This window comes from Chiloscyllium punctatum, chromosome 23, assembly GCF_047496795.1.
Source record: "Chiloscyllium punctatum isolate Juve2018m chromosome 23, sChiPun1.3, whole genome shotgun sequence".
NCBI lineage: Eukaryota > Metazoa > Chordata > Chondrichthyes > Orectolobiformes > Hemiscylliidae > Chiloscyllium > Chiloscyllium punctatum.
In genome coordinates, this window is record NC_092761.1 from 8,782,796 (window position 1) to 8,854,884 (window position 72,089).

Genomic DNA, 72,089 nt, shown 5'->3' on the forward strand with positions numbered 1-72,089 from the left:
TCAGTTTAGGACACTTCCTTTGTGCTCACTGTTTGAATATGTATAACCAGGAGATTCACACTCTCCTCAAATTAGGGCATTTAGGCTGTGCTGGCTGTTTAAATATATATAACAAGAAGATTTCCCCTCTCCTCAGTTTAGGACACTTCCTTTGTGCTCACTGTTTGAATATGTATAACCAGGAGATTTATGCTCTCCCCTCAGTTTCGGGCACTGAATCTGTTCTGGCTGGTTAACTATATATAACCAGGTGAATTACACTCACCTCAGTGTTTGGCAGCGACTCTGTGCTGGCTGGTTGAATGTATATAACCAGAAGATTTACAGTCTCCTCAGATTAGGGCACTGAATCTGTGATGGCCGGTTAAATATATATAAACAGGATATTTACACTCTCCTCACTTTAGGGCACTGACTATGCGCCTGCTGGTTAAAAATGTATAACCGGGAGATTTGCACTCTCCTCAGTTTAGAGCACTGACTCTGTGCTGGCTGGGTAAAAATATATAACCAGGAGATTTACACTCTCCTCAGTTTATGGCACTTACGATGTGCTGGCTGGTTAAATATATATAACCAGAAGATTTACAGTCTCCTCAGTTTAAGGCACTAACTCTCTGCTGGTTGGTTAAATACATATATCCAGGCGATTTATACTCACCTCAGTTTCGGGCACTGACTCTGTGCTGGCTGGTTAAATAAATATAACCAAGGAATTTACCTTCTCCTCAGTTTAGGCCACTGACTCTGTGCTGGCTGTTTAAATATATATAACCAGGAGATTTAAACTCCCCTCAGTTTAGGGCATTGAGTCGATGTTGGCTGTTTAAATATATATAACCAGGGGATTTACACTCTACTCAGTTTAGGGCACTGACTCTGTGTTGTCTGTTTAAATATGTATAGCCAGGAGATTAACACCCTCCTCAGTTTAAGGCAATGACTCTGTGCTGGCTGGTTAAATATATATAACCAGGAGATTTACCCTCTCCTCAGTTTAGGGCACTGAGTCTGTGCTCGCTGCTTACATATATATAACCAGGACATTTGTACACTCCACTGTTTAGGGCAATGACTCTGTGCTGGCTGGTTTAATATATATAACCAGGAGATTTTAACTCTCCTCAGTTTAGGGCGCTGAGTCTGTGCTGGCTCGTTATATATATATAACCACGAGTTTTACACTCTCCTCAGTTTAGGGCAATGACTCTGTGCTGGCTGTTTAAATATATATAACCAGGGGATTTACACTCTACTCAGTTCAGAGCAATGACTCTGTGCTGGCTGGAATAATAAGTACATAACAATGAGATTTACAGTCTCTTCAGTTTAGGGCACTGACTCTGTGCTGGCTGTTTATATAAATGTTACCAGGAGATTTACACTCTCCTCAGTTTAGTGCTATGTCTCTGTGCTGGCCGGTAAAATATATATAACCAGGATACCTACCATCTCCTCAGTTGAGAGCGCTGACTCTGTGCTGGCTGTTTGAATATACATAACCAGAAGATTTACACTCTCCTCAGTTTAGGTCACTCAATCTGTGCTGGCTGGTTACATATATATAACCAGGAGATTTATACTCTCCACAGTTTAGGGTAATGACTCTGTGCAGGCTGGTTTAATATATATAACCAGGAGATTTTAACTCTGCTCAGTTTAGGGCACTGACTCTGCACTGTCAGGTTAAATATATGTAACCAGGAGATTAACCCTCTCCTCAGTTTATGGCACTGACTTATGTTGGCTGGTTTAATATATATAACCAGGAGATTTTAACTCTCCTCAGTTTAGGGCAATGTCTCTATACTGGCTGTTTAAATATATATAACCAGGAGAGTACGCCTCTCCTCACTTTAGGGTTGGGCTGGCTGTTTAAATATATATAACCAGGAGATTTACACGCTCCTCAGTTTAAGGCAATGACTCTGTGCTGGCTGGTTATATATATATATATATATATATATATATATATGCAGGAGATTTAAACTCTCCTCAGGTTCGGGCACTGAATCTGTGCTGGGCGTTTAAATATATATAACCAGGAGACTTACCCTCTCCTCAGTTGAGGGCCCTGAATCTGTGCTGGCTGGTTAAATGTACATAACAAGAAGATTTACACTCTCCTAAGTTTCAGGCCTGACTCTGCACTGGCTGTTTAAATATATATAACCAGGATATTTATACTCTCGTCAGTTTAGGGCACTGACTATGTGCCTGCTGGTAAATATATATAACCGGGAAATTTGCACTCTCCTCAGTTTAGGGCAATGACTCTGTGCTGGTTGGTTAAAAATATATAAGCAGGAGATTTACACTCTCCTCAGTTTTGGGCACTGACTCTGTACTGGTTGGTTAAATATATATAACCAGGAGATTTACACTCTCCTCGGTTTAGGGCATTGAGTCTGTGCTGGCTGTTTACACTCTCCTCACTTTAAGGCAATGATTCTGTGCTGGTTGTTTAAATATATATTACCATGAGATTTCCCCTCTCCGCACTTTAGGACACTGAGTCTGTGCTGGCTGTTTAAATATTTCTAATCAGGAGATTTACTTTCTCCTCAGTTTAGCGCTATGTGTCTGTGCTGGCCCATTAAATATATCTAACCAGGATACTTACCCTCTCCTCAGTTGAGGGCACTGACTCTGTGCTGGCTGTTTAAAAAATATATGACAAGGAGATTTACACTCTCCGCAGTTTGGCGCAATGACTCTATGCGGGCTGGTTAAATACATATAACCAGGATATTTACACTCTCCTCAGTTTATGGCACTGACTCTGCGCTGGATGGTTGAATAAATATAACCAGGAGATTACCACTCTGCTCAGTTTAGGGCACTGACTCTGTGCTGGCTCTTTGAATATATATAACAAGGACATTTGCAGTCTTCTCAGTTTAGGGCACTGACTCTGCGCTGGCTGGTTAAATATATATATAAAACCAGGATTTTTACACTCTCCTCAGTTTTGCGCCATGACATTGTTCTGGCTAGTAATACATATGTAACCAGGAGATTTTCCCTCTCCTCAGTTTAGGGCACTGACTCTGTGCTGGTTGTTTAAATATATATAACCAGGTGATTTACACTCTCCTCAGTTTAGGGCACTGACATTGTGCTGGCTGGTGAAATATATATTACCAGGAGATTTACACTCTCCTCAGTTAAGGGCACTGTCTCCGTTTTGGCTGGTGAAATATATATAACCAGGAGATTTACACTCTCCTCAGTTCAGGGCACTGACTCTGTGCGGGCTGGTTGAATAGATATAACCAGGAGATTTACCCTCTCCTCAGTTTAGGGCACAGACTCAGCGCTAGCTGTTTAAACATATATAACCAGGAGATTTTCCCTTTTCCCAGTTTAGGACACTGACTCTGTGCTTTCTTGTTGAATATATATAACCAGGAGATTTACACTCTCCTCACTTCTGGCAATGAGTCTGTGCTGGCTGGTTAAATATATCTAACCAGGAGATTTACCCTCTCCTCCGTTTAGTGCACTGACTCTGTGCTGGCTATTTAAAAATATATAACAAGGAGATTTACACTCTCCACAGTTTAGGGCAATGACTCTATGCTGGCTGCTTAAATATATACATAACCAGAAGATCTACACTCTCCTCAGTTTAGGGCACTGACTCTGTGCGGGCTGGTTCATTATATATAACCAGGAGATTTACACTCTCCTCAATTTAGGCACTGACTCTGTGCTGGATGGTTGAATAAATATAACCAGGAGATTAATACTCTCCTCAGTTTAGGGCAATGACTCTGTGCTGACTGGTTAAATATATATAACCAGGAGATTTTAACCCTCCTCAGTTTAGGGCACTGAATCTGCGATGGTTGGTTAAATATATATATAAAACCAGGAGATTTACACTCTCCTCAATTTATGGCACTGACTCTGTTCTGGATGGTTGAATAAATATAACCAGGAGATTTAAACTCTCCTCAGGTTAGGGCATTGAATCTGTGCTGGCCGATTAAATATATATAACCAGGAGACTTACCCTCTCCTCAGTTGAGGGCACTGAATCTGTGCTGGGTGGTTGAATATACACAACCAGAAGATTTACACTCTCATCAGTTTCGGGCACTGACTCTAAGCTGGCTGTTTAAATATATCTAACCAGGAGATTTATACTCCCCTAAGTTTAGGGCACTGACTCTGTGCTGGCTCGTTGAATATATATAACACGAGTTTTACACTTTCCTCAGTTTAGGGCACTGAATCTGTGCTGGCTGGTTGAATATACACAACCAGAAGATTTACACTCTCCTCACTTTAAGGCAATGACTCTGTGCTGGCTGGTTAAATATATATAACCAGGAGATTTACACTCTCCTCAGTTTAAGGCAATGACTCTGTGCTGGCTAGTTAAATAAAAATAACAAGGAGATTTACAATCTACTCCGTTTAGGGCACTGACTCGGTGTTGTCTGGTTAAATATATATAACCATAATATTTACGCTCTCCTCAGTTTAGGGCACTGACTTTGTGCTGGCTCTTAAATAAATATAACCAGAGAATTTACCTTCTCCTCAGTTTAGGGCACTGACTCTGTGCTGGCTGTTTAAATATATATAACCAGCAGATTTAGACTCTCCACAGTTTAGTGCTATGTCTCTGTGCTTGCTGGTTGAATATACACAACCAGAAGATTTATACTCTCATCAGGGCACTGACATTGTCCTGGCTGGTGAAATATATATTACCAGGAGATTTACACTCTCCTCAGTTAAGGGCAATGTCTCCGTTCTGGCTGGTTAAATATATATAACCAGGAGATTTACACTCTCCTCAGTTTAGGGCACTGATTCTGTGCTGGCTCGTTAAATATATATAACCAGGAGATTTACACTCTCCTCAGTTGAGCTATATCTTTGTGCTGGCTGGTTAAATATATATAACCAGGAGATTTAAACTCTCCTCAGGTTAGGGCATTGAATCTGTGCTGGCCGTTTAAATATATATAACCAGGAGACTTACCCTCTCCTCAGTTGAGGGCACTGAATCTGTGCTGGGTGGTTGAATATACACAACCAGAAGATTTACACTCTCATCAGTTTCGGGCACTGACTCTAAGCTGGCTGTTTAAATATATCTAACCAGGAGATTTATACTCCCCTACGTTCAGGGCACTGACTCTGTGCTGGCTCGTTGAATATATATAACCACGAGTTTTACACTTTCCTCAGTTTAGGGCACTGACTCTGTGCTGGCTGTTTAAATATATATAACCAGGAGATTTACACTCTCCTCTGTTTAGGGCACTGATTCTCTGCTGGCGAGTTGAATATATATAACCACGAGTTTTACACTTTCCTCAGTTTAGGGCACTGACTCTGCGCTGACTGTTTAAATATATATAACCAAGAGATTTACACTCTCTTCAGTTCAGGGCAATGACTCTGTGCTGGCTGTTTAAATATATATAACCAGGAGATTTACACTCTCCTCAGTTCAGGGCAATGACTCTGTGCTGGCTGTTTAAATATATATAACCAGGAGATTTACACTCTCCTCAGTTTCGGGCACTGACTCTGTGCGGGCTGGTTCATTGTATATAACCAGGAGATTTACCCTCTCCTCAGTTTAGGGCACTGAGTCTATGCTGGCTAGTTAAATATATATAACCAGGAAATTTACACCTTCCTCAGTTGAGCGCTATATCTTTGTGCTGGCTGGTTCAATATATATAACCAAGAGATTTGCACTCTCCTCAGTTTAGGGCAATGACTCTGTGCTGTCTGGTTAAATATATATAACCAGGAGATTTACACACTCCTCAATTTCGGGCACTGAGTCTGTGCTGGCTGGTTAAATATATATAACCAGAAGATTTACACCCTCCTCTGTTTAGGGCAATGACTCTGTGCTGGCAGATTTAATATAGATTTAACCAGTAGATTTCCCCTCTCATCAGTTGAGGGCACTGACTCTGTGCTGGCTGTTTAAATATATATAACCAGGAGATTTACACTCTCCTCAGTTTGGGGCTCTGACTCTCTGCTGGCTGGTTGAATATATATATAACCAGGAGATTTATCCTCTCCTCATTTTAGGGCACTGACTCTGTGCTGGCAGTTGAAATATAGATATAACCAGGAGATATCCCCTCTCCCCAGTCTAGGGCACTGAGTCTGTGCTGGCTGGTAAAATATATAAAACAAGGAGATTTACACTCTCCTCTGTTTAGTGCAATGACTCTGTGCTGGCGGGTTAAATATATATAACCAGGTGAATTCCACTCTCCTCAGTTTAGGGGACTGACTGTGCACTGTCTGGTTAAATATGTATAACCAGATGATTTCCACTCTCCTCCATTTCGGGCACTGACTCTGTGCTGGCTGGTTAAATATTTGTAACCAGCAGATTTACCCTCTCCTCAGTTTAGGGCAATGACTCTGTACTGGCTGGTTATATAAATATATAACGAGGAGTTATACACTCTCCTCTGTTTAGGGCACAGACTCCGTGCAGGCTGGTTTTATATATATATAACCAGGAGATTTACACACGCCTCAGGTAAGTGCAAGGACTCTGTGCTGGCTGGTTAAATATATGTATCCAGGGAATTACCCTCTCCTCAGTTTAGTGCACTGAATCTGCGCTTCCTATTTAAATATATATAAAACCAGGAGATTTACGCTCTCCTCACTTTCGGTCACTGACTCTGTGCTGGCTGGTTAAATATATATAACACAAAGATTTCCTATTTCCTCAGTTTAGAGCACTTCCTCTGTGCTGACTGTTTCACTATATATAACCAGGAGATTTGCGCTCTCCTCAGTTTAGGGCACTGAGTCTGTGCTGGCTGGTTAAATATATATAACCAGGAGATTTACACTCTCCTCAGTTTAGGGCACTTCCTCTGTGTTGGCTGGGTAAAGATATATAACCAGGAGATTTACACTCTCCTCCGTATAGGCCACTGACTCTGTGCTGTCTGCTTAAACGTATATAACAAGGAGATTTACACTCTCCGCAGTTTAGGGCACTGACTCTGTGCTGGCTGTTTAAATATATATAACCTGGAGATTTCCACTCTCCTAAGTTTAGGGCACTGACTCTGTGCTGGCTGTTTAAATATATACAACCAGGAGATTTAAATTCTCCTCAGTTTAGAGCAATGATTCTGTGCTGGCTGGTTAAATATATATAACCAGGAGATTTACATTCTCCTCAGTTTAGGACACTGACTCTGTGCTGGCTGGCTAAATGTATATTACCAGGAGATTTACACTCTCTTCAGTTTAGGGCACTAAGTCAGTGCTATGTAGTTAAATGTTTCTAATCACGAGATTTACACTCTCCTAAGTTTCGGGTACTCGCTCTGCGCCTGCTGGTAAAATATATATAACCGGGAGATTTACTGTCTCCTCAGTTCAGGGCACTTACGCTGTGCTGGCTGTTTACAAATATACAAACCGGAGATTTACGCCATCCTCAGTTTAGGGCACTGAGTCTGTGTTAGCTGGTTAAATATATATAACCAGGAGATTTACACTCTCCTCAGTTTAGGGCACTGAGTCTGATTTACACTCTCCTCAGTTTAGGGCACTGATTCTGTGCTGGCTGGCTAAATATATATAACCAAGAGAATAACACTGTCCCTAGTTTAGGGCACTGACTCTGACCCTGCGGGTTAAATATATATAACCAGGAGATTTACACTCTCCTCAGTTTCGGGCGCTGACTCTGTGCTGGCTGTTTACAGATATATAACCAGGAGATTTGCACTCTACTCAGTTTGGGGCACTGACTCTGTGCTGGCTGGTTAAATATATATAACCAGGAGATTTATTCTCTCCTCAGTTCATGGCACTGAAACTGTGCTGGCTATTTAAATATATATAACCAGGAGATTTACCCTCTCCTCAGTTTAGGGCAATGACTCTGTGCTGGCTGGTTAATTATATATATAACCATGAGATTTATAAATCTCCACAGTTTAGGGCACTGAGGCCGTGCTGGCTGGTTGCATGCATATAGCCAGGAGATTTACACTGTCCTTAGTTTCGGGCACTGACTCTGTGCTGGCTGGTTAAATATATATAACCAGAAGATTTGCACCCTCCACAGTTTAGGGCACTGACTCTGTGCTGGCTGTTCAAATATATATAACCAGGAGATTTACACTCTCCTCAGTTTAGTGCACTGACTCCGTGCTGGCTCGTCAAATATATATAACCAGAAGATGTCCATTCTCCTCAGTTTAGGGCACTGACTCTGTGCTGGCTGTTTAAATATTTTTAACCAGGAGATTTACGCTCTCCTCAGTTTAGGGCACTGACTCTGTGCTGGCTGTTTAAATATATATAACCAGGAGATTTACACTCTCCTCAGTTTAGGGCACTTACTCTACGCTTGCTGGTTAAATATATCTAACCAGGAGATTTACACTCTCCTCAGTTTCGGGCACTGACTCTGCGCCTGATCGTAAAATATATATAACCGGGAGATTTGCACTCTACACAGTTTGGGGCAATGACTCTATACTGGCTTGTTCAATATGTATAACCAGGAGATTTACTCTCTCCTCAGTTCAGGGCACTTACGCTGTGCTGGCTGGTTAAATATATATTACAAGGAGATTTACAGTCTGCTCAGTTTAGGGCACTGAGTCTGTGCTGGCTGGCTAAATATATATAACCAGGTGAATAACGCTCTCCTCAGTTTAGGGCATTTACGCTGTGCTGGCTGTTTAAATATATATAACCAGGAGATTTACACTCTCCTCAGTTTAGGGCACTGACTCTGTGTTGTCTGGTTAAGTATATATAACCAGGAGATTTACACTCTCCTCAGTTTTGGGTAGTGTAACTGTGTTAGCTCTTTACCTATATATAACCAGGAGATTTTCACTCTCCTCAGTTTTGGACACTGACTTTGTGCTGGCTGGTTAAATATATATAACTAGGAGATTTACCCTCTTCTCAGTTTAGGGCACTGAGTCTGTGCTGTCTGGCTAAATATATATAAACAGGACAATTACACTCTCCTCAGTCTAGGGCACTGACTCTGACCCTGCTGGTTAAATATATATAACCAGGAGATTTACACTCTCCTCAGTTTAGGGCATTTACGCTGTGCTGGCTGGTTAAACATATATAACCAGTGGATTAACTCTCTCCTCAGTTTAGGGCACTGACTCTGTGCTGGCTGGTGTAATATATATAACCAGGGGATTTACAATCTCCTCAGTTTCGGGCATTTACGCTGTGCTGGCTGTTTAAATATACATAACCAGGAGATGAACAGTCTCTTCAGTTGAGGGCACTGACTCTGTTCTGGCTGGTTAAATGTATATAACCAGGAGATTTACACTTTCCTAACTTTCGGGCTCTGACTCTGCGCTGGCTGTTAAAATATATATAACCAGGAGGTTTGCATTCTCCTCAGTTTAGAGCAATGATTCTGTGCTGGCTGGTTAAATATATATAACCAGGAGATTTACACTCTCTTCATTTTATGGCACTGAGTCAGTGCTATGTGGTTAAATATTTCTAAACACGAGATATACACTCTCCTAAGTTTCAGGCACTGACTCTGCGCCTGCTGGTAAAATATATACAACTGGAAGAATTGCACTCGACACAGTTTGGGGCAATGACTCTGTGCTGGCTGGTTAAATATATATAACCAGGAGATTTACACTCTTCTCAGTTTAGGGCACTGAGTCTGTGCTGTCTGGCTAAATATATATAACCAGGACAATTACACTCTCCTCAGTCTAGGGCACTGACTCTGACCCTGCTGGTTAAATATATATAACCATGATATTTACACTCTCCTCAGTTTAGGGCACTGAGTCTGTGCTGGCTGGTTAAACAGATATAACCAGGAGATTTACACTCTCCTCAGTTTAGGGCACTGAGTCTGTGCTGGCTGTTGAAATATATACAACCAGGAGATTTAAACTATCCTCAGTTTAGGGCACTGAAACTGTGCTGGCTGTTTAAATATATATAACCAGGAGATTTACGCTCTTTTCAGTTTAGGGCAATGACTCTGTGCTGGCTGGTTAATTATACATATAACCATGAGATTTATAAATCTCCACAGTTTAGGGCACTGAGTCCGTGCTGGCTGGTTGCATGCATATAGCCAGGAGATTTGCACTGTCCTTAGTTTCGGGCACTGACTCATATATATATATACATAACCAGGAGATTTATAAATCTCCTCAGTTTAGGGCACTGAGTCCGTGCTGGCTGGTTGATTATAGATCGCAAGGAGATTTACGCTCTCCTCAGTTTAGGGAACTGACTCTGTGCTGGCTGGTTGAATATATATAACCAGGAGATTTACGCTCTCCTCAGTTTAGGGCACTGACTCTGTGCTGGCTGGTTGAATATATATAACCAGGAGATTTACACTCTCCTCAATTCAGGGCACTTACGCTGTGCTGGCTGTTTACAAATATATAACCATGAGATTTACGCCATCCTCAGTTTTCGGCACTGACTCTGTGCTGGCTGGTTAAATGGATATAACCAGGAGATTTACACTCTCTTCTGTTTAGGGCACTCAGTCTGATCTACACTCTCCTTAGTTTACGGCACTGAGTCTGTGCTGGCTGGCTAAATATATATAACCAGGAGAATTACACTCTCCTCAAACTAGGGCACTGACTCTGACCCTGCTGTTTAAATATATATAACCAGGACATTTACACTCTCCTCAGTTTCGGGCACTGAGTCTGTGCTGGCTATTTAAATATATATAACCAGGAGATTTACACTCTCCTCAGTTTTGGACACTGACTCTATGCTGGCTGGTTAAATATATATAACCAGGAGACTTACACTCTCCTCAGTTTAAGGAACTGACTCTGTGCTGGCTGTTTATATAGATAGAACCAGGAGATTTATACTCTCCTCTGTTTAAGGCACTGAGTCTGTGCTGGCTGTTTAAATATATACAACCAGGAGATTTAAACTCTCCACAGTTTAGGGCACTGAAAGTGTTCTGGCTATTTAAATATATATAACCAGGAGATTTACACTCTCCTCAGTTTTGGACACTGACTCTATGCTGGCTGGTTAAATATATATAACCAGTGGATTAACTCTCTCCTCAGTTTAGGGCACTGACTCTGTGCTGGCTGGTGTCATATATATAACCAGGAGAATTACACTCTCCTCAGTTTAGGGCACTAACTCTGTGTTGTCTTGTTAAATAAATATAACCAGAAGATTTACACCCTCCACAGTTTAGGGCAATGACTCTGTGCTGGCTGCTAAAATATATATCACCAGGAGATTTACCCTCTCCTCAGTTAAGGGCACTGAAACTGTGCTGGCTGTTTAAATATATATAACCAGGAGATTTACGCTCTTTTCAGTTTAGGGCAATGACTCTGTGCTGGCTGGTTAATTATATATATAACCATGAGATTTATAAATCTCCACGGTTTAGGGCACTGTGTCCGGGCTGGCTGGTTGCCTGCATATAGCCAGGATATTTGCACTGTCCTTAGTTTCGGGCACTGACTCTGTGCTGGCTGGTTAAATATATATAACCAGGAGATTTTCACTCTCTTCATTTTAGGGCAATGACTCCGTGCTGGCTTTTTCATATATATATATACATAACCAGGAGATTTATAAATCTCCTCAGTTTAGGGCAATGAGTCCATGCTGGCTGGTTGATTATCGATAGCAAGAAGATTTACGCTCTCCTCAGTTTAGGGCACTGACTCTGTGCTGGCTGGTTGAATATATATAACCAGGAGATTTCCCCTCTCCACAGTTAAGGACACTGACTCTGTGCTTTCTGGTTGAATATATATAACTAGGAGATTTCCCCTCTCCTCAGTTTAGGGCACTGACTCTGTGCTTTCTGGTTGAATATATATAACCAGGAGATTTACACTCTCCTCAGTTTCGGGCACTGATTCTGTGCTGGCTGTTTAAATATTTACAACCAGGAGATTTAAACTCTCCTCAGTTTAGGGCACTGAAAGTGTTCTGGCTATTTAAATATATATAACCAGGAGATTTTCACTCTCTTCAGTTTAGAGCAATGATTCTGTGCTGGCTGGTTATATATATTTTCATAACCAGGAGATTTACCCTCTCCTCAGTTAAGGGCACTAAAACTGTGCTGGCTATTTAAATATATATAACCAGGAGATTTACGCTCTTTTCAGTTTAGGGCAATGACTCTGTGCTGGCTGGTTAATTATATATATAACCATGAGATTTATAAATCTTCACAGTTTAGGGCACTGAGGCCGTGCTGGCTGGTTGCATGCATATAGCCAGGAGATTTGCACTGTCCTTAGTTTCGGGCACTGACTCTGTGCTGGCTGGTTAAATATATATAACCAGGAGATTTACGCTCTCCTCAGTTTAGGGCACTGACTCTGTGCTGGCTGTTTAAATATATTTTACCAGGAGATTTACACTCTCCTCAGTTTAGGGCACTGACTCCGTGCTGGCTGGTTAAATATATATAACCAGGAGATTTTCCCTTTTCCCAGTTTAGGACATGACTCTGTGCTTTCTTGTTGAATATATATAACCTGGAGATTTACACTCTCCTCAGTTTAGGGCACTTACTCTACGGTTGCTGGTTAAATATATCTAACCAGGAGATTTACACTCTCCTCAGTTTCGGGCACTGACTCTGCGCCTGATTGTAAAATATATATAACCGGGAGATTTGCACTCTACACAGTTTGGGGCAATGACTCTATACTGGCTTGTTCAATATGTATAACCAGGAGATTTACTCTCTCCTCAGTTCAGGGCACTTACGCTGTGCTGGCTGGTTAAAAATATATAACAAGGAGATTTACAGTCTGCTCAGTTTAGGGCACTGAGTCTGTGCTGGCTGGTTAAATATATATAACTAGGAGATTTACCTTCTCCTCAGTTTAGTGCACTGACTCTGTCCCTTCCGGTTAAATATATATAACCAGGAGATTTACACTCTCCTCAGTTTAGGGCATTTACGCTGTGCTGGCTGGTTAAACATATATAACCAGTGGATTAACTCTCTCCTCAGTTTAGGGCACTGACTCTGTGCTGGCTGGTGTAATATATATAACCAGGGGATTTACAATCTCCTCTGTTTCGGGCATTTACGCTGTGCTGGCTGTTTAAATATACATAACCAGGAGATTAACAGTCTCTTCAGTTGAGGGCACTGACTCTGTTCTGGCTGGTTAAATGTATATAACCAGGAGATTTACACTTTCCTAACTTTCGGGCTCTGACTCTGCGCTGGCTGTTAAAATATATATAACCACGAGTTTTACACCCTCCTCAGTTTTGGGCTGTGACTCTGTGCTGGCTGTTTAAATATATATAACCAGGAGGTTTGCATTCTCCTCAGTTTAGAGCAATGATTCTGTGCTGGCTGGTTAAATATATATAACCAGGAGATTTACACTCTCTTCATTTTATGGCACTGAGTCAGTGCTATGTGGTTAAATGTTTCTAAACACGAGATATACACTCTCCTAAGTTTCAGGCACTGACTCTGCGCCTGCTGGTAAAATATATACAACTGGAAGAATTGCACTCGACACAGTTTGGGGCAATGACTCTGTGCTGGCTGGTTAAATATATATAACCAGGAGATTTACACTCTCCTCAGTTTAGGGCACTGAGTCTGATTGACACTCTCCTTAGTTTAGGGCACTGATTCTGTGCTGGCTGGTGTAATATATATAACGTGGAGATTTACACTCTCCTCAGTTTAGGGCACTGACTCTGTGCTGGCTGGTTGAATATATATAACCAGGAGATTTACACTCGCCTCATTTTCAGGCAATGACTCTGTGCTGGCTGGTTAATTGTATATGCCCAGGAGATTTCCACTATCCTCATAATAGGGCACTGACTTAGTGATGGTTGTATAAATATATATTACCAGGATATTTCCCCTCTCCTCAGTTTAGGGCACTGACTGGGTGCTGGCTGTTTCAATATTTTTAACCACGTGATTTACGCTCTCCTCAGTTTAGGGCACTGTCTCTGTCCTGGCCGGTTAAATATATATAACCAGGAGACTTACACTCTCCTCAGTTTTGGGCACTGAATCTATGCTGGCTGGTTAACAATATATAATCAGGAGATTTACGCTCTCCTTAGTTTAGGCCATTGAGTCTGTGCTAGCTGTTTAAATATATTTAACCAGGAGATTCACACTCTCCTCAGTTTAGGGCAATCACTCTGTGCTGGCTGGTTAAATATATATCACCAGGAGATTTACACTCTCCTCAGTTTAGGGCACTGACTCTGCGCCTGCTGGTTAAATATACATAACCAGGAGATTTGCACTCTCCTCAGTTTAGGGCAATGACTCTGTGCTGGCTGGTTAAATTTATATAACCAGATGATTTACTCTCTCCTCAGTTTAGTGCACTGAATCTGTGCTGGCTGGTTAAATAGATATAACCAGAAGATTACCCCTCTCCTCAGTTTAGGGCACTGACTCTGTGCTGACTGGTTAAATATTTTTAACCAGCAGATTTACGCTCTCCTCAGTTTAGGGCACTGGCTCTGTGCTGGATGTTTAAATATATATAACGAGAAGATTTCCCCTCTACCACTTTAGGGCACTGAATCTGCGCTGGCTGGATAAATATATATAACCAGGAGATTTACACGGTCCTTAGTTTAGTGCAATGTCTCTGTCCTGGCTGGTTAAATACATATAACCAGGAGATTTACACTGTCCTTAGTTTAGGGCACTGACACCGTGCTGGCTGGTTTAATATATATAACCAGGAGATTTAACCTCTCCTCAGTTTAGGGAACTGAGTATATGTTGGCTCGTTAAATAAAAATAACCAGGAGATTACACTATCCTCAGTTTATGGCACTGAATCTGTACTGGCCTGTTAAAGACATATAACCAGGAGATTTACACTCCCTTCAGTTTAGGGCACTGACTCTGTGCTGAATGGTTGAATATATATAACCAAAAGATTTACAATCTACTCAATTTAGGGCACTGATTCAGCGCTGTCTGGTTAAAAAGATGTAACCAGGAAATTCACACTCTCCTTAGTTTAGGTCACTGAATCTGTGCTGGCTGGTTAAATATATATAACCAGAAGATTACCCCTCTCCTCAGTTTAGGGCACTGACACCGTGCTGACTCTTTAAATACTTTTAACCTGGAGTTTTAATGTATGCACAGTTTCGGGCAATGACTCTGTGCTGACTGGTTAAATATATATTACCAGAAGATTTTCCCTGTCCACAGTTAAGGGCACTGACTCTGTGCTGGCTGGTTAAATATATATATGACCAGCAGATTTACCCGCTCCTCAGTTTAGGGCACTGACTCTGCGCTGGCTGGTTAAATATATACAACCAGGACATTTACCCACTCCTCAGTTTAAGGCACTGACTCAGTGCTGGCTGGTTAAATATACATAACCAGAAGATTTAACCTCTCTTCAGTTTAGGGCACTGAGTCTATGCTGGCTGGTTAAATATATATAACCAGGAAATTTACACTCTCCTCATTTTAGGGCACTGACTCTGTGCTGGCTGGTTGAATATATATAGCCAGGAGATTTACAATCTCCTCAGTTAAGGCACTCACTCTGTCTTGGCTGGATAAAAATATATAACCAGGAGATTTACACTGTCCGTAGATTAGGGCACTGACTCCGTGCTGGCTGGTTAATTATATATAACCTGGAGATTTACACTCTCCTTTGTTTAGAGCACTGACTCTGTGCTTGCTGGTTGAATATATATAACCAGGGGATTTACACTCTCCTCAGTTTCGGGCACTGACTCTGTGCTGGCTGTTTAAAAATATATAACGAGACGATTACCCCACTACCACATTAGGGCACTGACTCTGCTGGCTGTTTAAATATTTTTAACAAGGAGATTTACGCTCTCCTCAGTTTAGGGCACTGAGTCCGTGCTGGCTGGTTGAATATATATATACCAGGAGATTTACACTCTCCTCTGTTTTGGGCACTGACACTGCGCTGGCTGTTTAAATATATATAACCAGGAAATTTACACTCTCCTCAGTTTAGGGCAATGCCTCTGAGCTGGCTGTTTATAATATACGTAACCAGGAGATTTACCCTCTCCTCAGTTTAGGGCACTGAATCTGTACTGGCTGTTTAAAGATACATAACCAGGAGATTTACACTCTCCGCCGTTTAGGGCACTGACTCTGTGCTGGCTGGTTGAATATATATATCCAGGAGATTTCCCCTCTCCACAGTTTAGGACACTGACTCTGTGCTTTCTGGTTGAATATATATAACCAGGAGATTTACACACTCCTCAATTTGGGGCAATGACTCTGTACTGGCTGGTTAAATATATATAACCAGGAGATTTACTCTCTCCTCAGTTCAGGGCACTTACGCTGTGCTGGCTGCTTAAAAATATATAACCAGGAGATTTACGCCATCCACAGTTTAGGGCACTAAGTCTGTGCTGGCTGTTTAAATATATACAACTAGGAGATTTACAATCTCCTCAGTTTAGGGCACTCACTCTGTCTTGGCTGGTTAAAAATATATAACAAGGAGATTTACACTGTCCTTAGTTTAGGGCACTGACTCCGTGCTGGCTGGTTAATTCTATATAACCTGGAGATTTACACTCTCCTTCGTTTCGAGCACTGAATCTGTGCTTGCTGGTTGAATATCTATAACCAGGGGATTTACACTCTCCTCAGTTTTGGCCACTGTCTCTGTGATGGCTGGTTAATTATATATAACCAGGAGATTTACACTATCCTCAGTTTAGGGCACTGACTCTGTGCTGGCCGGTTAAATATATAGATAATCAGCAGATTTACCCTCTCCCCAGTTTAGGGCACAGACTCTGCGCTGGCTGGTTAAATATATACAACCATGACATTTACCCGCTCCTCAGTTTAAGGCACTGACTCTGTGCTGGCTGGTTAAATATATATAACCAGGAGATTTAACCTCTCCTCAGTTTAGGGCACTGAGTCTATGCTGTCTAGTTAAAAATATATAACCAGGAGATTTACACTGTCCTTAGTTTAGGGCACTGTCTCTGTCCTGGCTGGTTAAATATATATAACCAGGACATTTACCAGCTCCTCAGTTTAAGGCACTGACTCTGTGATGGCAGTTTAAATATATATAACGAGAAGATTTCCCCTCTCCAACTTTACGGCACTGATTCTGTGCTGGCTGTTTAAATATTTTTAACCAGGAGATTTACACTCTGCACATTTTCGGGCACTGACTCTGTTCAATATATATATAACCAGCAGATTTACCCTCCACTCAGTTTAGGCCACAGAATCTGTGCTGGCTGATTAAAAATTTTTTACCAGCAGATTTACACACTCCTCAGTTTAGGGCACTGACTCTGCACTGGTTGGTTAAATGTATATAACCAGGAGATTACCACTCTCCTCAGTTTCGGGCAATTTCTATGTGCTGGCTGTTTTAAAATATATAACGAGAAGATTTACCCTCTACCACTTTAGGGCACTGACTCCGTGCTGGCTGTTTAAAGATATATAACCAGGAGATTTAACCTCTCCTTTGTTAAGGGCACTGAGTCTATGCTGGCTGGATAAATATACATAACCAGGAGATTTACACTCTCAACAGTTTAGGACAATGACTCTGTCTTGGCTGGTTAAATATAAATATCAAGGAAATTTAACCTCTCCTCAGTTTCGGGCACTGAGTCTGTACTGGCTGGTTAAATATATATAACCAGGAGATTTCCACTCTCCTCAGTTTAGGGCACTGACTCTGTGTTGGCTGGTTAAATATATATAACCAGGAGATTTACCCTTTCCTCAGTTTAGGGCACTGAATCTGTTCTGGCTGGTTGAATATATCGAGCCAGTAGATTTACACTCTCCTCAGCTTAGGGCACTGACTCTGTGCTGGCTGGTTAAATATATATAACCAGGAGATTTACACTGTCCTTAGCTTAGGGCACTGACTCTGTCTTGGCTGGTTAAAAATATATAACCAGGAGATTTACACTCTCCTCAGTTCAGGGCACTGACTCTGTGCTGGCTGGTTAAATATATATAACCAGGAGATTTACACTCTCCTCAGCTTAGGGCACTGACTCTGTGCTGGCTGGTTAAATATATATAACCAGGAGATTTACACTGTCCTTAGCTTAGGGCACTGACTCTGTGCTGGCTGGTTAAATATATATAACCAGGAGATTTACACTGTCCTTAGCTTAGGGCACTGTCTCTGTCCTGGCTGGTTAATTCTATACTGCCAGGAGATTTACACTCTCCTCAGTTTAGGGCATTGAATCTGTGCTGGCTGGTTAAATATATATAACCAGGAGATTTACACTCTCCTCAGTTTAGGGCACTGAATCTCTGCTCGCTGGTTGAATATATATAACCAGGAGATTTACACTCTCCTCAGTTGGGGGCAATGACTCTGTGCTGGCTGGTTAAATATATATAACCAGGGGATTTACCCTCTCCTCAGGTTAGGGCACTGACTATGTGCTGGCTAGTTAAATATATAAAACCAGAAGATGCACCCTCTCCTCATTTTAGGGTACAGACTCTGTGCTGGCTGTTTAAATATTTTTAACCAGGGGATTTACGCTCTCCTCAGTTTCGGCACTGACTCTGTGCTGGCTGGTTAAATATATATAACCACGAGATTTACCCTCTCTTCAGTTTAGGGCACTGACTCTGTGCTGGCTGGTTGAATATATATAACCAGGAGATTTACTCTCTCCTCAGTTTCGGGCACTGACTCTGTGCTGGCTGGTTGAATATATATAACCAGGAGATTTACTCTCTCCTCAGTTTCGGGCACTGACTCTGTGCTGGCTGGTTGAATATATATAACCAGGAGATTTACTCTCTCCTCAGTTTAGGGCACTGACTCTGTGCTGGCTGGTAGAATATATATAACCAGGAGATTTACTCTCTCCTCAGTTTCGGGCACTGATTCTGCGCTGGCTGGTTGAATATATATAACCAGGAGATTTACTCTCTCCTCAGTTTAGGGCACTGACTCTGTGCTGGCTGGTTGAATATATATAACCAGGAGATTTACTCTCTCCTCAGTTTAGGGCACTGACTCTGTGCTGGCTGGTTGAATATATATAACCAGGAGATTTACTCTCTCCTCAGTTTCGGGCACTGACTCTGTGCTGGCTGGTTGAATATATATAACCAGGAGATTTACTCTCTCCTCAGTTTCGGGCACTGACTCTGTGCTGGCTGGTTGAATATATATAACCAGGAGATTTACACTCTCCTCAGTTTCGGGCACTGACTCTGTGCTGGCTGGTTGAATATATATAACCAGGAGATTTACTCTCTCCTCAGTTTCGGGCACTGATTCTGCGCTGGCTGGTTGAATATATATAACCAGGAGATTTACTCTCTCCTCAGTTTAGGGCACTGACTCTGTGCAGGCTGGTTACATATATTTAACCACGTGATTTAACCCTCTCTTCTGTTTAGGGCACTGAATCTGTTCTGGCTGGTTGAGTATATATAACCAGGAAATTTACACTCTCCCCAGTTTTGGGCACTGACTATGTGCAGGCTGGGTAAATATTTATTACCAGGAGACTGACACTCTCCTCAGTTTTGGACACTGTTTCCGTGCTGGCTGGTTAAATATATATAATCAGGGGATTTACACTGTCTCTAAGTTAGGGCACTGACTTTGTCCAGGCTGGTTAAATATATATAATCAGGAGACTTACCCTCTCCTCAGTTTCGGGCACTGACTCTGTGCTGGCTGGTTAAAGATATACAACCAGGAGATTGACACTTTCCTCAGTTTAGGGGACTGACTCTGTGCTGGCTGGTTGAATATGTCTAACCAAAAGATATACACTCGATTCAGTTTAGGGCACTGATTCTGCGCTGGCTGGTTAAATATTTATAACCAGGAGATTTGCACTCTCCTCAGTTTACGGCACTGAATCAATACTGGCTGGTTGAATATATATTGCCTGTAGATTTACCCTCTCCTCTGTTTTGGGTACTGACTCTGCGCTGACTGTATAAATATATATAAACAGAATATTTACACTGTCCTCAGTTTAGGGCACTGACTCTGCTGGCAGGTTAAAGATATATAACCAGGAGATTTACACTTTCCTCAGTTTAGGGCACTGACTGTGTGATGTCTGGTTAAATATATATAACCAGGAGATTTGCACTCTTCTCAGTTTCGAGCACTTACTCTGTGCTGTCTGGGTAAATATATATAACCAGGAGATTTGCACTCTTCTCTGTTTCGGGCATTGACTCTGCGCTTGCTGGTTAAATACATATATAACCAGGAGGTTTACACTCTCCTCAGTTTTGGGCACAGACTCTGCGCTGGCTGGTTAAATATATACAACCATGACATTTACCCGCTCCTCAGTTTAAGGCAATGACTCTGTGCTGGCTGGTTAAATATATATAACCAGGAGATTTATACTCTCTTCAGTTTAGGGCTCTGACACTGTGCTGGCTGGTTAAATATATATAAACAGGAGATGTGCACTCTCCTCAATTTAGGGCACTGACTCTGTGCTGGCTGGTTAATTATATATAACCAGGAGATTTACACTCTCCTCAGTTTAGGGCAATGACTCTGTGCTGGCTGGTCAAATATATCTAACCAGAAGATTTTCCCTCTTCTCAGTTTAGGGCACTGAGTCTGTGCTGACTGGTTGAATATATCAAGCCAGGAAATTTACACTCTCCTCAGTTTAGGGCGCCGACTCTTTACTGGCTGGTTAAATATATATAACCAGGAGATTTACACTCTCCTTATTTGAGGGCATTGTCTCTGTCCTCGCTGGTTAATTATATATAACCTGGGGATTTTCCCTCTCCTCAGTTTAGGGCATTGGATCTGTGGGGGCTAGTTGAATATATATAACCAGGAGATTATCACTCTCCTCCGTTTAGGGCACTGACTCTGTGCTGGCTGGTTAATTATATATTAGCAGGAGATTAACTCACTCCTCAGTTTAGGGCACTGAGTCTGTACTGGCTTGTTAAATATTTATAACCAGGATATTTACACTCTCCTCAGTTTAGGGCAATGACTCTGTGCTGGCTGGTCAAATATATATAAATAGCAGATGTACACTGTCCTTAGTTTATGGCACTGACTCTGTGCTGGCTGCTTTAATATAAATAACGAGGAGATTTACACTGTCCTCATTTTAGGGCACTGACACTGTGCTGGCTGGTTAAATATACATAACCAGGAGATTTACACTCTCCTCAGTTTAGAGAGCTGACTATGTCACGATGGTTAAATATATATACCCAGGAGACTTACACTCTCCTCAGTTTAGGGCACTGACTCTGTGCTGGATGTTTAAATATTTTTAACCAGGAGATTTACGCTCTCCTCAGTTTTGGGCACTGACTCTGTGCTGGTTGGTTTAATATATATAACAAGGAGGTGTACACTCTCCTCAGTTGAGGGCACTGCTTGCTGCTTAAATATATAAATCCAGGAGATTTCACCTCTCCTCAGTTTAGGACACTGAATCTGTGCTTTCTGGTTGAATATATAGAACCAGTAGATTTACTCTCTCCTCCGTTGAGGGCACTGGCACTGTGCTGGCTGATTGAATATATATAACCAGGAGATTTACACTCTCCTCAGTTTAGCGCACTGACTCTGTGCTGGCTGGTTAAGTATATATAACCAGGAGATTTACACTGTCCTTAGTTGAGGGCACTGTCTCTGTCCTCACTGGTTAAATATATATAACCTGGGGATTTTCCCTCTCCTCAGTTTAGGGCATTGGATCTGGGGGGGCTAGTTAAATATATATAACCAGGAGATTAACACTCTCCTCCGTTTAGGGCACCGAGTCTGTGCTGGCTGTTTCAATAAATATAGCCAGGAGATTTACACTCTCCTCAGTTTTGGACACTGACTCCGTGCTGGCTGGTTAAATATCTATAACCAGAAGATTTACACTCTCCTCAGTTTAGGGCACTGACTCTGTGCTGGCTGGTTGAACATATATAACCAAAAGATGTGCACTCTACTCAGTTTAGGGCACTACGTCTGCGCTGGCTGGTTAAATATATATAACCAGGAGATTTACACTCTCCTCAGTTGAGGGCACTGACCCTATGCTTGCTGCTTAAATATATAAATCCAGGAGATTTCACCTCTCCTCAGTTTAGGACACTGAATCTGTGCTTTCTGGTTGAATATATAGAACCAGTAGATTTACTCTCTCCTCAGTTGAGGGCACTGACACTGTGCTGGCTAGTTGAATATATATAACCAGGAGATTTACACTCTCCTCAGTTTAGCGCACTGACATTGCGCTCCCTGTTTCAATATATATAACCAGGAGATCTTCACTTTTCTCAGTTTAGGGCACTGACTATGTCAGGCTGGTGAAATATATTTAATCAGGAGATTTACACTCTCCTCAGTTTAGAACACTGACTGTGCTTGCTGGTTGAAAATACATAACCAGGAGATTGACACTCTCCTCAGTTCGAGCACTGACTCTATGCTGGCTGGTTAAGTATATATAACCTGGGGATTTTCCCTCTCCTCAGTTTCGGGCAGTGAATCTGTGCTGGCTGGTTAAATATATATAACCAGGAGATTAACACTCTCCTCAGTTTAGGGCACTGAGTCTGTGCTGGTTGGTTGAATATACCTAGCCAGGATATTTACACTCTCCTCAGTTTAGGGCACTGTCTCTTTACTGGCTTGTTAAATATTTATAACAAGGATATTTGCACTCTTCTCTGTTTAGGGCACTGACTCTGTGCTGGCTGTTTAATTATATATAACCAGGAGATTTACACTCTCCTCAGTTTAGGGCAATGACTATGTGCAGTCTGGTTAAATATTTATAGCCAGGAGATTTAAACTCTGATCAGTTTTGGACACTTACTCCGTGCTGGCTGGTTAAATATGTATATAACCGGGAGATTTAACCTTGCATCAGTTTAGGGCACTGACTCAGTGCTGGCTGGTTGAATTTATAAAACCAGGCGATTTATACTCTCCTCAATTTAGGGCACTGAGTCCGTGCTGGCTGGTTAAATCTATATAACCTAGCGATTTTCACTCTGCTCAGTTTCGGGCACTAACTCTGCACTGGCAGGTTAAATATATATAACCAGGAGATTTACATTCTCCTCAGTTTAGGGCACTGACTCTGTGCTGGCTGGTTAAATATATATAACCAGGAGGTTTACACTCTCCTCAGTTTAGGGCACTGAGTCTGTGCTGTCTGGTTAACTATATATAACGAGGATATTTATCCTCTCCTCAGTTTAGGGCACTGGCTCTGTGCTGGCTGGTTTAATATAGATAACCAGGAGATTTACGCTCTACTCAGTTTAGGGCACTGACTCTATACTGGCTCGTTAAATATATATAAATAGGAAATTTACACTTTCCTTAGTTTTGGGCACTGTCTCTGTCCCTGCTGGTTAAATATATATAACCAGTAGATTTACACTCTCGTCAGTTTAGGGACATGATCTGTGCTGGCTGTTTAAATTTATATAACCAGGAGATTTACACTCTCCTGCGTTTAGGGCACTGAGTCCGTGCTGGCTGGTTAAATATATATAACCAGGTGATTTGCAATCTCCTCAGTTTAGGGCACTGACTCTGCGCTGGCTGGTTAAATATATTTCACCAGGAGATTTACACTCTCCTCAGTTTAAGGCAATGACTCTGTGCTGGCTGGTTAAATTTATATGACGAGGATATTTTATTCTCTCCGCCGTTTACGGCACTGGCTGTGAGCTGGCTGTTTAAATATACATAAACAGGAGATTTACACTCTCCTCACGTTAGGACAATGTCTCTGTGCTGGCTGGTTAAATATATATATATATAAAACTTGGAGATTTACCCCCTCTTCAGTTTAGGGCAATGACTCTGTGCTGGCAGGTTATATATATACCCTGGAGATTTACACTCTCCTCAGTTTAGGGCACTGACTCTGCGCTGGCTGGTTGAATATATATAACCAGGAGATTTACACTCTCCTCAGTTTACGGCACAGATTCTGCGCTGGCTGGTTAAATATATACAGCATGGGGATATACACTCTCCTCAGTTTAGGGCACTGAGTCCGTGCTGGCTGGTTGAATATATATAACCAGGGGATTTAACCTTTCCTCAGTTTAGGGCACTGAATCTGTGCTGGCTGGTTTAATATAGATAACCAGGAGATTTACACTCTCCTCAGTTTAGGGCACCGACCCTATACTGGCTCGTTAAATATATATAACTAAGAGATTTACACTGTCCTTAGTTTTGGGCACTGTCTCTGTCCTGGCTGGTTAAATATATATAACCAGGAGATTTACCCTCTCCTCAGTTTAGGAACATGATCTGTGCTGGCTGTTTAAATTTATATAACCAGGAGATTTACACTCTCCTCAGTTTAGGGCACTGACTCTGCGCTGGCTGGTTAAATATATATATTCAGGTGATTTACGCTCTCCTCAGTTTTGGGCATTGACTCTTTGTTCGCTGGTTAAATATATATAACCAGGAGATTATACTCTCCTCAGTTTAAGGCAATGACTCTGTGCTGGCTGGCTAAATTTATATAACCAGGAGATTACACTCTCCTCAGTTTAAGGCAATGACTCTGTGCTGGCTGGCTAAATTTATATAACCAGGAGATTTACACTCTTCTCAGTTTAGGGCACTGACTCTGTGCTGGCTGGATAAATATATATAACCAGGAGATTTACACTCCCGTCAGTTTAGGACTCTGACACTGTGCTGGCTGGATAAATATATATAAACAGGAGATTTACACTGTCCTCAGTTTCGGGAACTGACTCTGTGCTGGCTGGTTAAATATATATAACCAAGAGATTTACACTGTCCCAGAATATAAACGGATCTGTCAGATTGTTCCTTGCTTTTCCTGGCGATGGTTCCTGTGAATTACAGTGTGGAACCGGGCAGCATTGCTCGGCATCTCGGAAGCTTTCCCCTCTGCTGCTTCCCATTTCTTATTGAAATATTGGGTACAGCACAAGGATGGGTTTGTTTTGTTCGAAACGTGAGAGACTTCTCCCGTCAGGAACCTGAAATAATTACAGAAGCCCCTGGAAACACTGAACAGTTCCAACAGCTTCTGTAGTGGTGGGGAGGGAGGATTAATGTGTCAAATCTATGCAAGGATAAAATAAACTCCAGCCACAAAACAGTCAGTGTTCCTAAGTTTTACAAACATCCGCATAACATTTTTCTGAGCCATCAATTCCCCTTAAACCCTTCCAATGCTGAATACCATCTTTCTGATTCTCACTTTGAGAGATGTCCCTCAGTGAGCTCCTCCATCATTCTTTCCATTTCACTGGGGACCCACTATCCACAGTCTCCAATCAAATGACCTGAACTCAGACACACAGAGATCTTAAAGAGTGACACAATGCAGATAGGAAGTTGATTTCATTTCTGTTTCTGAGTCCAATCTTCACTCAGTGAAACAGAGTCCGGTGTTCAAGGCTCAAACAAGAGCTGGATTCTGCTTCTGGTGATTGTCTTCATTCAGTGAGAAGGAGGGCCGTGGGCCAGAAGGAGCTCATCATTGTGCTTCGGGTTGTCTGCTCAGTCTGCAGCATTGCAGGCCGTGGGAGCAGGGCAGTGGGAAAGGTACCTCGTGTGGACTGCAATAGGACTTTCAACACATTGTTCCAGACCAGTTACAGTGCTCCAGGAATTCTGAATGAGGATCGGAAAAATGCATTGATTGAAGGAGGAGGATCAGGGAAACAGGATAAAGCTGATGAGATCAGCAGGATTTCTCGGTCTAACTCTGTGACATTCTTTATTTTCTGCTTCATAAATCTAAAATCCGGAGCTCAATCCACTCAGAGCAATATAAGCTCAGAAACAAATCATTCAGTCCAACACATCCATCCTGAACTGATATCCGATGTAAATCACATCCTATTTGTCAGAATTTGGCCCATGTTCCTCTGAACCCTTTTAAATTCCTACACCCACCCAGATACCTTTTAAATGTTGTAATTGTACCAGCCTCCACTACTTCCTCTGGCAGCTCATGCACACAGTGCCCTCTGTGTGAAAAATGTTCCCCTTAGGTCCCTTTTATGTTTCCCCTCTCAACTTTAACATATGCCATCTGCTTCTGGACTCCCCCACCGCAGGGAAATTACCTTGCCTTTTTACCCCATTGAGGGTCCTTCATGACTTTGTGAACCTCTATAAGGTTACCTCTGAGCTACTGACCCTCCAGGGATAATAGTCTTACCCTCCAGCACAAACCCTCCACCCTTGGCAACATCCATGTAAATCTTTTCTGAACCCTTTAAAGTTTCACAACACAGAGGAGGGATAGGAGGGAGTCCAGAATTGCACATTATATACCAAAAGTGGCCGAACCAATACTGCAACATGACCTCCCCATCCCTTTACACACTTAACTGAGCAATAAAGACAAAAGTGCCAAACGCTTTCTTCACTATCCTATTGAAATGTTCATCTACCTTCAACGAACTATGAAGCTCTTCTCCAGGTCTATTTGTTCAGCAACATCCCTCGTACCTTGCCATTAAGTGTATATATCCTGCTCTCTTTTGGATCTCTAAAATGCAGCACCTCAGACTTATCTTAATTAATCTTCATCTGCCACTCCTCAGCCCAGTGGCCAATCGATCAAGATCCAGTTGAAATCTGAGATAATCATCTTCACTGTCCTCGACACCTCCAATTTTACTATCATCTGCAAACTTTCGGGTTGTCTGCTCAGTCTGCAGTATTGCAGGCCGTGGGAGCGGGGCAGTGGGACCATTCGTCCTATGGTCACATTGAAATCATTTATATAAATGACAAAATAACAGTGGACCCAGCACCGATCCTTTGGCACACCGCTGGTCACAGGCCTTCAGTCTCAAAAGCAACCCTCCCCATCACCCTCTGTCTTCGACCTTCAGTAAAAAGAAGTGTTGAAAGTATCAGTTAACTGGAGATTCAGATCAGTGCGTCACTAAATTAAAAGAAAAATGCAGGGCATCATTAATTGGAGAATTCATGCAGGTGCCATTTAAATTCGAAGCCGGGAACTGGGGCAGGATAACACTCAGTGGGAGAATTAGTGCAGTTCCAGGATGTGTGCAGGATTGGGAAATGGGGAAAACAGCCATAAATAGAGTCATACAATCACAGAGATTTACAACACACCAACAGATACTTTGGTCCAACTTGTCCACGGCACAATTTAAGAATTCTGGCAGTGCTCCGCTAAATTGCAAGGAGAATCATCGCAAGGAACTACTTCCTGGAGAATTGGGGAAGGGCTGATCGAAATGTGAGAAATGTAACAGGGCATCAGTTAATGGGAGAATTGGTGCAGTGTAACACTAAATGGGAGAATTCGGGCAGGACAATACTTGATGGGAGATTTAGAGTTGGACACCCTATATTGTTCGAGGACATCAGTCAGTATGAGGTTTGGTGTAAGGCAACACTGAGTGGAGAACTTGATCCGGACGTCAGTAATTGGGGGAAATGGTGCTGAGCAACACAGAATTGGAGAATTGGTGTGGGGTATCAGTAAATGAGAGACCTGGTGGAGGGTGCTGATAACTTCGAGAATTGGAGCATATGGGAGAACACAGGCAGTGAATCAGTAAATAGGACAAATGTTTCAAAGGATTCGTGGTAGAGATTCAATACAGTGCACCACGACATGGGAGCATTGATGTAGATCACCACTAAAGGGAAGAAATATATAGGATCGATAATTTGTAGATATGGTGCAGGGATTGCAAAGATTAGAGAATTCTGGCAGCAGACTAGTAAATTGGAGAAGTGTTGGAGAGGAATAAAAAATGGAAGACCTGGCGCACAGTGGAGCCAAAATACAAAATGGGTGCATGGCACCAGTAAATGGGAGAATTAGAGGAGCGCACCTTTAAATGGTAAACCGGGCTCGGGCATCTCTAAATGGAAGAGTTAGTACAGGGGGGTGAGCAAATGGGTGATTTGGCGAGAATCAATAAATGGGAGATTTGGTGTACAGTGCCATTACTTTGGAAAACTGATGGGAGTGTTAATATATTAGAAAATTGGAGCACAGCTTGTCTAAGTTGGGGAATAGGGGCCAGGGAAACAATAAAAAATGTTGCAAGTATCGGTAAATTGGAGATTCAGTTCAGTGCATCACTAAATCAAAACAATTCAGCAGGGCACCTGTATGTGGAAGAAGTGCATCAGGGAACAGTTAAATGGAAGGAATTGATGTAGGGCAACAGTAATTGGAGAATTTATGCCGGTGCCTTTAAATAGGGCAGGATAATACTCAATGGGAGAGTTGGTGCAGTTTCAGGATTAGTGCAGGATTGGTAAATGGGAGAAATGGTGCAGAGCAGCGGAGTCATAAACAGAGTCATACAATCATAGAGATGTACAACATGGAAACAGACACTTCAGTCCAACTTGTCTATGACTTAATTTTAGAATTCTGGCAGTGCTCCACAAAATTGGAGAATCATTCCAAGGAACTACTAAATGGAAGGATTGGGCAAGGGCTTATCGAAATAAGAGAATTTGGAACGGGGCATCTGAGATTGTCAAATTAGTGCAGTTAGAACCGAATGGGATAGTTTCAGTTTCCCAGTGAATGGGAGAACTGGTGCAGTGTAGCACTAAATGGGAGAATTGGGACATGACAATACTTGATGTGGGAATGAGAGTAGGGCACCCCTAAATTGGGCGAGGGCATCAGTCAGTATGAGGATTGGTGTAAGGCAAAGCGGAATGGAGAACTTCTTCAGGGCGTCAGTAATTGGGGGAAATGTTGCTAAGCAACACTGAATTGGAGAATTGGTGTGGGGTATCAGTAAATGAGATCCGGTGAACAGTGGAGCTAAATTAGAGAATTGGTGCATGGCAACAGTAAATGGGAGAATTAGAGTAGCGCACCCTTAAATGGTAGAATCGGGCTCCGGGCATCAGTAAATGGAAGAATTGGTACAGGGATATGAGTAAATGGGAGATTTGGTGGGAATCAATAAATGGGAGATCTGGTGCACAGTGCCTTTACATTAGAAAATTGGTGGGAGTGTCAATATATTGGGAAATTGGAGCATAGCATGTCTAAATTGGGGAATAGGGGCCAGGGATTCAATAAAAAGAAGAAATGTTGCAAGCATCGGAAAAATTGGAGATTCAGTTCAGGGCATCATTAAATGAAAAAAATACAGCAAGACATCCGTACGTGGAAGGTATGTATCAGGGAACAACTAAATGGAAGGAATTGATACAGGGCATCAATAATTGGAGAATTCATGCAGGTGCCATTAAATTCTCAGTGGGAGAACTGGGGCAGGATAACCTCAATGGGTGAGATGGTGAAATTCCCGAATTAGTGCAGAATTGGGAAATGGGAGAAATGGTGCAGGGAAGCGGAGCACTAATTACAGCCTTAGAGATGTACAGCACGGAAACAGATCCCTCAGTCCAACATGTCCACGCCCAAGTTTAAGAATTCCGACAGTTCTCCACTAAATTGGAGAATCATTGCAAGAAAATACGAAATGAACAAATTTCGAAAGAGCTTATCGAAGTGTGAGAATTTGCAACAGGGCATCAGATAATGGGTGAATTAGTGTAGTTCAGCACTAAATGGGTAGGGTATGCTGTGTTGCACTAAATGGGAGAATTGGGGCAGGACAATACCTTTTGGCAGATTTAGAGTAGCGCACCCCTAAATTGTTCGAAGACATCAGTCAGTATGGGGATTGGTTTAAGGAAACACTGAGTGAAGAGCTTGATCAGGACATCAGTAATTGGGTGAAATGGTGCTCAGTAACACTGAATTGGAGATTTGGTGTGGGGTATCAGCAAATGAGAGACCTGGTGCAGGGTGCTGATAACTTCGAGAATTGGAGTAAATGGGAGAACACAGGCAGTGAATCAGTAAATAGGACAAATGTTGCAAAGGATTAGTGGTCCAGATTCAATACAGTGCACCACAAAATGGGGGAGTTAGTGCAGTTCATCAATAAAGGGAGGATATGTGTAGGATCAGTAATTTGCAGATATGATGTAGGGGTCCCAAGATAGAGAATTCTGGCACTGGACTACTAAATGGGAGAATTGTAGCAGGGAAATACTGAATGGAAGAGCTGGTGCACAGTGGAGCTCAATTACAGAATGGGTGTATGGCACCAGGAATTGGGAGAATGAGGGTATGATTAGATTACCTACAGTGTAGAAACAGGCCATTTGGCCCTCCAAGTCCACGCCAACCCTCCAAAGAGTAACCCACCCAGACCCATTCCCCTACACCTAACACTATCGGCAATTTAGCATGGCCAATTCACTTAACCTGCATACCTTTAGTCTGTGGGAGAAACCAGAGGAAACCCATGCAGACCCGGGGAGAATGTGCAAACTCTACATTGACAGTTGCCCGATGCGGGAATTGAAGCCGGGTCTCTGGTCCTGTGAGGCAGCAGTGCAAACCACTGTGCCCCCGTGTCGCCAAAAATGGCACCTTTAAATGGTAGAATCAGACTCGGGCATCAGTAAATGGAAGAATTAGTACAGGGGTATGAGTAAATGGGAGATTAGGTGGGAATCATTAAATGGCAGATTCGGTGCATAGAGCCATTAGATTGGAAAACTGATGTGAATGCCAATATATTGGAAAATCGGAGCAGAGCATGTCTAAATTGGGGAATAGGGCCCAGGGAATCAATAAAAAGAAGAAATGTTGCAAGGTTTGGTAAATTGGAGATTCAGTTCAGTGCATCACTAAATGAAAACAATTCACCAGGGCATCCGTACGTGGAAGAAGTGTATCAGGGAACAACTAAATGGAAGGAATTGATGCAGGGCAACAATAATTGGAGAATTCATGTCAGTGTCATTGCATTCTAAGTGGGAGGACTGGGGCAGGATAACCTCAATGGGTGAGTTGGTGAAATTCCCTGATTTGTGCAGGATTGGGAAATGGGAGAATTGGTGCCGGGAAGCGGAGCACTAATTACAGTCTTAGAGATGTACAGCACGGAAACAGACCCTTCGATCCAACTTGCCCAAGCCTAAATTTAAGAATTCTGGCAGCTCTCCACTAAATTGGAGAATCATTGCAAGGAACTAGTAAATGGAAAAATTGGGAAAGAGCTGATCAAAATGTGACAATTTGCAACAGGACATCAGATAATGGGTGAATTAGTGTCGTTCAGCACTAAATGGGTGCGTTATGCTGTGTTGCAATAAATTGGAGAATTGGGGCAGGGAGATTTAGAGTAGGGCACCCCTAAATTGGGCGAGAGCATCAGTCAGTATGAGGATTGGTGTCAGGCAAAACTGAATGAAGAACCTGTTCAGGATATCAGTAATTGGGCGAAATGGTGCTAAGCAACACTGAATTGGAGAATTGGCGTGGGGTATCAGCAAATGAAAGACCTGGTGAAGGGTGCTGATAACTTCGAGAATTGGAGCAACTGGGAGAACACGGGCAGTGAATCAGTAAATAGGACAAATGTTGCAAAGGATTCGTGATCGAGATTCAATACAGTGCACCACGAAATGAAAAGTTGGTGCAGTTCACCACGAAAGGGGGGATATTTGCTGTTTGGGGAATTTGGAGATATGATGCAGGGATTGCCAAGATTAGAGAATTCTGTCAGCGGTCTACTAAATGGGAGAATTGTTGCAGAGAAAGACTGAATGGAAGACCTGGTGCACAGTGGAGCTCAATTAGAGAATGGGTGCATGGCACCAGTAAATGGGAGAATTAGGGTAGCGCACCCTTAAATGGTAAAATCGGGGTCGGGCATCAGTAAGGAGAAGAGGGAGTACAGGGGTATAAGTTAATTCGAGATTTGGAGGGTTTCAATAAATGGGAGATTCTGTGCACAGTGCCATTACATTGGAAAATTGGTGGAAGTGTCTGTATATTAGAAAATTGGAGCAGAGCATGTCTCAATTGGGGAAGAGGGGCCAGGGAATCAATAAAAAGAAATGTTGCAAGCATCGGTAAATTGGAGAGTCAGGTCAGTGCATCACTAAATGAACAAATACAATCAGCAGAGCACCGTACGTTGGAAATGTGTATCAGGGAACAACTAAATGGAAGGAATTGATGCAGAGCAACAATAATTGGAGAATTCATGCAGGTGCCGTTAAATTCTAAGTGGGAGGACTGGGGCAGGATAACCTCAATGGGAGAGTTGGTGAAATTCCCGAATTAGTGCAGGATTGCGAAATGGGAGAATTGGTGCAGGGAAGTGGAGCACTAAATACAGACTTAGCGATGTACCGGAAACAGATCCCTCAGTCCAACCCAGCCACGCTCAAATTTAAGAATTCTGTAAGCTCTACACTAAATTGGAGAAACATTGCAATAAAATGCTAAATGGGTAAATTTCGCAATGGCTGATAGAAATGTGAGAATTTTCAACCGGACATTAAGTAATGGGTGAATTAGTGCAGTTCAGTGCTCAGTGGGTGAGTTATGCTGTGTTGCAACTACATGGGAGAATTGGGGCAGGACAATACCTTTTGGGAGATTTAGAGTAGGGCACCCCTAAATTGGGCGAGAGCATCAGTCAGTATAAGGATTGATTTAAGGCAGCACTGAGTGGCACTGAGTGGGAACACTGAGGCAACTTGTTCAGGACATCAGTAATTGGGGGAAATGGTGCTGAGCAACACTGAATTGGAGAATTGGTGTGGGGTATCAGTAAATGAGAGACCTGGTGGAGGGTGCTGATAACTTCGAGAATTGGAGCAACTGGGAGACCCCGGGCAGTGAATCAGTAAATAGGACAAATGTTGCAAAGTATTAATGGTCGAGATTCAATACAGTGCACCACAAAATGGGGGAGTTGATGCAGTTCACCACTAAAGGGAAGATATGTGTGGGATCGGTATTTTGGAGATTTGATGCAGGGATCTCCAAGATTAGAGAATTCTGTCAGCAGACGACGAAATGGGAGAATTGTTGCAGGGAAATATTGAATGGAAGACCTGGTGCACAGTGGAGCTCAATTAGAGAACGGGTGTATGGCACCAGGAAATGGGAGAATTAGAGTAGCGCACCCTTAAATGGTAGAATCGGGGTCGGGAATCAGTAAATGGAGGAATTAATACAGGGATATGAGTAAAAGGGAGATTTGGTGGAAACACTAAATGGGAGAATCAGTGCAGATTGCCATTCCATCAGAACATTGGTGAGATTGCCAACATATTTTCTATCATACAGGAGGAAGTAGAGGCGCTGCTCCAGCTCCTTTATTTTCTATAATACAGGAGGAAGCAGTGACGCTGCTCCACCTCCTTTATTTTTTATGATACAGGAGGAGAAGAGAATCTGCTCCAGATCCTTTATTTTCTATAATACAGGAGGAAGCAGTGACGCTGCTCCAGCTCCTTTATTTTCTATAATACAGGAGGAAGCAGTGACGCTGCTCCACCTCCTTTATTTTTTATGATACAGGAGGAGAAGAGAATCTGCTCCAGCTCCTTTATTTTCTATAATACAGGGGGAAGCAGTGACGCTGCTCCAGCTCCTTTATTTTCTATAATACAGGAGGAAGCAGTGACACTGCTCCAGCTCCTTTATTTTCTATAATACAGGAGGAAGCAGTGACACTGCTCCAGCTCCTTTATTTTCTATAATACAGGAGGAAGCAGTGACGATGCTCCATCTCCTTTATTTTCTATAATACAGGAGGAAGCAGTGACACTGCTCCAGCTCCTTTATTTTCTATAATACAGGAGGAAGCAGTGACACTGCTCCAGCTCCTTTATTTTCTATAATACAGGAGGAAGCAGTGACGATGCTCCATCTCCTTTATTTTCTATAATACAGGAGGAAGCAGTGACACTGCTCCAGCTCCTTTATTTTCTATAATACAGGAGGAAGCAGTGACGATGCTCCATCTCCTTTATTTTCTATAATACAGGAGGAAGCAGAGACGCTGCTCCAGCTCCTTTATTTTCTATAATACTGGAGGAAGCAGTGACACTGCTCCAGCTCCTTTATTTTCTATAATACAGGAGGAAGCAGTGACGCTGCTCCAGCTCCTTTATTTTCTATAATCAGGAGGAAGCAGTGACGCTGCTCCAGCTCCTTTATTTTCTATAATACAGGAGGAAGCAGAGACGCTGCTCCAGCTCCTTTATTTTCTATAATCAGGAGGAAGCAGTGACGCTGCTCCAGCTCCTTTATTTTCTATAATCAGGAGGAAGCAGTGACGCTTCTCCAGCTCCTTTATTTTCTATAATAGAGGAGGAAGCAGTGACGCTGCTCCAGCTCCTTTATTTTCTATAATACAGGAGGAAGCAGAGACGCTGCTCCAGCTCCTTTATTTTCTATTATATCGGAGGAAACAGAGACGCAGCTCCTGTTCCTTTATTTTCCGTAATACAGGAGTGAAGCAGGGGCGATGCTCCAGCTCCTTTGTTTAAACAGAAAAACCTGCAATCTATCTATTCTTTCTCCCTACTTACAATGTTATGCAATCATAACAATTTTTAAATCTTTTACATATTCCAGCATCTGCCTCTTGGGACAATCCATCTGAATTCCCATTAAGTTACCCAGTAATGTGTAGGACGTTTCTATAAAATGGTGACAACAACATATTCGATCGGAACAGTCCTGCATTGTTTATTTGATCCTTTGTAAGGAAGGCCAGTGGATTACAATCAGTGTCATTTAGTATGTCATTGTTCTTTGTTCGATAGACTTCAAAGTGCTGAAGAGCCAACAGTAATCCCAAAGCCCCCTTTCCTATGGGAGAGGATTTTTCCCAATGACTGGTATTGTTTCTAATAGCACCATCCTCAAGTTTTCACAATTCCTAACTCGTCATCCTGGAACAAGACAGAACTTCGCCCCAGTTCACCAGCATCAGCGGCCATTTTGATAAGACTGGAACACTCAGAGATGGCCAAAAGTGGTTCATTGATTCAAACTGCTTTCACCTTTCAAAGGTAACCTCGCTCTCTGATAACTAGGTCACTTTTTCTTATTTCCATCACAAATCTGTTAAAGGCACAGCCATCCAGCTAAAATCATGGGAAACTTTCGAGTAAAGTCAAATATTCCCAAAAAAAATCTATTAGTTTCTCATTTAGTTTTAAGAACAAGGAATTCTGTCAGTGTCTTCACTTTTGCTGTCTCCATCAATATCTCTGTGTTTGTGTGTGTGTATGCCTGTGTGATTGTATCTGAATGTGTGTCTCTCTGTGTGCTGCTGTACGTTTCTCTGCACGTCTCTGTGTGTCTGTCTCTGAGTATCTGTATGTATTGACATCTGTCACACACACACACAGACACGAAACATACAAACACATTCACACAAACACGCATCATCATGAACAAAAGCATTGTGTCACTTTAAACATAAGAGAAATAGACAGAGACAAAGATAGAGGCGAGTTTAAGCCCCACTTTAATACATACAGTTCCCATAACAGGGAGTCCGCTGCACAGAGATACAGACACAGAGATAGAGAAAAATGGAGACACTCACTAATACACACAATGAGACACACACATACTCACACAGACACTGGTCGCCATACAGAGATAGATGGGGTGACACAGACGGAAACACAGAGACAGAAACACACACGATAATGTGCACACACATTCAGAGAGACACGTACACAAAGACAGACAGAATCGGTGTGCAGTGAGTGAGAGTCCCCCCTGAGTGTAACCATCTGTAACACAGTCTGGGTCCCATCAGCTCATTCCCAGCTTTTACAGATGGAATGTCCAGGAGAAAGTGTCACAGTCACGGGATGTCCCTCAGACCATTGTCAGGGAAGAGGGGAATCTGGTTACAATCTCATGGTCATTTGGACAATTAACAGATCCGTGTAATCACTGGGTGTCCGTCTGGGAAATGGATTGATGGTGATGGAGGGGAGTTGTGTTCTCCAGAATTAGGTGGAATCAACTTGCAGTGCAGCTTGTTCAGCCCCACAGCTCCAAACATCCGAGGTCTCCACCACCGACACTCAGTAACAGCAGTGTGTACCATAGACAAGATGGACTGGAGAAATTCCCCAAGGTTCCTTCCAGAGCAGCTTCCAGACCCACGGCACTATCATGTGGAATGCTGAACACAGCAGATACACGGGAACACCACCAGGTGACAATTCCACATCAAGACACTCCCCACCCTGGCTTGGAAAAACATCTCAGTCCCACAAGTGCCATTGGTTGGAAATCCTGGAACTCCCTCCCTTACATCATTGTGGGTTTATCTGAACCAAATAAATGGCAGCAGTTCAAGGCAATAACTCACCATCACCTTCACCAGAGCAATTATATCTGAGCAATCCATGGGGACCCAGCGGCAATGACCCAAAGACATGAATGAATCACAAAATAAAGCTCAGTATTTGGGACCCGTGTGCTCCAGTGCTGAATATCTGAATAAATTGGGTCGATATTCTAGAAAATTAAAAGGGGGTTTCATTGGAATGTCTCAGATTGTGAAGAGGCTTGAGAGGGGAGATGCTGAGAAATTAATCCTGTGGGTCTGGGAATCTGAAACACGATAACACAGTCTCAGGAGTTGCTGGAAAAGCTCAGCAGGTCAGGCAGCATCTGTGCAGAGAAATCAGCGTTAATGTTACAGCATCCGCAGTTCATTCGGGTTTGATTGTCAGCCTCTCAGGGCAAGGGGCAGGTTATTTGGGACTGAGATGAGGAGACAGCGCTTCACTCTAAGGCCTCTGAGTCTTTAACATTCTCTCTCCCTGAGGATTGTGGATGCTCCCTCACCGAGTACATTTCAGATTGGAATAGACAGATTGCCGGGGTCTCAGGGAGTCACGGGATATGGGGAGTGGATAGGAAACTGGATTTGAAATCTCAAACCAGCTCTGATTGGATTGACTGCCAGAACAGACTGAACAGTTTAAACAGGCTGTATAGTCTCCTCCTGCTCACATTTCCTGAGCTCGTGGATGTTTAATGAACTTATTCCCAATCCCTTTGGATTTGTTTCCATGAAACCGTTTATCATTAAATCTCTGCAGCCCCCACCCTATTACAAACCATCTCATTCTTTCTTCAGTGTTACCCCCATTCCAATTCCTCATGAATCATTACTTTTCTAACTTCCTTCCGCTCGGCTGAATCCCCCCACCCTCATAACACACGGGTTAACCTTTCCCTTCTCCCTATAGATGCTGCCTGACCTTATCAGATTTCTCAGCATGGCCTGTGTTTATTTCAGAGGGAATGACATCTCCCTGTTCCTGTTTCTGTGAGAGGATACATTCCCCAATCCGACTCCTTGATAATCCGTGTGTTCACAGAGAAAAGAGGGATCGCTCGGTCCAAATTTATAACATGCACAAAAGGGCATCTATATATTGTGATGATATTAAAAATAAAACATCTTAAGTCAAATGAAATCCTTGAGGAAATGACATGTTGCAATGGGATCTGTAAGGGGCAGGAATTCAATCCGCCCTCCCCCTGTTGTTATTGAGTATGATGCTCCTGACCCACCAATACACAGATCTGACTGAATGCACAAACAACCCCTCTCCATCCATTTCATTCAGAATAAGGTCAATATCAGGACGGATTAAAACACAATACAAACTGTGATGAATGCTGCATGTAGGGAGGCATGTTACTGTAGAGTTTATACAGCACTGAGATCAGGCTGTTCGGCCCATCATTCACATTCCAGTCTAACCGTCTGGACTCCCTCTCTAAACCTCTCCAATTCCCCAGATCCCTGTCTGAATGAAGACTGTCTGTGTGGGGTTTGCACATTTTCCCGGGGTCTGCGTGGGATCCTTCTGGGTGCGTGGGTTTCCTCCCACAGTCCAATGATGTGCAGGTTATAGTGGGTTGGCCATGCTAAATTGTCCAGAGTATCCAGGGATGTGTAGTTACGTGGATTACCCATGGAAAATGCAGGCTTACAGGGATAGGGTAGCGGGGGTGAGTCTTGGTGGGTTACATGATGGGCCGAATGGCCGGTTTCCACACTGTAGGGATTCTATGATTCCATGCTCCTTCCCATCTGCCTCTATGGATGAGGGAGACTATCACCTGACCCAATATCCCCTTCGGTGGCCAAACGTTTGCTTTGTTTCCAACAATGAACTGCAGATGCTGCAGATCTGAGACAAAGCACGGAAATTGCTGGAGAAACTCAGCAGGTCTGGCAGCATCTGTGGGGAGGGAACCTTTCAGATCCAGGGATTGGTCTTCAGAACTGAAGGCTTCTGGTTCTGGTGCTGTCAGACCTGCTGAGCTTCCCCAGCAAATTCTTGTTTGGATTTCAGCCCCAATCCAGTTGGTGATGATCACGGCCTTGTTAAGTGTGTTTGGGAATGGGGAGGGAGCTGGGAGCAGGGTGATGGTAGTGTAGTGGGGAGCATAGCTGCCTTCCAAGCAGTTGACCTGGGTTCGATTCCCGGCCATCGCAGTGTCGTGGTTTGTTAATAGCTTTTATAAGGAAACGCACTGGAATGAACCGAGGAAACAAATCTTTCATTCTGTGTTAAAATGGGTCTGTCAGATTGCTCCTTGCTTGTCCTGGCGATGGCTCCTGTGAATTGCAGTGTGGAACCGGGCAGCATTGCTCGGCATCTCGGAAGCTTTCCCCTCTGCTGCTTCCCATTTCTTATTGAAATATTGGTTGCAGCACAAGGATTAGATTAGATTACTTACAGTGTGGAAACAGGCCCTTCGGCCCAACAAGTCCACACCGCCCCACCGAAGCGTAACCCACCCATACCCCTACATCTACATCTACCCATTACCTAACACTAGGGGCAATTTAGCATGGCCAATTCACCTGGCCTGCACATCTTTGGAGTGTGGGAGGAAACCGGAGCACCCGGAGGAAAACCACGCAGACACGGGGAGAACGTGCAAACTCCACACAGTCAGTCGCCTGAGGTGGGAATTGAACCCGGGTCTCTGGCGCTGTGAGGCAGCAGTGCTAACCACTGTGCCACCGTGCCGGGTTTGTTTTGTTCGAAAAGTGAGAGACCGCTCCTGTTCGGAACGTGAAATAATTACAGAAGCCGCTGGAAACACTGAACAGTTCCAACAGCTTCTGTAGTGGTGAGGAGGGAGGGTTAATATGTCAAATCTACACAAGGATAAAATAAACTCCAGCCTCAAAACAGTCAGAGTTCCTAAGTTTTACAAACATCTGTATAACATTAATCTGAGCCATCAATTCCACTTAAACCCTTCCAATGTGAAATAGCATCTTTCTGACTCTCCCCCACCACCCTCTGTCTTCTACCTTCGAGCCAGTTCTCTACCCAAAGGCTAATTCTACTGCCCCAACATACAAGTTTGAAATAATGACACCAGTCTCAAAACTCCAACAAGAATCTATTCCTGATGCCAACAGGCGGGTCAGTTTGCCACCGGTGCTGTTTACACTTGAAATATACCTGGAGCAGAACAACACAAACCCAACTGGAGAGGGTGGCTCTGTATAAGGAGAGTCAGGGTGGAGTTAAAATTCAACAAATGTGATGGAATAAAATCAAAGATCAATGAAGGTAAGGCCGTCCAAACTGGTTCACAACTTATTACATAAGGGGCTGGATAAAAACTGAAGCTATTGTAATAAATGGTTCAAGCTCACCATGGAGAATTAATGTGCTCGGACAGAAAAATGCTGAGTCATCATAAATTGCTGCAAGTTGCAAACAGCAGAATTAAAATCCAACTTGTTTTTTTACTGTAAGGATGAATATTTTAATCATGTTGTTCTCTATATATGAATGATACAGACGGTCATTTATTATCGAGACAGAAAAGACAATCAATATTTTCTTTGACATCTAACTTGGATTTGGAGAAGATACTGTGGATGATACCAGCCAACAGGATTCTTTGTACAGACAGGCGAATAATAATGTCTCCAGGAAATAGCAGAAGGTTGTGGAGGGAAGTGAACAGACTGAAGCCCGCTGTGATGGAGTTTGGTATAAAAGGCTAAAGAGAGACCATCTCGACCAAACTACAGAGTGTGAAATGTGAACATGGATAGAGTTACCTTGGTGTTCATGTGCACAGGTCTTTTACTGTGACAAGATCTGCTGAAGGGGGAAATAGAAAACATGTGGGATCTTAAGCATCACAAATGACCCATTGAGTAAGGAGAAAGAAAATACATAAAGGGAAACACCGTGCTGTTCCTGGGGATCTGAAATCTAACCTCAGCAGGTCAGGCAGCATCTGTGAGAAGGGAACCAGAACCCATTTCTCCCACAGCAGTCTGCAAGGCACCAAGGGAGCTCCCTGATCTGATTGGCTCTGTGCTAATTAACACTGCACACAGATATTAATCCAGTGGGTCAGCTTCTTAGTTAAACAGTGAGTTCCTGAGAGTGACGAGGCAGACCCTTGTATGTTGTTCACACCGACATGTTCAGTAAAATGGTATCATGCCTGTCCCATTGTAAACCCAGCTTCAGCTCTGACCATATTTCCTGAAACCCAGCATGGGGAGGAAACACTGCCTCCTGGTCTTAGGTTCTTCGCTGTAGGAAAAGGGTTCACTTCCTGTGATCTCCCTCTGACTACTCCATTGCTTTTAGTTTCTCTCACTTGATTAGCTTTCTATCCCTTCTGGTTTCGTGGTCTAGTCACACTTCCCAAAGCTGAGGCTCCTGCTTAATGATAGAATCTGGCTAGGGCATCAGTAAATGGGAGAATTAGTACAGGGGTATGAGTAAATGGGAGAATTAGTACAGTGTTATGAGTAAATGGGAGAATTAGTACAGGGGTATGATTAAATGGGAGATTTGGTGGGAAACAATAAATGGGAGATTCAGTGCACAGCGCCATTACATTAGAAAATTGTTGGGAATGCCAATATCTGAGAGAATTGGAGCAGAGCATGTCTAAATTGGGGAATAGGGGCAGGAAATCAATAAGAAGAATTGTTGTTGCAAGCATCAGTTAATTGGAGATTCAGTTCAGTGCACCGTCAAATGAAAAAAAAATGCAGGTCGCCAATAATTGGAGAATTCATTCAGGTGCCATTAAATTCGAAGTGGGAGAACGGGGGTTGGGGCGGGGTGGAAAACACTCAATGGGAGAGTTGGTGCAGTTCCAGGATTTGTGCATGTTTGGAAAATGGGAGAAATAGCCATAAATGGAGTCATACAATCATAGAGATTTACAACACACAAACAGATCCTTCGGTCCAACTTGTCCATGCCTCAATTTTAGAATTCTGGCAGCGCTCCAGTATATTGCAGAATCATGGAACTACTTCATGGGAGAAATGGGCAAGGGCTTATCGAAATGTGAGAAATGTAACAGGGCATCAGATAATGGGAGAATTGGGGCAGTGTAACACAAGATGGGAGAATTCGGGCAGGACAATACTTGATGGGAGATTTAGAGTAGGGCACCCAAAAAACATTCAAGGGCCTCAGTCAATATGAAGATTGGTGTAAGGCAGCACTGTGACGAGAACTGGTTCAGGACTTCACTAATTGGGGAAAGTGGTGCTTAGCAACACTGAATTGAAGAATTGGTGTGGGGTATCAGTAAATGAAAGACCTGGTGCAGGGTGCTGATAACTTCGAGAATTGGAGCAACTGGGAGAACACGGGCAGTGAATCAGTAAATAGGAAAAACGCTGCAAAGGATTAATGGTCGAGTTTCAATAAATGTATCACGACATGGGGGAGTTGGTGCTGTTCACCACTAAAGGGAAGATATGTGTAGGATCGGTAATTTGGAGATTTGATGCAGGGATCTCCAAGATTAGAGAATTCTGGCAGCTGGTTTCTAAATGAGAGAATTGTTGCAGAGAAATACTAAATGGAAGACCTGGTGCACAGTGGAGCTAAATTAGAGAGTGGATGCATGGCAACAGTAAATGGGAGAATTAGAGTAGCGCGCCCTTAAATGGTAGAATCGGGGTCGGGCATCAGTAAATGGAAGAATTAGTACAGGGATATGTGTAACTGAGAGATTTGGTGGGAATCAATAAATGGGACATTCGAAATGCTTTGCTTGAATTTTCTAATATCTTGACACTCACACCAGTTTTCCAATGTAATGGCACTGTGCACCGAAATTGGGGAATGGGGCCAGGGAATCAATAAAAAGAAAAATATTGCAAGTATTTGTAAGTTGGAGATTCAGTTCAGTGCATCACTCAATGAAAAGAATTCAGCAGGGCACCCGTACGTGGAAGAAGTGTTTCAGGGAACAATTAAATGGAAGGAATTGATGCAGGACAACAATAATTGGAGAATTCATGCAGGTGCCTTTACATTGTGCAGGATAATACTCAAAGGGAGAGTTGGTGCAGTTTCAGGATTTGTGCAGGATTGGTAAATGGGAGAAATGGTGCAGAGCAGTGGAGCCATAAATAGAGTCATACAATCATTAAGATGTACAACATGGAAACAGACACTTCATTCCAACTTGTCTATAACTCAATTTTAGAATTCTGGCAGCGCTCCACGAGATTGGAGAATCATTCCAAGGAACTACTAAATGGAAGAATTGGGCAAGGGCTTATCGAATTTCGAGAATTTGGAAAAGGGCATGTGATAACTGGAGAATTGATGCAGTTAGCACCAAATGGGAAACTTGGGACAGGACAAGACTTGATACGGGAATGAGAGTAGGGCACCCCTAAATTGGGCGAGGGCAAGAGTCAACATAACGATTGGTGTAAGGCACAACTGAATGGAGGACTTGTTCAGGACGTCAATAATTGGGGAAAAGGTGCTAAGCAACACTGAATTGGAGAATTGATGTGGGCCATCAGTAAATGAGAGACCTGGTGCACAGTGGAGCTAAATTAGAGTTTTAGTGCATGGCAACAGTAAATGGGAGAATTAGAGTAGCGCACCCTTAAATGGTAGAATGAGCTAGGGCATTAGTAAATGGAAGGATTGGTACAGGGATGTGAGTAAATGGGAGATTTGGTATGAAACAATAAATGGGAGATCTGGTGAACATTGGCATTTCTTTAGAAAATTGATGGGAGTGCCAATGTATTGGAAAATTGGAGCAGACCATGTCTAAATTGGGGAATAGGGGCCAGGGAATCAATAAAAAGAAGAAATGTTGCAAGCATCGGGAAATTGGAGATTCAGTTGAATGCATCATTAAATGAAAACACTTCAGCAGGGCATTCGTACGTGGCAAAAGTGTTTCAGGGAACATTTAAATGTAAGGAATAATTTGAGAATTCATGTAGGTGCCATTAAATTCTAAGTGGGAGGACTGGGGCAGGATAACCTCAATGGGTGAGTTGGTGAAATTCCCGAATTAGAGCAGGATTGGGAAATGGGAGAATTGGTGCAGGGAAGCGGAGCAGTAATTACAGCCTCAGAGATGTACAGCACGGAAACAGACCCTTCAGTCCGACTTGTCCATGCCTAAATTTAAGAATTCTGGCAGCTCGCCCCGAAATTGGAGAATTATTGGAAGGAACGACTAAATGGAAACAATCGGGAAAGAGCTTATCGAAATGTAAGAGTTTGCAACAGGGCATCAGAAAATGGGAGAATTACTGCAGTTCAGCACTAAATGGGTGCGTTATGCTGTGTTGCACTAAATGGGAGAATTGAGGCACGACAATACCTTTTGGGAGACTGAGTTTAGGGCACCGCTAAATTGGGCGAGGGCATCAGTCAGTATGAGGATTGCTGTAAGACAAAACTGAGTGGAGAACTTGTTCAGGACGTCAGTAATTGGGTGAAATGGTGCTTAGCAACACTAAATTGGAGAATTGGTGTGGGGTATCAGTAAATTAAAGACCTGGTGCACAGTGAAGCTAAATTAGAGAATTGGTGCAGGACAACAGGAAATGGGAGAATTAGTATAGCGCACCCTTAATAGTAGAATCGGATTAAGGCATCATAAATGTAATTAGTACGGGGATATGAGTAAAAGTGGAAAAAAAAAGTGGGAAATCTGCTGCACAGTGCCGTTACATTAGAATATTGGTGTGAGTGTCAATATGTTGGAAAATTGGAGCAGACCATGTCTGAATTGGGGAATAGGGGCCAGGGAATCAATGAAAAGAAGAAATGTTGCCAGAATTGGGAAATTGGAGATTCAGTTCAGTGCATCACTAAAAGGGAAAAAAATCAGCAAGACATCCGATCGTGGAAGATGGGTATCGGGGAACAAATAAATGTAAGGAATTGATGCAGGGCAACAATAATTGGCGAATTCATGCAGGTGCAATTAAATTCATAGTGGGAGGACTGGGGCAGGATAACCACAATGGGTGAGTTGGTGAAATTCCCGAATTAGCCCTTCAGTCCGACTTGTCCACGCCGAAATTTAAGAATTCTGTCCAATTAATAAATTGGAGAATCATTGCAAGAATCTACTAAATGGAAAAATTGGGAAAAGGCTGATTGAAATGTGAGAATTTGCAACAGGGCATCAGATAATGGGAGAATTAGTGCAGTTCAGCACTAAATGGGTAAGTTATGCTGTGTTGCACTAAATGGGAGAATTGGGGCAGGGAGATTTAGAGTAGGGCACCCCTAAATTGGGCGAGAGCATCAGTCAGTATGAGGATTGGTGTAAGGCAACACTGAGTGGAGAACTTGTTCAGGGTATCAGTAATTGGTGGAAATTGTGCTTAGTAACACTGAATTGGAGAATTGGTGTGGGGCATCTGTAAATGAGAGACCTGGTGCAGGGTGCTGATAACTTCGAGTGGAGCAAATGGGAGAACACGGGCAGTGAAACACTAAATAGGACAAATGTTGCAAAGGATTAGTGTTCAAGATTCAATACAGTGCACCACGAAATGGGGGAGTTGGTGCAGTTCACCACTAAATGGGAGATATGTGTAGGATCAGTAATTTGGAGATTTGATGCAGGGATTGGCAAGATTACAGAATTCTGTCAGCGGTCAACTAAATGGGAGAATTGTTGCAGGGAAATACTGAATGGAAGAACGGTGCACAGTGGAGCTCAATTACAGAATGGGTGCATGCACCATTAAATGGGACAATTAGAGTAGCGCACCCTTAAATGGTCGAATCGGGCTCCGGGCATCAGTAAGTTAGAGATTGGAAAACTGGGGTGAGTGCCAATATACGAGAAAAGTTTTGCAGAGCCTGTCTAAATTGGGGAATAGGGGCCATGGAATCAATAAAAAGAAGAAATGTTGCAAGCATCGGGAAATTGGAGATTCAGTTCAGTGCATCACGAAATGAAAAGAAAACCCAGCAGGTCATCCGTACGTGGAAGATGTGTATCAGGGAACAACTAAATGATGCAGGGCAACAATAATTGGAGAATTCATGCAGGTGCCATTAAATTCTAAGTGGGAGGACTGGGGCAGGATAACCACAATGGGTGAGTTGGTGAAATTCCCGAATTTGTGTAGGAGTGGTAAGTGGGAGAATTGGTGCAGGGAAACGGAGCACTAATTACAGCCTCAGAGATGTACAGCATGGAAACAGACCCTTCAGTCCAACTTATCCGTGCCTAAAGTTAAGAATTCTGGCAGCTCTCGACGAAATTCGAGAATCTTTGCAACGAACTACTAAATGGAAAAATTGGGAAACTGCTTCTCGAAATATGCGAGTTTGCAATAGGGCATCAGATAATTGGTGACTTAATGCAGTTCAGCACTAAATGGGTGAGTTATGCTGTGTTGCACTAAATGGGGGATTTTGGGCAGGACGATACATTTTAGGAGATTGAGAGTTAGAGCACCCCTAACTTGGAAGAGGGCACCAGTCAGTATGAGGATTGGTGGAAGGCAACACTGTGGAGAACTTGTTCAGGGAATCAGTAATTGGGGTAAAGGTTGCCTCACAACACTGAATTTGAGAATTGGTGTGGGGTATGAGTGAAAGACCTATTGCGGGGTGCTGATAACTTCGAGAATTGGAGCAAATGGGAGATCACGGGCAGTGAAACACTAAATAGGGCAAATGTTGAAAAGGGTTAGTGGGAGAGATTCAATACAGTGTACCACAAAATGGGGGAGTTGGTGCAGTTCACCACTAAAAGGAAGATAGTGTAGGATCGCTAATTTGGAGATATGATGCAGGGATCGCAAGATTAGAGAATTTTGGCAGCGGACTATGAAATGGGAGAATTGTTGCAGGGAAACAATTAAATGGAAGGAATTGATTTCAGGGCAACAATAATTGGAGAATTCATGCAGGTGCCATTAAATTGTGCAGGACAATACTCAATGGAAGAGTTGGTGCAGTTTCAGGATTTGTGCAGGATTGGTAAATGGGAGAAATGGTGCAGAGCAGCGGAGCCATAAACAGAGTCATACAATCATAGAGATGTACAACATGGAAACAGACACTTCAGTCCAACTTGCCTATAACTCAATTTTAGAATTCTGGCAGCGCTCCATGAAATTGGAGAATCATTCCAAGGAAATACTAAATGGAAGAATTCAACAGTAGGAGTAGGGCACTACTAAATTGGGTGAGGGCATCAGTCAATATGAAGATTGGTGTGAGGTAAAACTGAATGGAGGACTTGTTCAGGAAGTCCTGAATTTGGGGAGTTGGTGCTCAGCAACACTGGATTGGAGAATTGATGCGGGACATCAGTCAATGAGAGACCTGGTGCACAGTGGAGCTAAATTAGCGAATTGGTGCATGGCAACAGTAAATGGGAGAATTAGAGCAGCGCACCCTTAACTGGTAGAATCGGGCTCGGGCATCAGTAAATGGGAGAATTATTACAGGGTTTATGAGTAAATGGGAGATTTGGTGAAAGCAGTAAATGGGAGATCTGGTGCACTATTACAGTGCAGGAGTGGGGCAGGGTAACCTCAATGGGTGAGTTGGTGAAATTCCCGAATTAGTGCAGGATTGGTCAATGGGAGAATTGGTGCAGGGAAGTGGAGCCCTACTCTAATTGTCCCATTTAATGGTGCCATGTGCACAATCTCTAATTTAGCTCCACTGTGCACCAGGTCTTCTGTTCAGTATTTCCCTGTAACAATTTTCCCATTTCATAGTCCGCTGCCAGACTTCTCTCATCTTGCGATCCCTGCATCATATCTCCAAATTACCGATCCTACAAATACCTTCCTTTTAGTGGTGAACTGCACCAACTCCCCCATTTCATGGTGCACTGTATTGTATCTCGACCACTAATCCTTTGCAGCATTTGTCCTATTTAGTGTTTCACTGCCCGTGTTCTCCCATTTGCTCCAATTATCGAAGTTATCAGTACCCTGCACCTTTTCCCCCAATTCCTGATGTCCTGAACAAGTTCTCCACTCAGTGGTGCCTTACACTAATCCTCATACTGACTGATGCCCTCGCCCAATTTAGGGGTGCTATAATCGAAATCTCTCACAAGGTATTGTCCTGCACCAATCCTCCCATTTAGTGCAACGCAGCATAACTCACCCACTTCGTGCTGAACTGCATTAAGTCACCAATTATCTGATGCCCTGTTGCAAATTCTCACATTTCGATAAGCCCTTTCCCACGTTTTCCATTTAGTAAGTTCTTGCAATGATTCTCCAATTTAGTGGAGAGCTGCCAGCATTCTTAAATTTTGGTGTGGACAAGTTGGACACGAAGGGTCTGTTTCCGTGCTGTACGTCTCTAAGGCTCTAATTAGTGCTCCCCTTCCCTGCACGAAATATCCCATTTCCCAATCCTGCACTAATTCGGGAATTTCACCAACTCACCCATTGAGGTTCTCCTGCCCCAGTCCTTCCCCTTAGAATGTAATCGCACCCCTGCATGAATTCTCCAATTATTGTTGCCCGACATTAATTCCTTCCAGTCGTTCCCTGATACACGTCTTTCACGTACGGGTGCCCTCCTGAACTTTTTTTCATTTGGTGATACCCTGAATTGAATCTCCCGATCTCACTGAATTTACAGATGCTTCCAACATTTCTTTTCATTGATTCCCTGGCCCCTATTCCCCATTTTAGACATGTTCTGCTCCAATTTTCCAATATATTGACACTCCCACCAATTTTCTAATGTAATGGCACTGTGCACCAGATCTCCCATTTATTGATTCCACTAAATCTCCCATTTACTCATATCCCTGTACTAATTCTCCCACTTACTGATGCCCAAGCCCGATCCTACCATTTAAGGGTGCGCTACTCTAATTCTCCCATTTCCTGTTGCCATGGACATACTCTCGAATTTAGCCCCACTGTGCACCAGGTCTTCCATTCAGTATTTCTCTCCCATTTATTCATCTTGGCGATCACTGCATCAAATCTCTAAATTCCCAGTGCGACACATATTCTCCATTTTGTGGTGAACTGCATCAACTCCCCCATTTTGTGGTTCACTGTATTGAATCTCGAACACTAACACTTTGCAGCATTTGTCCTATTTACTGATTCACTGCCTGTGTTCTCCCATTTGCTCCAATTCTCGAAGTTATCAGCACCCTGCACCAGGTCTTTCAATTTAGTGATGCTTCAAACCAATTCTCCAATTCAGTGTTGCTGAGCACCATTTCCCCCAATTACTGAAGTCCTGACCCAGTTCTCCTCACAGTGTTGTCTTCCCCCAATCCCCATACTGACTGATGTCCTCGAACAATTTAGCGGTGCACTACTCTAAATCTCTCAGTGTTTTCCTGCCCCAATTCTCCCATTTAGTGTTACACTGCACCAATTCTCCCATTACCTGATGCAGCGTTACAATTCTCACATTTCGATAAGCCCTTCCGCAAGTCTCCTGGTAAGTAGTTCCTTTCAATGGTTCTCCAATTTAGTGGAGCGCTGCCAGAATTCTTTGAGGCATGGACAAGTTAGACCGAAGGATCTGTTTCTGTGTTATCAATCTCTATGATTGTGTGACTCGATTTATGGCTATTTCTCCCATTTTCCAATCCTACACAAATCCTGGAACTGCACCAACTCTCCCATTGAGTGTTATCCTGTCCCCGTTCTCCCACTTCGAATTTACTGGCACCTGAATGAATTCTCCAATTATTGACGATCTGCATTTTTTTCATGTAGTGATGCACTGAACTGAATCTCCAATTAACTGATGCATGCAACATTTCTTCTTTTTATTGACACCCTGGCCCCTATTCTCCTATTAAGACATACTCTGCTCCATTTCTCTCATATATTAGCATTCCCAACAATTTTCTAATGTAATGGCGCTGTGCACTGAATCTCCCATTTATTGATTCCCACCAAATCTCCCATTTACTCATACCCCTGTACTAATTCTCCCATTTACTCATACCCCTGTACTAATTCTCCCATTTCCTCATACCCCTGTTCTAATTCTTCCATTGACTGATGCCCGAGCCCGATTCTACCATTTAGCAGGAGCCTCAGCTTTGGTAAGTGTGACTAGACCATGAAACCAGAAGGGATAGAAAGCTGATTATGTGAGAGAAACTAAAAGCAATGGAGTTATCAGAGGGAGATCACAGGAAGTGACCCCTTTTCCTACAGCAAAGAACCTAAGACCAGGAGGCAGTGTTTCCTCCCCATGCTGGGTTTCAGGAAATATGGTCAGAGCTGAAGCTGGGTTTACAATGGGACAGGCAGGATACCATTTTACTGACCATGTCGGTGTGAACAACATACAAGGGTCTGCCTCGTCACTCTCAGGAACTCACTGTTTAACTAAGAAGCTGACCCACTGGATTAATATGTGTGCAGTGTTAATTAGCACAGAGCCAATCAGATCAGGGAGCTCCCTTGGTGCCTTGGAGAGTGTTGTGGGAGAAATGGGTTCTGGTTCCCTTCTCACAGATGCTGCCTGACCTGCTGAGGTTAGATTTCAGATCCCCAGGAACAGCACGGGTTTCCCTTTATGTATTTTCTTTCTCCTTACTCAATGGGTCATTTGTGATGCTTAAGATCCCACATGTTTTCTATTTCCCCCTTCAGCAGATCTTGTTACAGTAAAAGACCTGTGCACATGAACACCAAGGTAACTCTATCCATGTTCACATTTCACACTCTGTAGTTCGGTCGAGTTTGTCTCTCTTTAGCCTTTTATACCAAACTCCATCACAGCGGGCTTCAGTCTGTTCATTTCCCTCCACAACCTTCTGCTATTTCCTGGAGACATTATTATTCACCTGTCTGTACAAACAATCCTGTTGGCTGGTATCATCGTCAGTATCATCTCCAAATCCAAGTTAGATGACAAAGAAAATATTGATTGTCTTTTCTTTCTCGATAATAAATGACCATCTGTATAATTCATATCTCGAGAACAACATGATTTAAATATTCATCCTTACAGTACAAAGCAAGTTGGATTTTAATTCTGCTGTTTGCAAGTTGCAGTAATTTATGATCTTTCTGCATTTTTCTCTCCGAGCGCATTAATTCTCCATGGTGAGCTTGAGCCATTTATTACAATCGCTTCAGTTTTTATCCAGCCTCTTTTGTAAGAAGTTGTCAAACAGACTGGACGGCTTTACCTTCATTAATCTTTGATTTTATTTCATCACATTTGTTGAATTTTAACTCCACACTGACTCTCCTTATACAGAGCCACCCTCTCCAGTTGGGTTTGTGTTATTCTGCTCCAGGTATATTCCAAGTGTAAACAGCACCGGGGGGAAACTGACCCGCCTGTTGGCATCAGGAATAGATTCTTGTTGTACTTTTGAGACTGGTGTCATATTCTCAAACTTGTATGTTGGGACAGTAGAATTACCCTTTTGGTAGAGAACTGGCTCGAAGGTAGAAGACAGAGGGTGGTGGGGGAGGGTTGCTTTTCAGACTGGAGGCCTGTGACCAGCGGTGTGCCCCAAGGATCGGTGCTGGGTCCACTGTTGTTTTGTCATTTATAAAAAAGGTTTGGATGTGAACATAGGACGAATGGTTAGTAAGTTTGCAGATGACAGTAAATTTGGAGGTGTGGAGGACAGTGAAGATGGTTACCTCAGAGTACAATGGGATCTTAATCAGATGGGCCAATGGGCTGAGGAGTGGCAGATGGAGATTAATTTAGATAAATGTGAGGTGCTGCATTTTGGAAAGGCAAAAGAGAGCAGGACATTTACACTGAATGGACATGGTACTAGGGATGTTGGTAAACAAATAGACCTGGAGTGCAGCTTCATAGATCGTTGAAGGTGGACTAACATTTCGATAGGATAGTGAAGAAAGGGTTTGGAATTTTTGTCTTTATTGCTCAGTTAATTGTGTAAAGGAGTTGGGAGGTCATGATGCAGTATTGGTTCAGCCCCTTTTGCTACATAATGTGCAATTCTGGACTCCCTCCTATACGAAGGGTGTTGTGAAACTTTAAAGGGTTCAGAAAAGATTTACAAGGATGTTGCCAAGGTTGGAGGGTGTGTGCTGGAGGTTAAGACTGTATCAGTTGAGGCTATTATCCCTGGAGCGTCAGTGGCTGAGGGGGAACATTATAGAGGTTCACAAAATCATGAAGGACCCTCAATAGGGTAAAAAGGCAAGGTGATTTCCCTGTGGTGGGGGAGTCCAGAAGCAGATGGCATGTGTTAAAGTTGAGAAGGGAAACATAAAAGGGACCTAAGGGGAACATTTTTCACCCAGAGGGCACTGTGTGCATGAGCTGCCAGAGGAAGTAGTGGAGGCTGGTACAATTACAACATTTAAAAGGTATCTGGGTGGGTGTAGGAATTAAAAAGGGTTCAGAGGAACATGGGCCAAATTCTGACAAATAGGATGAGATTGACATCGGATATCAGTTCAGCATGGATGTGTTGGACTGAATGATTTGTTTCTGAGCTTATATTGCTCTGAGTGGGTTGAGCTCCGGATTGTAGATTTATGAAGCAGAAAATAAAGTATGGTACAGAGTTCGACCGAGAAATCCTGCTGATCTCATCAGCTTTATCCTGTTTTCCTGATCCTCCTCCTTCAATCAATCCATTATTCCGATCCTCATTCAGAATTCCTGGAGCTCTGTAACTGGCCTGGAACAATGTGTGGAAAGTCCTATTGCAGTCCACACGAGGTACCTTTCCCACTGCCCTGCTCCCACGGCCTGCAATGCTGCAGACTGAGCAGACAACCCGAAGGACAATGATGAGCTCCTTCAGGCCCACGGCCCTCCTTCTCACTGAATGAAGACAATCACCAGAAGCAGAATCCAGCTCTTGTTGGAGCCTTGAATACCGGACTCTGTTTCACTGAGTGAAGATTGGACTCAGAAACAGAAATGAAATCAACTTCCTATCTGCATTGTGTCACTCTTTAAGATCTCTGTGTGTCTGAGTTCAGGTCATTTGATTGGAGACTGTGGATAGTGGGTCCCCAGTGAAATGGAAAGGATGGTGGAGGAGCTCACTGAGGGACATCTCTCAAAGTGAGAGTCAGAAAGATGGTATTCCACATTGGAAGGGTTTAAGGGGAATTGATGGCTCAGAAAAATGTTATCCAGATGTTTGTAACACTTAGGAACTCTGACTGTTTTGAGGCTGGAGTTTATTTTATCCTTGTGTAGATTTGACACATTAATCCTCCCTCCCCACCACTACAGAAGCTGTTGGAACTGTTCAGTGTTTCCAGCAGCTTCTGTAATTATTTCAGGTTCCTGACGGGAGCAGTCTCTCACTTTTCGAACAAAACAAACCCATCCTTGTGCTGTACCCAATATTTCAATAAGAAATGGGAAGCAGCAGAGGGGAAAGCTTCCGAGATGCTGAGCATTGCTGCCCGGTTCCACACTGCAATTCACAGAAACCATCAGCAGGAAAAGCAAGGAACAATCTGACAGATCCGGTTTACCACAGAATGAAAGATTTATCCTAGTGCCTTACCTTTAAAAGGCTGTTTACAAACCATAACACTGCAAGGGCCGGGAATCAAACCCGGGTCAACTGCTTGGAAGGCAGCTATACTCCCCACTATCCCACCATCACCCTGCTCCCAGCTCCCTCCCCATTCCCAAACACACTTAACAAGGCCGTGATCATCACCAACTGGATTGGGGCTGAAATCCAAACATACACATCCTCTGTATCTAACCCAGTGATGGAGCTATCCTGATTGAGTTTGATGTGAACAGGATGGGGGAAGTGGGAGATTTAATCAGTACCTAACACCGAGCTCAAACTGGCCTGGGAATTTGAAAAGCTGCAGTGTAGAGGGAGATTTACTCTGTATCTGACCCCATTCTCTACCTGCCCTGGGGATTTAAATGGGAACAGTTTAATGGGAGCTTTATTTTGTATGGAACCCTGTGCTCCCTCTGCCCTGGGAGTGTTTGCTGGGAACACTGTCTAACCTCTGTGATATGGATCCTATGAAGATTGATGGGAGACAGTGTAAATAGAATTGTCAGGGTCCAATTCCTTCACATGGATGAGAGAAGGTCTCCAATTGGAATTGTGAGGAAAATTGGTGCCCGTGGGACTGAAGGGTCAGTAACAGAATGAAGACCCCATTGGCTCAGAGACAGGAGACAGGATAGAGGGTAATGAGGGTTTCAGACTGGAGGGAGCTACAGGCACATACAAGTTGGGAACTGTTTTCAGTAAAAGGCAATTGATCCCAGGTCACTGCAGAGTGTAAGAATCTGATGCCTTTCCCTCACTATCCTCCTCCAATCCCTGGGAAGATCTGCTCCCACACCATGTTCCATCCTAACTGCTGACTGTGTTAGATACATTAATACATTGGCAATGGGCAGAGGAGCTTTTAAACTTGGGATCTTGCTGTGTAACTTGCCTTCAGAATGCTCTTGCTCCCTCTTTCAACTCATCTTTTCTCTCTTTTATCCCGAGGAACTTTTGTTTGGAAATCTGCAACGTGAAGATCCAAAATGTTCGAGGCCAAAAAAGAACAACCTCCAGAGGGGGAGCAGGGGCCTGAGGCCTGAGGCCTGGTCGACAGGCTCCACCCCGTGGGGGCCCACAGTGAGTTGTGTGTTTATTTACCCCGAGGTTTAATCTCCTCTGGGGGACCCTGGATTTTAGGGGCCTCTGGGTAACTGGCTCCTGTCGGATTGTGGTCCTGTCATTTTTAAAACAGGTTTCAAGCCTGGGGTAAAGAATGTCAATCCCCAGGATCTGAGAGGCAGGACTCCCTGAGGGGGAATTAAAACCCAAATGCTGTGACCCTCTCTAAAGACTTCTCATAAAGTCAGAGTGATGTGGGTTATCGAGAGGGCAGGATGAGAAAATTCAACAGTGAGAGAAAGAGAGAGAGAGAAACGTTTAAAAAATTGAAAGAGCTGGGGAAACAGAAGGGGAGAGAGAGGGAGAGGCATTTTGAGATTGTGAAGTCGCTGCAATGTTTGATTCTGGGGTGACAGGAAATAATTAAACTGAAGCAGCATCACAGAGGGGAGAAATGATCAGAGTAGTTAGCTGCTGCTGCATTGGTGCATATGGGATCTTGTTGTGCACCAGCTCCCCCAATGCTACCATTGCAGGCAGTGAGTGTTTTAATCAGCTCACCCATCATTTCAAAGTTTTTTCCAAGGCTTTAGCATAAAAATGCAGCTCATTGCCCGAAATATTTGTGTTTGGATGTTGCTGAGAGATTGTCTGTGTCAATGAGAGAGGAAAACCTGGGATCTTGCTGTGCAATCATTCTGTAATGATTTTCCTCCTTTCAACTGATGCTGTCTCTATCCTCCCACGGGCCACTTGAAGATTCAAAGGGAGAAACTTTAGGATCAGGAGACCTTTGAACAACAGCTTTCTCCAGAGGGGACACTGTCCTGAGGCCTGAGGCCTGGTCGATAAGCTGCACTGTGTGGGCGGGATTCTGTGTTTATTTACCTCAAGGATTAATCTCCTTTTGGGGACCCTGGGTTTTAGGGGCCTCTGGTTAATTGGCTCCTGTCGGATTGTGGCCCTGTTGGTTTTAAAACAGGTTTGAAGCCTGGAGTTAAAATGACCAGGGTCTGGGATTTGACACCAACACATCAATCCCCAGTGAGTGTCTGACAGACAGGACTCCCCCAAAGAGGGAATTAAAACCTTAAATGAGAAACTCTACCCAAAGACTTGTTCTAATAGTAGAGTAATACTACTTGTGGGATCTTGCTGTGTCTCAAACCACCTACAGAGTGGCCTACATTGCAAGAAGGGTGACCAAATATGATAATCACATAAATAAGACCCAGGTTGGCCCAATCCCTGAGTATCTGGGAGGGGATCTCTCTCTCTCTCTCTCTCTCTCTGTCCCCTCTCTCACACCCTCTCCAGCTTCTTTTGTTGGTTTTTCAAACAAATAAAACCATCCCACAGACAGCAATGTGACTCGTGGGTATTTGAAGTGGCGGAAAAGGAAATATTTTGCAGCACAAGGTGATTGTTTTTGAGACAGAGGGGTAAAATAAGACAAGATGCAGACAAAGACAGGGAATGTGTGTGGGAAGGAGGGAGCGATAGAGGGATAAGATGTGTCTTTGTAGCTGGGCTGTGAAAGGGAGACAGGATCTGGGGGAGTTGGGAGAGAACGGGACTCTCCAATATCCCATCATCGCCCAGCTCCAATCACTTCCTTCTAGAAAGTGCCATCCACAAAATTAAATCCTGGGATGGAGGGTTTTTTTAAAACAAAACAGGAGTCTCAAAGATATCCACAGTCTCTTGTTGGACAGAAAGTGGGATTGGAGCACATTCAGGAGCAGGAAGTACCCTGTGGGATCTCCCTGTGCGTCAATGGCCCACAGCATTGCTGGCACAGAGACTCCTGGGAAACTGTTTATCAAAGGGAATATTGTCAAATATAAATGTTGCAATCTGTTAAAAGGTAAGATAAAGATGACCATGTACAAGGTTAAATCAGAGAAAGGGGAAAAGATGAGAGATGGAGAAGGGGAGGGTGGAGAGAGAGAGAGAGCAAGTGAGTGCGTAGAGAAGAAAGAAAGTGGGAACTGGTTTGAATTTGTCAAACAGCAGGATCTTTGTCATTCTGAAGCCAGGATTGAACCCTTAACCAGCATCAGTGAAACACACAATCTGTCTGTGGTCACACTACTACCTGTGGGATCTTGCTGGGTCTGAAGGGACTGAAGGGTCAGTAACAGAATGAAGACACCATTGGCTCAGAGAGAGGAGACAGGATAGAGGGTAATGAGGGTTTCAGACTGGAGGGAGCTACAGGCACATACAAGTTGGGAACTGTTTTCATTAAAAGGTAATTGATCCCAGGTCACTGCAAAGTGTAAGAATCTGATGCCTTTCCCTCACTATCCCCCTCCAATCCCTGGGAAGATCTGCTCCCACACCATGTTCCACTGTTGACTGTGTTAGATATTTTGATACATTGGGGATGGACGGGGGTGATTTTAAACCTGGGATTTTAAGCTTGCCTTCAAAATGCTCTCGCTACCTCTTTCACATGATCTTTTCTCTCTTTTATCCCGAGGAACCTTTGTTTGGAAATCTGCAACATGAAGATCCAAAATGTTCAAGGCCAGGAAAGAACAACCTCCAGAGGGGGAGCACGGGCCTGGGGCCTGAGGCCTGGTTGACAGTCTGCACCCCGTGGGGGCCCACAGTGAGTTGTGTGTTTATTTACCCCGAGGTTTAATCTCCTCTGGGGGACCCTGGGTTTTAGGGGCCTCTGGGTAACTGGTTCCTGTCGGATTGCGGCCCTGTCATTTTTAAAACAGATTTGAAGTCTGGCGTTAAAGTAACTGGGGACTTGCGATTTAATACAAATATATGAATCCCCAGAAAATGTCTGACAGACCAGACTCCCCAAGAAGGGAATTAAAACCTTAAATGAGAAACTCTCCCCAAAGACTTGTTCTAATGTCAGAGTAATGTGGGATGTGTACAGGCCTGGGTGATCAAATGTGATAATCGCATAAATAAGAGACAGGTTGGCTGGATCAATTCAATTCTCTGAGTATCTGGGAGGGGATCTCTCTGTCTGTCCGTATGTCTCTCTCTCTCTCTCTCTCTCTGTCCCCTCTCTCACACCCTCTCCAGCTTCTTTTGTTGATATTTTAAACAAATAAAACCGACCCACACACAGCAATGTACTCGGGGGTATTTGAAGTGGGGGAGATGGAAATATTTTGCAGCACAAGGTGATTGTGTTTGAGACAAAGGGGTAAAAGAACACAAGGTCCACAGAGAGAGAGAGTGTGGGAAGGAGGGAGGGATAGAGGGATAAGATGGAGGTGGGGGAAGTAGCAGGGAAGGAGAGGGGGAGGGAGGGGGGAAGGAGAGGGGGAGGGAGGGGGGAAGGAGGGGGAAGAGAGAGGGTGGAAAGGAGGGGGGAAGGGGTGATTTGCGAGGTGGGGAAGGAGAGGGGGTAAGGAGAGGTGGGGAAGGAGGGGGGGAAGGAGAGGGGGGTGAGGAGAGGGGGAAGGAAAGGGGAAGGAGATGGGATGAAAGTAGAGATGGAGTAAGGTGAGGGGGAAGCAGAGGGGGGAAGGAGAGGGAGGGAATGGGGAGAAGGAAAGGGGGGAAGGAGAGTGGGGGAAGGGGGCGGACAGAGAGAGGGTGAAAGTAGAGATGGGGTAAGGAGAGGGGGAAGAAAATATGGGAAGGGGGGAAGGAGAGAGAGGGGTTTGAGAGTCAGGGGAAGGAGAGCGGGGAAGGAGAGGGGGAAGAAGAGGGGGAATGGGGTGAAGGTGAGTAGGGGAAAGGGGGGAAGTAGAGGGATAAGGAGGGGAAGGAGAGGGGCAAGGAGACGGAGGCAGAGAGTGGAGAGGAGAGATGTCAGAAGGAGTTGGGGGAAGGAGAGAGGGGAATGGTGTGGGAAGGGAGGGAGGGGATGTTGAGGGGGGGAAGGAGAGAGGGGGAAAGAGTGAGGGAAAGAGTGTGGTAAGGAGAGAGGGGAAGGGTGGAAGGAGAAGGGGGAAGGGCGATGGACAGGGAGTGAAAGAGAGGGGGAGGAGGTTTGTCAGAAGGAGATAGAGTGAAGGGGGGGCGAAGGAGAGGGCGAAACGTCGATGTGGGGAAGGAGAGGGCGGAAGGAGAGAGGGGGAAGTAGAGAGTGGGGAAGGACAGAGGGGAGGAAGGAGCGAGGGGGGAAATAGAGGGTGCAAAAGAGAGGGGAGGGAAGGGGAGAGGGGAAGGAGAGAAGGGGGAAGGAGAGAAGGGGGAAGGAGAGAGGGGAGAAGGAGAGAGGGGAGAAGGAGAGACTGGAATGAAGGGGGAATTAGAGAGGGGAAAGGAGAGAGTGGGGAAGGACAGAGGGGTGGAAGGAGCAAGGGGGGAAGGAGAGGGGGCAAAAGAGAGGGGAGGGAAGGGGAGAGGGGAAGGAGAGAGGAAAGGAAGGGGGAAGGAGAGAGGAGAGAAGGAGAGAGGGAAGGAAGGGGGAAGGAGAGAGGGGAGAAGGAGACGTGGGGAAGGAGAGGGGAAAGGAGGGGGGGAAGGAGAGAGGATAAGGAATGGGGAAAGAGAGAGGGAGAAGGAAGAGGGAAGGAGAGGGGGAAGGAGAGAGGCGGCAAGTAGAGAGTGGGGAAGGACAGAGGGGTGGAAGGAGCAAGGGGGGGAACGAGATGGGGGCGAATGAGAGGAGGGGGAAGGAGAGAGGGAAGGAAGGGGGAAGGAGAGAGGGGAGAAGGAGAGAGGGAAGGAGAGGGAAGGAGAGGGGGAAGGAGAGGGGGGGAAGGAGAGAGGATAAGGAATGGGGAAAGAGAGAGGGAGAACGAAGAGGGAAGGAGGGGGGGAAGGAGAGAGGGGGAGGAGAGAGAGGGGAAGGAATGGGGAAGGAGCGAGGGTGGAAGGAGAGAGGCAGTAAAGGAGAGAGGGGAAGGAAGGGGGAAGGAGAGAGGGCAAGGAAGGGAGAAGGAGATGGGGAGAAGGAGAGAGGGGGGAAGGAAAGAGGAGGGAAGCAGAGAGAGGAAGGAAGGGGAAAGGAGAGAGGGGAGAAGGAGGGGGGAAGGAAAGAGGAGGTAAGCAGAGAGAGGAAGGAAGGGGGAAGGAGGGAGGGGAGAAGGAGAGAGGGGAATGAAAGGGGAGGAGAGAGAGAAAAAGGAGAGGGGGAAGGAGAAGGGGAGAAGGAGAGAGGGGAAGGATGGGGAAGGAGAGAGGAGAGAAGGAGAGGGAGGAAGGAAGGGGGAAGGAGAGAGGAGAGAAGGAGAGGGAGGAAGGAAGGGGGAAGGAGTGGGGGAGATGGGGAGGGAGGGGAAGGGGAGGCAGAAGGAGAGAGGGGAGAAGGAAAGAGGGGAGAAAGAAAGGGGGGAAGGAGAGAGAGGGGAGAATAAGAGAGGGGAAGGAGAAGGGCAATGAGAGAGGGGAGAAGGAGGGGGGTAAATGAAGGGGGTAGGAGAGAGGGGAAGGAAGTGGGAAGGAGAGGTGGAGAAAGAGAGAGGTGGGAAGGAGAGAGAAAGAGAGGACAAAGGGGAAGAACCGGGGAAGGAGAGAGGGGAGAAGGAGAGAGGGGCGAAGGAGACGGGGGAAGGAGAGGGGCAACGAGAGAGGGGAGAAGGACGGGGGGGTAAAGGAAGGGGAAAGGAGACAGGGGAGAAGGGGAGAGGGGAAGGAAGGGGGAATGAGAGAGTAGAGAACGAAAGGGGGAAAGGGGGGAGAAGGAGAGTGTGAAAGGAAGGGGGAGGAGAGAGGGGGGAAGGATAGAGGGGACGGAAGGCAGGGGGCAGAAGAGAGGCCAGAAGGAGAGCGGGGAAGGAATTGGGAGGAGAGAGGGGTGAGGGAGAGGGGGTAAGGAAGGGGAAGGAGATGGGGGGAAGGAGAGAGGGGGAAGGAAGGGGGTAGGAGATGGGGGGAGGAAAGGGAAAGGAGAGAGGGGTGAAGGAGAGGGGGTAAGGAAGGGAGAAGGAGAGAGGGGAGAAGGAGAGAGGGAAGAAGGAAGGGGGAAGGAGATAGGGGAAAGGAGGGGGGGGAGGAAGGGGGAAGGAGATGGGGGAGGAAGGGGGAAGGAGATGGGGGAAGGAAGGGGGAAGGAGATGGGGGGAAGGGGGGGAGGAAGGGGGAAGGAGATGGGGGAAGGAGATAGGGGGAAGGAGAGGGGGGAAGAAAGGGGGAAGGAGATAGTGGGAAGGAGATGGGGGAAGGAGATGGGGGGAAGGAGAGGGGAAGGAGATGGGGGAAGGAAGGGGGAAGGAAGGGGGAAGGAGATAGGGTGAAGGAGATAGTGGGAAGGAGATGGGGGAAGGAGAGGGGAAGGAGATGGGGGAAGGAAGATGGAAGGAGATGGGGGAGGAAGGGGGAAGGAGATGGGGGGAGGAAGGGGGAAGGAGATGGCGGGGAACGAGATGGGGGAAGGAGGGGAGAAGGAGGGGGAAGGAGATGGGGGAAAGGAAGCGGAAAGGAGATGGGGGAAGGAGAGGGGGGAAGGAAGGGGGAAGGAGATGGGGGAAGGAGGGGGGAAGGAAGGGGAAAGAAGATGGGGGAAAGGAGATGGGGGAAGGAGAGGGGGGAAGGAAGGGGGAAGGAGATGGGGGGACGGAGTGGGATGGAAGGAGATGGGGGGGAAGGGTGGGAAGGAAGGAAGGGGGAAGGAGAGGGGGAAAAGGAGATAAGGGAGGAGAGGGGGGAAATGAGATAAGGGGAACGAGAGGGGGGAAGGAGATGGGGGGAAAGAGATGGGGGGAAAGGAGATGGGGGAAGGAGATGGGGAAGGAGGGGGAAGGAAGGGGGGAAGGAGATGGGGAGGAAAGGAGGGGGAAAGGAAGGGGGAAAGAGGAGTGGGAAGGAAGGGGGAAGAGGGGAAGGAAGGGGGAAAGAGAGAGGGGGAAGGGGATGGGAAGATGGAAGGTGGAAGGAGTGTGGGGGAAAGGAGATGGGGAAAGGAGAGGGGGCAGGAAGGGGAACGGAGAGGGGTGAAGGAGAGGGGAAGGAGAGAGGGGGAAGGAGAGGGGGTAGGGAAGGGGGAAGGAGAGAGGGGCGAAGAGAGAGGGGGAAGGAGAGGGGGGAAGGAAGGGGGAAGGAGAGGGGGCAAGGAAGGGGGAAGGAGAGAGGGGGAAGGAGAGGGGGTAGGGAAGGGGGAAGGAAGGAGATGGGGGAGAAGGAGAGAGGGGGAGAAGGAAGGAGAGGGGAGTGAAGGAGGGGGGAGGAAGGAGGTGGGGGGAAGGAAGGAGATGGGGTGAAGGAGGAGGGGAAGGAAGGAGGGGGGAAGGAAGAACGGGGGAGGAAGGAGGGGGGCAGGGAAGGAGGGGGGAAGGAAGGGGGGAGGAAGGAGATGGGGGTGAAGGGGGGGCGATGGAAGGAGAGGGGGTGAAGAAGGGGGGAGGAAGGAGATGGGGGAAGGAAGGAGATGGTGGGGAAGGAGAGGGGGGCGAAGACAGGAGATGGGGAAGGAGAGGGGGTGAAGGAGGGGGGAGGAAGGAGATGGGGGAAGGAAGGAGATGGCGGGGAAGGAGAGGGGGCGAAGGCAGGAGATGGGGGAAGGAGAGGGGGAAGGGGAAGGAAGGAGGACGGAAGGAGTGGGGGAAGGAAGGGGGAAGGAACGAGATGGCGAGAAGGAGGGGGGAAGGAAGGGGAAGGAGCGGGGGTGAAGGAGCGGGGGTGAAGGAGCGGGGGTGAAGGAGCGGGGGGGGAAGGAGAGAGGGAGGAAAGAGAGGGGGAAGGAGAGATGGAGAAATGAGAGGGGGGAAGGAAGGGGGAAGGAAGGGGTGAGGAGAGGGGGGAAGGAAGGAGATGGGGAAGGAAGGTGATGGGGGAATGAGGGGGGAAGGGGCGGAATGAAGGCGATGGGGGAGAAGGGGAGGGGGGAAGGAGAGAGGGGGAGAAGGAAGGAGAGGGGGTTGTAAGGGGGGGCGAGGAAGGAGATGGGGAGGAAGGAGATGGGGTGTAGGAGGGGGGAAGGAAGGAGGGGGGAAGGAAGAATGGGGGGAGGAAGGAGGGGGGCAGGGAAGGAGGGGGAAGGAAGAAGATGGGGAAGGAGAGGGGGGAAGGAGGGGGGAAGGAAGGAGATGGCGGAAGGAAGGAGATGGGGAGAAGGAAGGAGATCGGGGTGAAGGGGGGGAAGGCAGGAGATGGGCAGAAGGAGAGGGGGATTGAGGGGGGAAGGAAGGGGGAAGGAATGTGAGGGGGAAGGAAGGAGATGGGGGAAGGAGAGGGGGAGTAAGGAATGGGGAAGGAGAGAGGTGGGGGGGCAAGGAGATGGGGGAAGGAATGAGAGGGGGTGAAGGAGGGGGTGAAGGCAGGAGATGGGGGAAGGCGAGGGGAGGAAGGAGAGGGGAAGGAAGGGGGAATAAAGGAGGGGGGAAGGTAGGAGGGGGGAAGAAAGGAGAGGGGGAAGGAAGAAGAGTGGGGGGAAGGAAGGAGGGGGAAGGAGAGGGGCGGAAGGAGAGGGGGGTGAAGGCAGGAGATGGGGGGAAGAGAGGGGGGAAGGAGGGGGGAATAAAGGGGGAAGGAAGGAGAGGGGGAAGGAAGGGGGAAGAAAGGAGTGGGGAAGGTAGGAGGGGGAAGAAAGGAGAGGGGGAAGGAAGGAGAGGGGGGAAGGAGAGGGGGGAAGGAGAGGGGGGAAGGAGAGGGGGGAAGGAGAGGGGGGAAGGAAGGGGGAAGGAAGGAGAGGGGGGAAGGAAGGGGGAAGGAAGGAGATGGGGAAGGAAGGAGATGGGGGAAGGAAGGAAATGGGGGAAGGAAGGAGATGGGGAAGGAAGGAGAGGGGGAAGGAAGGAGGAAGGAAGGAGATGGGGGAATGAAGGAGGGGGGAAGGAAGGATAGTGGGGGGAAGGAAGGGGGGAGGAGAGGGGCGGAAGGTGAGGGGGTGAAGGAGAGGGGAGGGAAGGAAGGAGGGGGGAAAGGAAGGAGAGGGGGAAGGAGAGGGGGAAGAAGGGTGGAGGTAGGAGGGAGGGAAGAAAGGAGAGGGGTGAAGGAGAGGGGGGAAGAAGGTGTTGGGGAGAGGGGGAAGGATGGGGGAAGGGAGGGGGAAGGAAGGAGGAGGGAAGGAGGGGGAAGGAGGGGGGAAGGAAGTGGGAAGGAAGGAGAGGGGGGAAGGAGAGAGTGGGGAAGCAGACTGGGGGAAGGAGAGTGGGGGAAGGAGGGGGGAAGGAAGGAGATGGGGTGAAGGAGAGGGGGGAAGGAGAGGGGGGAAGGAAGGGGGAAGGAAGGGGGAAGGAAGGGGGAAGGAAGGACGGGGAAGGAAGGGGGGAAGGAGATGGGAGGGAAGGAGGGGGGAGGGAGGGGGGAAGGAAGGGGGAATGAAGGAGAGGGGGGAAGGAGAGGGGGGAAGGAGAGTGGAGGAAGGAGAGTGGGGGAAGGAGAGTGGGGGAAGGAAGGAGATGGGGTGAAGGAGAGAGGTGAAGGAGGGGGGAAGGAAGGGGGAAAGAAGTAGAGGGGGAAGGAAGGGGGAAGGAAGGAGATGGGGGAAGGAAGGAGATGGGGAGAAGGAAGGAGAGGGGGTTGAAGGAGGGGGGAGGAAGGAGATGGGGGAAGGAAGGAGATCGGGGTGAAGGGGGTAAGGCAGGAGATGGGCAGAAGGAGAGGGGGAATGTAGGGGGGAAGGAAGGGAGAAGGAATGTGAGGGGGATGGAAGGATAATGGTGGAAGGAGAGGGGGAAGGAAGGGGGAAGAAAGGAGATGGGGAAGAAAGGAGATGGGGAAGGAGAGGGGGGTGAAGTCAGGAGATGGGGGGAAGGCGAGGGGAGGAAGGAGAGGGGAATGAAGGGGGAAGAAAGGAGGGGGGAAGTTAGGAGGGGGGAAGAAAGGAGGGGGGAAGGAAGGAGAGTGGGGGGAAGGAAGGAGAGGGGGGAAGGAGAGGGGGGAATGAAGGGGGAAGGAAGGAGATGGGGGAAGGAAGGAAATGTGAGGAAAGAAGGAGATGGGGGAAGGAAGGAGAGGGGGAAGGAAGGAGAGGGATGGAAGGAAGGAGTGTGGGGGGAAGAAAGGAGAGGGGAGAAGGAGAGGGGTGGAAGGAGAGGGGGTGAAGGATGGGGGGGAAGGAAGGAGGGGGGGAAGGAGAGGGGGGTGAAGGCAGGAGATGGGAGGAAGGAGAGGGGAAGGAAGGGGGAAGGATGGAGGGGGAAGGAAGGGGGAAGAAAGGAGATGGGAGAAAGAGGTGGGAAGGAAGGAGATGGGGAGAAGGAAGGAGATGGGGGTGAAGGAGGGGGGAGGAAGGAGATGGGGGAAGGAAGGAGATGGTGGGAAGGAGAGGGGGGCGAAGGCAGGAGATGGGGGGAAAGAGAGGGGGGAAGGAGGGGGGAATAAAGGGGGAAGGAAGGAGAGTGGGGGGAAGGAAGGAGATGGGGGAAGGAAGGAGATGGGGGAAGGAGAGGGGGGAAGGAAGGAAATGGGGAGAAGGAAGGAGATGGGGAAGGAAGGAGAGGGGGAAGGAAGGAGAGGGGTAAGGAAGGAGGGGGAAGAAAGGAGAGTCGGGGGAAGGAATGAGAGGGGGAAGGAGAGGGACGGAAGGAGAGGGGGTGAAGGAGAGGGGAGGGTAGGAAGGAGGGGGGGAAAGGAAGGAGAGGGGGGAAGGAGAGGGGGAAGAAGGGGGGAGGAAGGAGGGAGGGAAGAAAGGAGAGGGGGGAGGGAGAGGGAGGAGGAAGGAGATGGGGAAGGGGGAAGGGAGGGGGAAGGAAGGAGGGGGCAGGTGGGGGAGGAAGGGGAAGGAAGGAGAGGGGGGAAGGAGGGGGAAGGAAGGAGGAAGGAAGGAGACGCGGGAAGGAGAGGTGGGAAGGAGGGGGGAAGGAAGGATGGGGGAAGGAAAGGGTGGAAGGAAGTGGGAAGGAAGGAGAGGGGGGAAGCAGACTGGGGGAAGGAGAGTGGGGAAGGAGGGGGAAGGAAGGAGATGGGGTGAAGGAGAGGGGGGAAGGAGAGGGGGGAAGGAAGGGGGAAGGAAGGAGAGGGGGGAAGGAGGGGGAAGGAAGGGGGAAGGAAGGAGAGGGGGGAAGGAAGGACGGGGGAAGGAAAGGGGGAAAGGAGGGGGGAAGGAAAGGGGAATGAAGGAGAGGGGGGAAGGAGAGGGGGGAAGGAGAGTGGGGGATGGAGAGTGGGGGAAGGAGGGGGGAAGGAAGGAGATGGGGAAAGAGATGGAGGGAAGGAGATGGGGAAGGAAGGAGATGGGTAGGAAGGAGAGGAGGGAGGAGGGGGGAAGGAAGGAGTTGGAGAAGGAAGGAGATGGGGGAAGGAGAGGGGTGGAAGGAGAGGGGGAAAGAAGGGGGGAGGAAGGAGATGGGGGCGGAGAGGGGGAAAGGAAAGAGGAAGGAAGGAGATGGGGAAGGAGGGGGGGAGGAGAGGGGGAAAGAAGGTGGAAGGAGGAGATGGAGGGGAAGGGGGAATGAAGGTGGAAGGAAGGAGATGGGGAAGGAGGATTGGGAAGGGGGGAAGGAAAGGGGAAGGATGGAGATGGGGGAAGGAGAGGGGGGAAGGAAGCGGGAAGGAGGGGGGAAGGAGGGGGAAGGAGGGGGGGAAGGAGAGCGGCAGAAAGAAGGGGGAAGGAGGGGGTGAAGGAGGAGGGCAAAGAGGGGGGAAGGAGCGGGGCGGAAGGAGATTGGGGGAAGGAGATGGGGGGTAAGGAGATGGGAGGGAAATAGGGGGGAGCAGGAGGGGGAGGAGAGGGGGGAAGCAGCCAGTGGGAAGGAGGGGGGGCAAGGAGATGGGGGGAAGGAGGGGTGGAAGGAGAGGGGGGAAGGAGATGGGGGGGAAGGAGATATGGGGGAAAGGAGAGCGGGAGGAGAGGGGGAAGGAGGTGGGGGGAAAGAGATGTGGGGTAAGGAGAGGGGGAGAATGAGATCGGGTGGAAGGAGAGTGGGAGCAAGGAAGGGGGAAGGAGATTGAGGGGAAGGAGAGGGGTGAAGGAAGGGGGAAAGAGATGGGGGAAGGAGATGGGGAAGGAGATAGGGGCAGGAGAGGGGGACTGGAGAGGGGGAGAAGTAGAGGGGGGCATAAGGAGAGGGGGTGAACGAGAGGGGGGAAAGAGGGGCAAGGAGATGGGGGAAGGAGAGGGGGACGGAAATAGAGGGAAGGAGATGGGGAAGGAGAGGGTGGGGAAGGAGAGGGGGTGAAGGAGATGGGGGAAGGAAGGGGGAAGGAAATAGGGGGGAAGGAGTAGTGGGAAAGAGAAATGGGGGGAGGAGATAGGGGAAGGAGAGGGGGGCAAGGAGATGGGGGAAGATGGGGGGAAGGAGATGGGGGAAGGAGATTGGGGTAAGGAGAGAGGAGGAAGGAGAGAGGGGAAGGAGAGAGAGGGGGAAGGTGAGGGGGGAAGGCAGGGGGAAGGAGATGGGGGAAGGAGAGGGTGGGAAGGAGAGGGTGGGAAGGAGAGGGGGGGAGGAGAGGGGGGGAAGGAGATGGGGGGGAAGGAGAGAGGGGCGAAGGAGAGGGGGGAAGGAGAGGGGGGGAAGGAGAGGGGGGGAAGGAGAGGGGGGGAAGGAGAGGGGGGGGAAGGAGAGGGGGGAAGGAGATGGGGGAAGGAGATGGGGGAAGGAGATGGGGGAAGGAGATTAGGGGAGGTGGGGAGAAAAGGTGGGGAAGGAAAGGGGGGAAGGAGTTGTGGCAAAGGAGAGTGTGGGTAAGTGGTGGGAAGGATGGGTTAGGAGTGGGGAGGAAGGGGGAAGGAAGGAGATGGGGAAAAGGAGAAGGGGCAAGAAAGGGGGAAGGAGATGGGGGAAGGAGGGGGATGAAAGGGGCAAGGAGATGGGGGGAAGGAGAGGGTGGGGAAGGAGAGGGGGTGGAAGGAGAGGGGGTGGAAGGAGATAGGGGGAAGGAGCGGAGGGAAGGAAGGGGGAAGGAGATGGGGTGAAGGAAGGGGTGGGAGATGGGGGAAGGAGAGGGGGAAGGAGAGGAGGGGGAGGAGATGGGGAAGGCGGGGATGGAAGGGGGAAGGAGGGGGGGAAGGAAATGGGGGAAGGAGAGGGGGAGATGGAGAGGGTGGGGAAGGAGAGGGGGTGGAAGGAGATAGGGGGAAGGAGCGGAGGGAAGGAAGGGGGAAGGAGATGGGGTGAAGGAAGGGGTGGGAGATGGGGGAAGGAGAGGGGGAAGGAGAGGAGGGGGAGGAGATGGGGAAGGCGGGGATGGAAGGGGGAAGGAGGGGGGGAAGGAAATGGGGGAAGGAGAGGGGGAGATGGAGATGGGGAAGGAGAGGGGGTGGATGGAAGGGGGAAGGAGAGGGGGGAAAGGAGATGGGGAGAAGGAGAGGGGGGGAAGAGAGCGGGAAGGAGAGAGGGGGGAGGAAGGGAGAAGGAGATAGAGGGGAAGGAGAGGGGGGAAGGAAGGGGAAATTGAGATTGGGGGAAGGATAGGGGAAGGAGAGGGGGGAAGGAGATGTGGGGAAGGGGGGTGGAAGGAGATTAAGGGGCAGGAGAGGGAGGCAGGAGAGGGGGGAAGGAGAGGGGGGAAAGAGAGGGGGGAAAGAGAGGGGGTGAAGGAGAGGGGGGAAGGAGCTGGGGAAGGGGGGAAGGAAGGGTGGAAGGAGAGGGGTGTAGGAAGGAGGAAGAAGAGGGGGGAAGGAGATGGGTAAGGAGATGGGGCGGAAGGAGATATGGGCGAAAGGAGAGGGGGAAGAGATGGGTGAAAGAGGTGGCGGGAAAGAGACGTTGGGTAAGGCAAGGGGGAGAAGGAGATTGGGTGGAAGGAGAGTGGGGGCAAGGAAGGGGGAAGGAGATAGAGGGGAAGGAGAGGGGTGAAGGAAGGGGGAAGGAGATGGGGGTAGGAGAGGGGGAAGGAGAGGTGGGGGAGGAGATGGGGGGAAGGAGAGGGGTGAAGGAAGGGGGAAGGAGATGGAGGGAAGGAAAGGGGGGAAGGAGAGGAGGAAGAAGAGGGGGAAGGAGAGGTGGGGGAGGAGATGGGGGGAAGGGGGGAATGGAAGGGGGAACGAGAGGGGGGAAGGAGATAGGGGAAGGAGAGGGGGAAGGAGATGGGGGAAGGCGAGGGGGGTAGGGAGAGGGGTGAAGGAGAGTGGGGGGAAGGAAGGGGAAAGGAGATGAGGGGGATGGAGAGGGGGGTAGGAGAGGGGGGAAGGAGATGGGGAGGGGGGGAGGAGAGGGGGGAAGGAGATGGGGAGGGGGGGAGGAGAGGGGGGAAGGAGATGGGGAGGTGGGGAGGAGAGGGGGGAAGGAGATGGGGAGGGGGGGAGGAGAGGGGGGAAGGAGATGGGGAGGGGGGGAGGAGAGGGGGGAAGGAGATGGGGAGGGGGGGAGGAGAGGGGGGAAGGAGATGGGGAGGGGGGGAGGAGAGGGGGGAAGGAGATGGGGAGGAGGGGGGAGGAGATTGGGGGCAGGAGAGGGAGGCAAGAGAGGGGGGAAGTAGAGGGGGGTAAAGAGAGGGGGTGAAGGAGAGGTGGGAGAGAGAGGGGGTGAAGGAGAGGGGGGAAGGAGGTGGGGGTAGTAGAGGGTGGGGAAGGAGATGGGGGGAAGGAGAGGGTGGGTCGGAGGGGGGGAGGAAGGGGGAAGGAGATAGGAGGAAGGAGAGAGTGTTGAAGGAGAGGTGGGAAGGAGATGGGGGAAGGAGATGAGGAAGGAGAGGGTGGGGAAGGAGAGGGGTGCGAAGGAAGGGGATGGGGGTGTAAGGGGAAAGGAGATGGCGGAAGGGAAAAAGGAAGGAGGAAGGAGATGGGGGGAAGGAGAGGGGGGTAAAGAAGGGGGAAGGAGATAGGGCAAGGAGATGGGGTGGTAAGGAGATGGGGGAAGGAGGGGGAAGGAAAGGGGAAGTAGAGGGTGTGAAGGATGGCGGAAGGACAATGCTGCACTCTCTCCACACTATCCTCTGACAATGCAGCATTCCCTCCACACAGATCTTCTGACTATGCTGCACTCCCTCCAAACTGACCCTCTGACAACGCTGCACTCCCTCCACACTGACCCTCTGACAATGCTGCACTCCCTCCACACTGATCCTCTGACAATGCTGCACTCCCTCCATACTGACCCACTGACCATGCTGCACTCCCTCCACACTGACCCTCTGACAATGCTGCACTCTCTCCACACTATCCTCTGACAATGCTGCACTCCCTCCACACTGATCCTCTGACAATGCTTCACTCCCTCAACACTGATCCTCTGACAATGCTTCCCCCACGTCCACACTGAATCACTGACAATTCTGCACTCCCTCCACAATGACCCTCTGACAATGCTGCACTACCTCCACACTGACCCTCTGACAATGCTGCACTCTCTCAACACTGATCCTCTGAAAAGGCTGCACTCCCTCCACACTGACCCTCTGACAATGCTGCACCCCCTCCACACTGACTCTCTGACAATGCTGCACTCCCCCGATACTGATCCTGTGACAATGCTGCACTCCCTCCACACTGATCCTCTGACCATGCTGCACCCCCTCCATTCTGACCCTCTGACAATGTTGCACTCCCTCCACACTGATCCTCTGACAATGCTGCACTCCCTCCACAGTGATCCTCTGACAATGCTGCACTCCGTCCACACTGATCCTCTGACAATGCTGCACTTCCTCCACTGTGATCCTCTGAGAATGCTGCACTCCCTCCACAGTGAACCTCTGACAATGCTGCACTCCCTCCAGACTGATCCTCTGACAATGCAACACTTCCTCGACACTGACCCTCTGACAACGCTGCACTCCCTCCACACTGACCCTCTGAAAATGCTGCTCTCCCTCCACACTGACTCTCTGACAATTCTGCACTCCCTCCACACTGACCCTCCGATAATGCTGCAATACCTCCACACTGATCCTCTGACAATGCTTGACCTCCTCGACACTGACCCGCTGACAAAGGTGCACTCCCTCCAGACTGATCCTCTGACAATGCTGCACTCCCTCCAGACTAATCCTCTGACAATGCAGCACTTCCTCGACACTGACCCTCTGACAACGCTGCACTCCCTCCACACTGATCCTCTGAAAATGCTGCTCTCCCTCCACACTGATCCTCTGACAATTCTGCACTCCCTCCATACTGACCCTCTGACAATGCTGCACTCTTTCCACACTGACCCTCTGACAATTCTGCACTCCCTCCATACTGATCCTCTGACAATGCTGCACTCCGTCCACACTGATCCTCTGACAATGCTGCACTTCCTCCACTGTGATCCTCTGAGAATGCTGCACTCCCTCCACAGTGAACCTCTGACAATGCTGCACTCCCTCCAGACTGATCCTCTGACAATGCAACACTTCCTCGACACTGACCCTCTGACAACGCTGCACTCCCTCCACACTGATCCTCTGAAAATGCTGCACTCCCTCCACAGTGATCCTCTGACAATGCTGCATTCCGTCCACAGTGATCCTCTGACAATGCTGCACTCCCTCCATACTGATCCTCTGACAATGCTGCACTCCCTCCAGACTGATCCTCTGACAATGCTGCACTTCCTCGACACTGACCCTCTGACAACGCTGCACTCCCTCCACACTGATCCTCTGAAAATGCTGCTCTCCCTCCACACTGATCCTCTGACAATTCTGCACTCCCTCCATACTGACCCTCTGACAATGCTGCACTCTTTCCACACTGACCCTCTGACAATTCTGCACTCCCTCCATACTGATCCTCTGACAATTCTGCACTCTCTCCACACTGATCCTCTGACAATGCTGCACTCCCTCCAGACTGATCCTCTTGCAATGCTGCACTCCCTCCACACTGACCCTCTGACAATGCTGCACTCTCTCGACATTGACCCTCTGACAATGCTGCACACCCTCCTCACTGATCCTGTGACAAATCTGCACTCCCTCCACACTGATCCTCTGACAATTCTGCACTCCCTCCACACTGATCCTCTGACAATGCTGCACTCCCTCCACACTGACCGTCTGACAATGCTGCACTCTCTCGACACTGACCCTCTGACAATGCTGCACACCCGCCTCACTGATCCTCTGACAATGCTGCTCTCCCTCCACACTGATCCTCTGACAATGCTGCACCCCCTCCACACTGACTCTCTGACAATGCTGCACTCCCCCCATACTGGTCCTGTGACAATGCTGCACTCCCTCCACACTGATCCTCTGACAATGCTGCACCCCCTCCACACTGACTCTCTGACAATGCTGCACTCCCCCCATACTGACCCTCTGACAATGCTGCACCCACTCCACACTGATCCTCTGACAATGCTGCACCCCCTCCACACTGATCCTCTGACAATGCTTTACTCCCTCGACACTGACCCGCTGACAAAGGTGCACTCCCTCCATACTGATCCTCTGACAATGCTGCACTCCCTCCAGGCTGATCCTCTGACAATGCAGCACTTCCTCGACACTGACCCTCTGACAACGCTGCACACCCTCCACACTGATCCTCTGAAAATGCTGCTCTCCCTCCACACTGATCCTCTGACAATTCTGCACTCCCTCCATACTGACCCTCTGACAATGCAGCACTTCCTCGACACTGACCCTCTGACAATGCTGCACTCTTTCCACACTGACCCTCTGACAAATCTGCACCCCCTCCATACTGATCCTCTGACAATTCTGCACTCTCTCCACACTGATCCTCTGACAATGCTGCACTCCCTCCAGACTGATCCTCTTGCAATGCTGCTCTCCCTCCACACTGACCCTCTGACAATGCTGCACTCTCTCGACACTGACCCTCTGACAATGCTGCACACCCTCCTCACTGATCCTGTGACAAATCTGCACTCCCTCCATACTGATCCTCTGACAATTCTGCACTCCCTCCACACTGATCCTCTGACAATGCTGCACTCCCTCCACACTGACCGTCTGACAATGCTGCACTCTCTCGACACTGACCCTCTGACAATGCTGCACACCCGCCTCACTGATCCTCTGACAATGCTGCACCCCCTCCACACTGATCCTCTGACAATGCTGCACTCTCTCCACAGTGATCCTCTGACAATGCTGCACTCCCTCCACAGTGATCCTCTGACAATGCTGCACTCCCTGCACACTGATACTCTGACAATGCTGCAATACCTCCACACTGATCCTCTGACAATTCTGCACTTCCTCCACAGTGAACCTCTGACAATGCTGCACTCCGCCACACTGATCCTCTGACAATGCTGCACTCCCTCAACAGTAAAACTCTGACAAGTCTGCACTCCCTCCACACTGACTCTCTGACAATGCTGAATTCCCTCCACACTGACCCTCTGATAATGCTGCAATACATCCACACTGATCCTCTGACAATGCTGCACTCTCTCCACACTGATCCTCTGACAATGCTGCACTCTCTCCACACTGATCCTCTGACAATGCTGCACTCACTCCACACTGATCCTCTGACAATGCTGCACTCCCTCCACACTGATCCTCTGACAATGCTGCACTCCCTCCACACTGACCCTCTGACAATGCTGCACTCCCTCTCACTGATCCTCTGACAATGC

At 46.7% G+C, this 72,089-nt stretch overlaps 1 non-coding gene across 1 annotated transcript; it reads left to right on the top strand.

Moving 5' to 3' along the window:
• The first annotated feature begins 38,356 nt into the window (after positions 1 to 38,356).
• trnag-ucc (transfer RNA glycine (anticodon UCC)) lies at positions 38,357 to 38,428 on the top strand. The gene has a single exon. It is a non-coding gene; the product is annotated as a tRNA-Gly (tRNA).
• The last annotated feature ends 33,661 nt before the right edge of the window (positions 38,429 to 72,089 follow it).